This window comes from Heterocephalus glaber, unplaced genomic scaffold (assembly GCF_053883595.1).
Source record: "Heterocephalus glaber isolate CG9 unplaced genomic scaffold, H.glaber_assembly_v1.0 deba00000331, whole genome shotgun sequence".
Classification (NCBI taxonomy): domain Eukaryota; kingdom Metazoa; phylum Chordata; class Mammalia; order Rodentia; family Bathyergidae; genus Heterocephalus; species Heterocephalus glaber.
Genome location: NW_028258142.1, coordinates 25291757 through 25363845, shown reverse-complemented (window position 1 = coordinate 25363845; position 72089 = coordinate 25291757). Strand labels below are relative to the sequence as shown.

Genomic DNA, 72089 nt, shown 5'->3' with positions numbered 1-72089 from the left:
GATGTTAATGCTAATGTGGGACATCTAAAATATGATCATCTTAATATATAACCAATATAAAAATTGTTGAGTTATTTATGTTCTTTTTTGCTATGTTCAGGCTTTGAAATCCAACTTACATTTTCCATTTTCAGCTCATCTTAGTTTGGACAAGCCACATAACAAGTACTTATTAGTCATATGTGGCTAGTGATTACTAAATGGGCAGCACTGCTAGAAATAATTACAGTTCTTATCACAGCTTTTCCTGAAGCTACATATATATGTATTTCTAGATTTAGAATTACTATTCAAAGAAACAAAACAGGAATATAAAAGGACAGACTTTGATCTCCTTCTGGTTAATGACTCCTCTTCCTTCTTTAAGTCTCAGTAATGGTGAACCTTTTAGAGACGACTGCCCAAATTGCAACACAAAACCCACTTATTTATTGCAAAGTGCCAACCCTGCCATTAAACCTGAATACTGAGTTTAAATAGTTTAGAAAAAACTCATACATTAACATCTTTTGTCTTTAAAGAAAAACACAGTAACATATGTGCCATAGGTTTGCAACCACTGGCCTAGAATCTGTCCCAGAACTGCCTGAATTTTTGTGCTACTGAATCTAGCATATGGCCTTGCACATCCCCTCAGATGTGCCATTGAGAGGTTTGAGGGTCACAATCTGTGGCCCTTTATACTGTCTTTACACTTAGACTTGTAAATTCCACAATGGCAAAAAAACATGTTTTATTGGGGCTGGGGATGTTCTTTTTCCTTAATTATTGCCTCCCAGTTCTTAGCACATTGCTTGGCTCATTGAAAGTGCTTACTAAATTTTGTGCAATGAATAATGAATGAACTGATGGTGGAGAAATATGCAAACATTGTAACTCAAGATAATCATCTCCTCTTCTGTCCCACGGCCTGCTGATGTGAGGATCCCAGCTACAGACATTACCTGAACTGTTCAACTTAAACTACATTCTGCTGCTTGATTCTGCACCCTCCTCCTTCACTCATTCTAGGGACAGATGGGAGGACATTAAAACTCAGTGGAATATTAAGCTCCTTGGGATCCTTTAGAAAAAAAAGGATTTATAACTGTTCAACTCATTTTGCTTCCTGGGGATATTCAAAATGTAGTGCAAGGAAAAATGACATGTCAAATTCGTTTTGCGTTTTCATGGTTGAGGCCTCTGCTTTCTCCTCCCATGAATAACTCGTGCCCACCACAATTGTTCATATTTCTACTATGTGCACACATCACTCAGTTTGCTGGTCCCCTAATGCTCCTTCTGCTTCCCTGCAATTGTGACTTCACTCCTTGTATTTCCTCCCCATTGAAAAATTTTCCCAAAAAAATCTCTTAAAACCTTCACTTCATTCAAAATGAGCCAAAGACCACATCTTCTAAAAACAAACAAACAAACAAAAAACAAAAAACCTCTTCTCTAACTTCTACAATCAAAAGCCACTCCTTCCGCTTCCCAACTCCCCGTGGCACTTTCTGCCATTAGAGAGGTTGAAACCTCATTCTGATTTGTGTTACATAATGGACTCACTTTGTTATTTCCCATGCTGCATTGTAACTCCCTGGAAATGAGATCATAATGTTTGCCTTGTAACAAATCATTATACCACCTAGCACAGTGTTTTACCCACAATAGCTACTCAACATATACTTGCTAAAAAAATCAAAACTTCTCTGAAGTCCAAAAAACTAGAACTGTGTATTATCACAGAAGTGTTCAACAACATTTTTCCAGCAGTAATCAAAGACTAATCCTAACCCTCAACTTTAGGTTAATACAATTTAGAAAGTATCCGACCGTGATCGCAATATACACAGATAGTGATGTATCCCCAAAGATGGATCTTATTTTCCATTCCTACCTGCCTTAATGTGCTCCATAAGAAAGATGTGGTTGTTTAACATGTGCATCTGAGCAGCTGTATGATCTTGGAATAGATTTAAATCCCTTTTGGAACTTAGTTTCCTTGTTTGTCAAATTAAAGCATTGGACTAATTCTATCTTTCCTTTCAGATCAAAAAATCTAATGATGTATTTATTTATTTTTAAAGCATTCTTTTTTGCCTTGGTTAAAATAAAAGAGGTGGATATGATTCTTTTTTTTTTTTTTGCCTTAGTTAAAATAACAGGGGTAGACCATGTTTATAGCAGCACAATTTGTAATAGCTAAATCTTGGAAACAGCCCAAATGCCCATCAACTGATGAATGAATAAAGAAGATGTGGTTTTTTTAATACAGTAGAGCACTACTCAGCCATAAAGAAGGATAAACTTGAGACATTTCTAGGTAAATGGATGCATCTTGAGACTATACTACTCTTGGCTGGGGATTTAGCTCAGTGGTTTCACTGTGCCTGCTGCATCAGCGCAAGGACCCGAGTTCAATCCCCAGTGCCAAAAAAAGCAAAAGAGACTATACTACTCTTAAGTAAAATATTGACTCCAATCAGTCTTTTGTTATTCTTCTTTGCATCATCTAGCAGCTGTTGGATTGATTTCTCATGATCCCTTATAATTTTGAAGCAATTTTTCTTTTCCTGGTCACTAATTGCAATCTTATCTTCTATATCTGAAATTCTGTCCTCATATTGGCTCATTCTGCTGTGTAGACTTTCAATGGAGTTTTTCATGTCCTGGAAATCTATTTGCATCTGTTTTATGGATTCCATTTGTTTCTTATGTTGGGATTCCATCATGTTCCTGAGCTCCTCTCTAGATTTATTGATCATGTCTTGCACTAGGAGCACAATTTCTCCTGCTATCTAAGAAATTATTTCTGATTTCATTTTTTCCAGATCCCCTTTTGTTGCCAGTTCAGAGGGTCCAGGTGGTTGAGTATCAGAGCGTTCCATCTCATTTCCCTTTGGGGTTGCTGTAGGTGATCTGGAAGTCTGGTTTTGAGACTTATTTACGTGTTTTCTCATTTCGACTGGGGCGGGGGGGGCGCTGTGGGCGCCTGCTCGGATTACCTCCTCTGAGCTGGAAGAGGTGAGACAGGGCCCGGGAGCAGCGGTAGGGATGGTAGCCCAAAAGCCCTTCCCTGTGGGCTGGGAGCAGCGGGAGGGATGGTGGCCGGGAAACCCCTTCCTCTGGACCAGGAGCAGTGGGACGGCGGCTCAGCAGTCCCTACCTCTGGGCCGGGAGCGGCAGGACTCAGTACCATGGTCTGGTGGTCCAGTGTCCTCTGCGTCTTTGTAGTGTGGAACCAGGTCTACTCTTAAGTAAAATAAATCAGACACACATGTGTCTCTGGTGTGAGAAACTGAAAGTGTAAATAAGGATCAAAATGTATAATACATATTGGGAAATAGTAAGAAAATGTTCAAATGGGAAGGGGAACCAAAGAGGGGGTAGGGAGAAAAGAAGGAAGAGAAAAGAAAATAAATGAGAAAAGAAGGAAAAATGGAAACAAAGATTTTGAAAATAAAGAGGGGGAGAGGGGTTGAAGGGAGGGGAGGGGAAATGGGGAAAAAAGAAAAATCAAGATATATGATGTACAGATACAAATTCCCTATGATGAATGTGATCATTATGTATATCTAAACTGTACCAATAAACTTACTTAATTAAGATAAATAAAAAAAAGAGGGGTGGATATGATTCAGTATGTAAGACCAAGGGCCTTAGCAAATGCCCCGAGGAGCTGACTGCAGCGAAGAACACCCAGGAAGGAACACACCGGACAAGTTGGAAAGTAAAACAGACCTTTATTAGTCTGGCCAGACGGCACTCTCAAAGTAAAGTAGCTTAGAGAGGCAACTGGCTCAGAGTTTGAAGCTGTTTTTATAGGGGGTCTCAGGGGAAGTTGGCAAGCAGAAATACAAAAGTGGAGGACAGAGATAAAACAGACCTTTTACAGATTGTCCTTAAGATAACATATTTAGATATGGAGTTGGGCAAGCATGAAAGAACACTACGCACACAACAGACCTTCCTGGCACAACAACAAGCACATCCCTGGAACTTGATGTCTACCTGGTGATCCGTAACAGAAGCAGAAAGTCGGGGCCCTATTACAAAGATGGAGTAACTGTTGTTCAGTCTTACACAGTATATCAGTATAAATTCAATACCCAAAGAGGATTAGTAATAAGCATCCAAATTCACACCAGGGTCACCGGAGCAAACAGCATCTCAATCATGAAATGTAGATGAAAACTTTTTCTCTCTGTAGTAGACACCTGGGCAAAGTTTTCATTGTAAAACGTATAAATATGGTGTCAACACTCTGATGGTCAAATAGTCTGGGTCATTTTACCCCGTTCTTCTCCAAAGATTGTTTCCCAATGCATTGGGAGAATTCTTGCTTACATAAATGTCTGGCACCTGTAAGAAGTCAGATTGTAATGAGGATGATAGTGTACACAATAGGGCATTGCCAAAAGGTTAGACTAAAAATCTAAATTGGTGCTTATTTTGATGGTTCTTTTGTGGGTGGAGGAAGGCTGTGTGGTTGCTATTTTTATTTTTTTCAAACAAATCCAATCTAATGTCCCTTGTTTGTGACTGAATGTCATTTAATACTCACTTTCCATTTTCTGAAAACAACAGGTGAGACAGAACCTTTACTCTCTTGGAACTCAGAATTCAGGAAAGGAAGGAGGAGAAAAAAATCTATGTTATGTAAATAAAATGATCTCTAATGAAACATTTTCCTTGAGACATGAGCAAGGGTACTAACTACCAATCACTTTTCAGTCCTAAAACCCACTGATTTAAAGCCTTGTAAAGCCTTGTGGGTTTAAGATTTAAGAATTCCTCTGCCCTTTCCTATACCCTACAGGACTGACTGCAAGCTGTGCCCATAAATCCCCTTCACAAAAGTCATAGACCAACTGTGTGCAAGTCTAGACTCAAGACAGGCCCTCCTCATCCTTCCCTTGTACTTTACTTTTTCTTGCTTGCTTGCTTTCTGAAAAGAGAACAAGAGCCATTTTTTCTCCCTTAACACAGTCCCTGCTGGTCGAATATTGCTTATGTGTAGACCTTGTCAACGCCTTTGGGAATTATCATTATTATCAGTCATGATGTTAATGGGCTGTCATTGTTGGCTGAAGTTGACTTATTCTAGATGCTTTGTTTACTCAGCTAACAAAAAGGCAGCTTGGAATTAAAAAAGGAGACGTGCCAAGCAATTAATCCATAACTTGGTTGGAATGCTTTGGGGATTTTCTAACATTTCTTTTATTGAATTTTTGTTTAAGTGCAGTATCCTTTTTTCCTCTGAAATTTCATTCTGGAGTTTTTTATTACATGCCATTTCTGCAGGAGGCACATTGAGCCACTGGGACCTTCTGGGTAAATATCACGTGTTTTAAAATATTTATCAATAATGAGGCTACTTGCTCACACATTCCCTGAAAATGCCAGGCTGTGAAGCCAATTCATTGCACAGGTTTTAAAAAGATATCCAAATGCTCATGCCATAAACATTTGTACTACAAGGCACTCTTCTTTTGAGTAACACATCCAAACAGTCACCACCAAAATAATAATAAAAGCAACAACCCTATAGCTAGAGGCATTAAATATAGCTAAATCTACCTACAAATACAGAAACTCTTTAAATATTAGTAGTCGAACAGTCAGTATGGAAATCTCTCTATAAAGAGATAATAGAAGCCATCTGATAAGTTAGGTCGTAGATTCCTAAATTTTCTTAAAATAAAGTCAGTTCTATTATTTGGCATGGTTGACTGATTGCCAGAAAACATGAGTCTTTCTTTTAGAAAGGAGAACAAGAGCCCTTTATTTTTCTCCCATAACACAGGCCCTGCTGATCAAATATTGCTTATGTGTGACTGCACTCTCATAAAAAAATTTAATTTAATTTTAATTTTAACTTTAATATCTCATTGCATGATTTTTCTAGATCTTGAACTCTTTGCTGCTTAGGAGTGGCATCAAAAGCTTGGTTGTGGGCTGAGGATTTAGCTCAGTGGTTCTGCTGACTGCTTCACAAGCACAAGGTCCCTAGTTCGATCCCTGATCCAAAAAAAAAAAAAAAAGCTTTGTTGTCCAAAATAATATTCAAAGTGGATTTCCTGAAAAATATGTATTTTATTCAGTTCAAACCAAACCATTAAAAAATTGTATACTTGTTGTGCACTGATTTTCATCTTATAATAATTTTCATTAAATTTTGCTTTGGAATTATGCTAAAGTTTGCTTTGAGTGAAAAATAGAATCATCAAAGCAACAATGAAATATTAGAATAAAACTCACTCTGCATTTATTATATGTGTTGAGGTTAGTGTTGAAGATGTTGCCTTACCATATCACTCTTGTTCTTTTGGACATCTCAGCAATGCTATGCTTCTGATCAACCTTTTTTTGTTTTATTTTGTTTTACATCTCTGAGGGTTTTGTTTTGGTTTGGTTTATCCTTAGGAAAATGTTGTCCCTTTAAAGTGATTGTCTTCCTTCTTTAAATGATTTCCCTTCTTCATTTTGAATATTAAAATCCTCAGAGCTCAAAATGTGGCTCAATTCTCACAAATTCACAAATTGCACTAGAAATATGGCATGGATTTTGTATACTAATTATCACCCTTGATTTATTTTATTTACAGATTCTCCCTTTGCTCTGATAATCTCATTTATTTGTATTTGTATTTTGATAAGCCCTTTTTGTTTTTCTTAGCCATCTTAAATCAATTTTAGGAGCAAGATGGACAATAAGTCAATCAACATTAATACTACAGTTGATCCTAACCAGACATGCTGTAAGCCAATGTTTCAGTAAAAATGAGAACAGAAAAGAAAAAAACTACATGTCCAAGGATTAACACATAAGACCCTGTGATGAGAGGAAGCCATCACTCATCTCTCAGTCTGAAGGCCTGAAAGGTGAGGGGAGTGAAGCTCTGGGTGGCTACCATGTGGTCAGTGTCTCAGAGACCGTTCAACGCCAACTGCATGTCCTCAAGAAAGTAGGCAGGTGGTGAGAGGCACCTTGAGTACTTGAATCCTATCTTGCATAGGTCTTTTCTACTACTTGTTTGCTAGTTCAGAAATAAATCAAACTGAAAGCAAACTGAATTGAGTCCTGGCTCTCCGTTCTCTCTCAGCCCCTGCACCTGACATAACCAGTGTCCTGTTCATATCCCTTTACAGCTCACTGTTCTAACACACCACACATGGCCCTGTGGTCACACCTGCCACTCTACCTGTGGATTTTTTCTCAACCCACACTTAAGGCTGACTAGAAGTGTTAATCCCTGGGAATAGCTCTCAGCAAAGATGAATGGAGATTTGAAGGTTCAGTACTCCAGCTTCCTCAGGCTCCCTAGTGAGTCAGAGCTCCAGCTCCCCACACCTTAGCTTAATCATTAACCCATATGGACCTCTTTTTCTTTTTCCAGTACCAGGAATCAAACTCAAGACCTTGCTTTTCCCAGCCAGGCACGGTGCCACTAGGCTACATTCCCGGCCCCTGTGTTGACTTCTGTCCATTTCCTATCTCACTTCATTCTCCTAGATGTGTTCCTGGCAACATTTCCTAATTAAACTACTTATACAGGTTGGGAGTGTAGTTCAGTGGTAAACCACGTGCTTGGAATGTATGAGGTCCTGGTTTGATCTCTAGAACCACAGATGAGAATAATGTTAATATTACTTATTATTGTTGTTATCTTACTATCTATACAAACTCCCTCATAGTATGTCTTCTTACTTTGTGGATATCTTTCCTTATGAATTAAGATAGACCTATATAAGCTTTGCACTGGCTGCAAATGCTAGTATTCCATTGTACGGATATAATATTTTAAGTTGATCCCCTAGTCATTTGAGTTGTTTTCCTTCAATTAAAAGTAGTATATAGGTTTTTTGCACTTATAGGTTGCTTTCATAGGAAGATATGTGTGTATACACACACACACACATACACACAAACTAGATAAAAGAATGCCTTTGCCTATTTATCATTCAGAATGACTGCACAATTTATGCTCCACAGACAGAATAAAAACCTAGTTTCTGACCCCTTCACTTTTAATAGGATTGATCTTTTTCATTCTGATCTTTTTTTTTTTTTGGTAAGGGGGATCGAACTCAAGACCTTGCGCTTGTGAGGCAGGCGCAGTGCCATTGAGCTAAATCCCCGGCCCCATCTGATCATTTTAAAATGCTGTCTCAACATTGTATTTCATATTCCTTTATAAATTTAGAGACCATTTAGTGACAATTTTTGTGTAAAATTCCCACTTATCTCCTTTCCTCCATTTTTTTTGTTGATTTTGTTCTTCTTATTGATTTGATAGACTTCAATATAATTGAAAGATAAAGATTCCTTTGATATGTATGCTTCAAATATATTTCTCACTGTCCTTTTTTGTTTGTAAATGATATTTTGGCTGCAGAAGATTTTGTTCCTTGTATTTTAGTTTTGTTTTATTTTGGCTTTATGTAATCAAACCTATCAGTCTTTTCTTTTTGTGATTCCTGTCTTTGGTATCATGTGTAGAAAGTCTTTTTCCACTCTGATATTGCAAAAAATATTATATTAGAATATTATTCTAGTTACTTTATGGTTTTCACTTTTACATTGAAAATCTTTAATCTAACCAGAGTTTAATTTAGGTAAAATATCTGAACAGACATTTAACCTTTAAGTAATTTGATTTCAGTAAGTCAAAATTTTAGTAATTTAATAATGAGTTCCAATGTCAATTGTTGAAAGCATCATTTACCCATTGATGCTAAATACCAACTTTGTTATATAATAACATTTTATATAATTTAGTCTGTTTTGAGAGCTGTTTTCTTTTGTTTTGTTTTTGACACAATCTCACTAAGTTTCCCAGGCTGGTCTCAAATTTGGGCTCCTCTTATCTCAGTCTCTAAAGTAGCCAAGATTACAGGTAGGTGCCAGTGTACCCAGCTTATTATTTTTATCAAATGTAGATTTTAACAGCTTTACCCTTGACTGTACTGTCAATTCATTTTCTTGAAATGAGTTGTTACTATTAAATTTTGGGGCTAGTTTTCGAAGAATATTGGTCAACTGGAAAAAAAATCTCACTTTTCCTCTATTGCCTGCATTATTTTTTATTAAAACAACTCCAGCATTATATCATCTTAGTTCTAATGAGGCAAATATAAGTTTTCACCCACCAAATTCAAGTAGAGACATCATATCCTACTGTTTTTGATTAAACATAATGGAATTATTTTCCCAGTCTTTACCTTGTTTGCTTTTCAACTATTTCTTGTATCTCCTCTTTCTTTTGGTTTTTTGTTCTCTCCCTTTTTCTACTCAATTGCCCTAGCCTAACCCTGCCATCACTTCCTACATATACCTGCCTTCTGATTACTTTTCTTACACATTCCCACCTCAACCATTCCTCTTCCATAATCCGTACTCTTAAATGAAATAAATAGGACACATGTGTAAATACCAAACAGTTTCTCTGGTGTGAGAAACTGAAAGTGTAAATAAGGATTAAAATGAATAATTGATAATTTGAAATAGGAAGAAAAGGTCCTAAGGGGTAGGAAAGGGGGAAAGGTAAGAAGGGAAAGGAAAAATTATGAGAAAAGGAAAAAAATGGAAATAGTGTTTGTAAATAGGGAAGGGTGGAGGGGGTGAAGGGAGGACAGGGAATGGGGAAAAAATAAGAACCAAGATACATCAAGTACAGGTATAAGTACCCAATGATAAATGTAAATGTATTGTATACCTAAAATGTACAAATAAAAGAATTTAAGCAAAAAAAAAAAAGCCGATAGTGACAGAAGAATTTCCAAAAGACAGAGAACTGACTTCATATAGACCAGGAACAGAACTTTAGAAAATACCTAGTTCTGTTCTCCTGGTTTGTGGATGAGAGCTCTGAGCACCAACTATAACCAAGCTCTGCTCACTCTGACCTGTCTCAGTGAATAGGTGCTAGGAGCCAGGTCTCCTTGCTCTCAGACAAGGACTCAGAGCTCTAATCACCATTATCCCTCTATTGAGAGGTGAGATGACTGGAGGTAATCAGCTGACACTCTCATTGATAGAAAGAATCATTAGGACTACCCTATAAACCAGAGTTAGAAACAGACCTTATGAAATGGCAAAATACAGGTCAATCGCCATAGCTAACATCTATGGAACATATTATATCCATTATCACACTTAATTCTCTCTACAGCTCTGTGTAGCCAGTTCCTATTGCTTCACTTCACAAGAAGGTAGCAACAGCTCAGTTAGGTAAGTAGCAGAACTGCTGACCACACTCTGTACCAGTGATGGCAAACCTTTCAGAGCTTTCAATGATACAAACAGCCTAATGTGGCACCCATGCCACAGGTTCACCACCACTGCCCTCTACTGCCTCAAAGACGTGACTAGATGATCCAGCCTCCAAACTTTGACATCTGTCTGCCTGGGTCCAAATCTCAACTTTTCTTCTCACCAACCAAGCAAACATCAGCAAATTTCTCAAACTTGATAAGCCCTAGTGTATTCATCCGTAAAAGAGGATAAAATATATCCCTGCTTCAAAGGAGTATCACAGGAATTAAACAAGATAACTAAGCAAGCCACATGATACCTGATAAGCAATGGAAAAATATTGACCACATGGGACTGTTTCTGACCGCTTGGATGATAATAATCCAAGAGCACCAAGAACCCCAGAAAGCACAACTATACACTGCTGGTTTTCCAATCTGTTCACTAGATAGAAGTCTGCTTACTGTAGCAAGCACTAGACTGAACTGAAAATGTCCTGCCATAGAAGACACACTCCCATGTGTATTGCTGGGCAAAGAGTGTCAGGGATTAGTGTAGCTGTGAGATTCATGGGAAGTTTTATTCTGACACAGATTTGGCCTCTTGAAGAAGCACTCAGGTGAACTCCAAGCACAGAGAAGAACTATCATGTCCTGAGCAAAACTCATTTTTCTGACTTAGAGTCTCTGGAGGGGGAAAAATGATAAGCTAGACCTCCTGGAGGAGGCTTCTGAGCCTTCTGAGCACTAAGAACTCAGAAGGAGTCCTTAGGCCAATCACTACAATTTTCTGATCTGTCTGTTGCTGATTGCCCTGGTAGTTTGAATTTGTATCATTAATGCTCCCCAAGATATATTGTCATCTTAGAATTGCAGAGAGAAGAAATCATACATGTGCATTCTAACAATACAATCATGGAAGCAATTTATTTTGAACATTACTTTGGAGTGAAACCTTTATGCAACCAGAGATTTAATAAATACATGGATATGAGACTGCATTTTTCACTTAGGTTCATCAAACACAGAGAGATTTCCCATTATAGAGAAAGAGAGTTTGGAATCAGGCTGGGGTTTTCCTTCCAGAGATTAAAAAGACAGATGGCAAGGTGCTGTTCTGAGGAAAAAGGCCTTTATAATCAAGGAATTAGAATTTATTCCTCAATCTGCCATTTGGGCACAACCTTTATGTACAGGGTCAACTCATATGCTACCAAAGAATTCCATTATTTTAATTTCCTGTGGACCATCAAGCCAACATTACCAATTCCTTGAGTCTCAGGGAGGACACACTTCAGGGAATTAATACATCTAGTTCAATGGCATCTAATTCCACTGCACAGATGTACACATACAGATATGTATACAGTCAATGAATGGCACTTCCATCACAATAATGATGCCTCCTATTGCTTTAACCCTTGAGGATTATATACATTACTTCATTCATACCATTTTAACAGCCTCAGGAGCTGTGTTGTCCAGATGTTGGCTGGTCACTTGTCCACTTGTGTTGCTCTGTTTGGGCCCCAAGACAATCTGAACACAAAACCAGCTTTTTCACTACCTTTCACAAAATATCAAATCACATCAAGTATTCTACAGTTTTGTTTTTGTACTGATTGGAGAATCTCAGAATCTTGGAAAAGAATCAACCTGCAATATAATAATCTATAAATCAGGGAGGTTGATATGCCTCCCCCTAGGCGGTCAGAATGTTTTAAGAGTTCATGTGTACATTACACAGAAGTAATATGAGATTCTCTGAAAATGTGGCTTATCATTTTAAGACTATCATTTCCAACTTAGAAACACATGTATTAATAAGCAAAACCAGAAAGCAAAAGCACCTTATTTACAGTGAACAATATTTTGCAACTTCAATTACTAGTTTATCAAGTACCAACTGTATACCAAGCTCTGTGAGACCAGGGAAAGAGTCCTAGCTATAGGAAGCTCCAAACCAGGTTAAGAGATATCTTATATATGCCCAAAATGTTTAAGAGTTAAATAATACAACAGATTTGTTGCCAAGTGGAACACATGGATACCAGGGCTGCAAATCATATGCAGAAGAGTGTACCACAGGAATGAGTAAGTGGTTCAGGTGGATGAAGAAAACAGGAGAGGCAGCAGGTTCACCTCAGCAGATGCAGCAGGTTCACCTCAGCAGACAGAGGGTCAAGCAACCCTAAGAGATCAGAAAAAGAAAAATGGGGGGAACTTGGCAGAGCCAAACAAAAATAAGCAGAGAGAGGCATCAGTGACCTCCTCCCAGTTCTTCCAGAACCTTGGAGTCAAGGATTCTGAATCCCATTTAAATTTGTTTATAGGTCTCAAGTATATTGTAAAAGAGTATCTGTCCATGTCCTCTCACCCAGGGTCTCTACTGGCCAGCTTTAGTTAGTAGAGCACAGGTGACACTGGACACAGGTAACACTGGGTCCTGGAGAAGGTTTCACTTTGCTTTAGTGCACAAATCACCTTTTCACACCTGAATGGTGCCTGAATGAATGAGAGATAATAAAGAGCTTCAAAAAGTGATGTGATCCCATGATCACAATCAGTCCGTCAAAAAGTAGTTCTTATGTCTGTGAGATGCTGTAATGAGAAGTAGAAAGAATTGTAGCTTCTCTGTATAAGGTCAACACTTCAACTTTCTTCTCAAAAAAAGAAAAAAAAAGACATTTAACATGACTGTTGTGAGCTGAACTGTTAATGCCCCGTCTTCCAATGCTTAAAATGTGACCTTATTGGGAAATAGAGTTTTTATAGCGGTAATCAAGTTGAGATGAGATCATTAGGGTGGACCCTAACCCAATATGATGTGTAACCTTATAACAAGGAGAACTTTGGTAACAGAGACAGGCACACACAGAGAGAAAGTGATGGGAAGCCATACAAGATGTCCAGCTGACTGAGGTGACACATCTGATTCTGGAGATTACCAGAACTCAGGAGATAGCCCTGGAGCTCCCTCCCTAGCACCTTCAGAGGGGACATGCCCTGCTCATGCCTTGATGTTGAACTTCTGCCCTCCAGAACTGTGAGACCAAAAAAAGACAAAGAAAAATCTGTTGTTCTAAAGCCACCATGTTTGGGGCTTTGTCAACGCAGCCCTAGGAAACTCATACAGCAATTTATTGAAATCCCTTCCAAACTCATCCAAGAGGAAGCACAGAAGAGGGAATAAATTACGTGAATCAATCTGTAGCTATTTTAATGCTATGAATCCTTTTCAGGAACCATCCCAATGATCAAAACTACTACTTTTTTTTTAACTCCCTGTGTTATATTTTGCTCTTGTTACAACTCTTATTCTTATTCTTACCTCATATTACTGATGAGAGAAAAAAACTCAAGTTCTACAGTAAGTCATTATCCTGTGAAGATATTTAGTATCATGCTGATTGGTGAATAAAAGGATCTGTTTCCCTTCACATCTAATCTGCCAGAACTGAGTTGTTGCCACTGCACAGCTTTCTCCTCCATTTCTTATTATTTCCTCTCTTCAGCCACCTTTGATTGTGTTCCAGTTTCTGGCAAATGCTGCTGAAGATTCAGCTATTTGGCTTATTATATAATTTTTCAGAAAACTCAGAAGTTGATCGCCTTAACAATGTATGCATTTTTCCTCTAAAGAGTGGAATTATTTTCCACCTCTAAGAAAGTGAGTTTTGCAATATTTCTTCTCCAACATAGAAAGAAGCATTAGGCAGTTTGCATTGAATATTAAAACAAAATCCTAAATGAAATATTTTCTCCATGTAGCCAGAAATAGTGATGGAAAAAATCTTTTCCTTTCACACAATATTTGAGCATAATTTGAAAATGCTTTTGATTATGGAGAAAGTCTTAGGAGATCTAGTCTTTCAACAAATCCATTCAGATGTATGTGACTGTAGGAGCTGCATTCCTCCTGTTCAGTTAATTACATCAAATGCTTTTTGAAAGCTTGCATGTAGTGTCTTCCAGGGTATCCCCAGCCATTTTCCCTGTTTACCATCAAATTTAAATATAGTAACACTTGGGACTTCAGTGTTATTTTATACAAAGACTACACCACTAGCAAATTACAATAGTAATCTACAAGTTGATGCTAAAATTGCTCATTAATACAGGAAACTTGATGATGTAAATTAACTTTAATAATTGGTCATTTAAAAAAATAAATTGTTACCTCCAAGAACATTATCAGATGAGTCAGTATTTTTTCATGTTTTATGAAGAGAGTTGACTTTGAATAATCCTTGACAGTCTATAAACTCTAAGCAATTCCTAAAGGAATTGAGATAGGAATTTTTACAAATTATACAACGTCATCTTGATCTTTAGACTAATTTTTCTTTAAGTTTATGGTCAAATAAACTCACCTATCTTCCTTTCTTGATGTATAACAAAATAATATCCACCTAATAGAATTCTTTAAATGATCCAATACCATAATATAATGTGTGAAAAGAATAATATCATTGATTTTTCAGGCTTCATCAAGACCAAAGTATTTGTATACATCCAAATCAAGATTGCTATGCAAATTATTTACAATGAGAAGTTATACATGCAGATATGCAGGACCTAGCCAGGCATATGAACACACTGGAATACATCTCCCCACCAAGGTCCTTGCAGAATCCTTTATAGGCCGTCACCCCACCATGGAGTGAATAACTCCCATGTTGGGAAACCCCTTCCTTCACCAGGAGACGTAGTCCACATTTGGACAGCTCCAGCCGCAAGAAAGTTGTTTTTGCTCTCCTCTTTTTGATTCCTCATGTTCTAGATTTGTTCTCTGGTGCTATATAGAATAGGCCTGGTGTCCCCTCCACACAACAGCTCTTTGGTGACTGAATAACCCCACACACATATTCATACAATAAATAGCAGGTATCGTTGGATCTCTGGTGTAGCAACCTGAGGTAGGGAATGGATTTACATCGCTCATGGACAAAATAACTAAGGCTCAGAGAGGGACAGGTAACCTGTCCAAGGTCACAGCAGCTGAAAAGAGAAGAGCCAGGATTCAGATGCAAGTCTGGCAGACTCTATACCCCATGCTCTTTCTGTTTGTTGTTGTTGTTGTTGTTGTTGTTTTGTGGGGTTTTTGGCTTTGAACTCACTATGTAGCCCAGGCTGGCCTTGAACTCATGGCAATTCTCCTGCCTCAGTCTCCCTAGTGCAGAGATTACAAGAATGCACCAGCAAGCCCAGTTCCATGCTCTTAACTGTCACTTACCCTTTACTTCTAAATATTTTCTCCTTTAAGCCCAGTTTGTCTAGCCCTTCCTTATATGGAACCTTTCCCAGACTTTTCTCTAATGCTTTTCCAACATAAATTTCTCTAAATACCTATGTTACACTGTGATACCTCCTCACATGTCAACAATTCTAGGCAATCTTACCATATCCTCCCCCAGGAGACATTTCTTCTAAAACTCCCTACCTGCTCACAGCTGATGGCTGCATCTCATACTCCTCTGAGAAAACAAGTGGTGTTCACCAGAAGCTCCTTCACAGGGCCCCTGCCTAGTAAATATGAGCTTCTCAGTGTCCACATCTTCTCCCATCTCTCATCGCTCCTGTCCCATCTTTGCCCCGTCCCTGTGGCTGAGTTTGTGTTCCTGCTTTCTCAGGGATTGTCCTCTTGAATTGTAACCTTTGGTCTCCTATATCATTATTCTTCCTTGGTCATTTTCATCAGTGACAAACAAATGCTAGTGTTTCCCACTTTAAAATGATGGGTGGGCTGGGCGTGGTGGCACCTGCCTGAGGTAGGAGGATCACCGTGAGTTCAAACCTAGCCTGAACTACATAGTGAGACTCTGTCTCAAAAAACAAAAACAACAACAAAAAAAAAGATGGGAGGAAGGAATGGAAGAAAAATGGAAGGAAGGGAGAAGGTAGGACAAAAGGGAGGAAAGGTAAGAGTGAGGGAAAGGGAGGAGAGGTCTCCAACCCACTCCCATTTCCAAAGGTCTGAGAGAGACATCATTTCCTCCTGTGTTGTCTGTCTAACTCCCTGCAGTAAGTAGCAACTCGCAGCACACGTCATAAATTCTGCTACTGATCCATGTTTCTCTTCCACACTTTCCCCTTAGTTCACTTTGCTGCAGTTGCAGTGGTCTCCCTAGCCTATTCCACAAATTCAGTGTGCTTTCTCCACATATAACAACTTCATCTCATGACTCAAGTCTTAGCCTAAATGGCAGTGTCTCAAAAATAAAGATTTCCTCCCCTCCCTAAGCCAGGCATACTGTCTCGCGACTTCCCTATCTCATTTTCATCAAAAACATTATTACTCTCTTTGTAACTATACTTATATGTGTCTCCCTAAGTTCCCTATCTTTTCCTACTAGAAGAGAACAAGAATCTTGTCTGTTTGCCACTGTGTTACCAGTAACTAGAAAAACACTTGGTGCACAGTGCGCACTCAGCAAATATGCAAATAAACCAATAACGTTTTATAATGCAACAATTGTCCTAACCATGGCCATTATTTTAGATTTGGCAAAATCGCTCATTTTGTTAAATTGAATGTAAGTTAACATAAGATGAACTTATTAAGCATCTATACTGTGTAGGGCACGGTGATAGATGTTTGGGATGACACAAGAATAACAGATAGTCACCATTCCTGCTTCTTGTTAGAAATGGATAGGGAAGAAATATCCAGAAGTAGTGGAGGTCTTCTTGAAAGTTTACTCTCATAGAATCATAATTTGGCTATGGGAGGTGATGTGACAATTAACTGAAGTAGAAGAGCTTGTTAGCAGGGTGCGAAAACTGCAGGATTTCTAAGGAAATTGGGAGAAATCATTTGTGAGAAGGACGTGGGCTGCTTTTGAGAAAAATCTAGAAGAGTGCATTTGACTTTGACACTCCATGACGGAGGGAGGTATGACGTGGCAAAAATTAATTGACAAGAACGAGGGCTGATTCTTTTGTGGCCTGCGGGGCATTTTCAGAAGCCTTTCTTGGTGACCAGCAGTGGTCCATCCCATCCTTAGGCCCCATAGCACCACAAAAGTCCATGATCCTGTGTGGACAGTTTGCAGCTAAGTTCTCAGAATTTAATTCAGATCCTAGAGTCGTACAAGCCTAGTTCTGTGTTTAGGTAGACTCAGGACTGTTTCACTCAAAAATGCAAGTTTGGATAAAGGAGCTAAGGCACGCTCAACAAAATTAAGGAGGAAGCTTTCAGGGGCATTTTGAAGTTAAAACCACTACATTAAGATGTTGTTGTTTAAAAAGTAAAGCAGTTTATGGGGAACTATTATTGGATGACTCAAATATCAGTGATTCAGGATAAGTGAGTCTAAAGAGATGAAGCATATTTAATGTAATTACACATCCATTTCTTATGATGTATGACCATGTGAAGCATTACTAATCCCCAAACAGATACCTGCCGGGTGGACTATGGAAAACAGCTGTTTGGTCCACAAGAAATGAACCAAGTGAATTCAAAGTACTGAGTGCATTCAACTGCTGAATTCCCGGAGTCAGACCCTGTCCACTAAGCCCAGGATTTATAAGGAATTAAAAAGGATTCCATCCGAAGGTACATTTGTTTCAAGCATAAATCACCAGTCAACTCATTTGTTATTGTAATAACCTTTCTCAGCATTTCTATTATTGAAGAGGACTTCTTTTCAAATGAAAAATGACGTACCTGATTACTTGCATGGGACTTGGCGTCATACTCGTTTTGGCTTCCTGTTTGAGTCAGTGAGAGGGCCAGGAAAGGCCTTTACGTTCCTGCATGCATATCGATTACAGTTAATGGAGTTCATAGGTTTATTATGCGTTGGAGAGTTAAAAAACAAGCGCTATAATGATCGAAGCTGTGCCAATTCTGCTGGTATATCCAAGAAAGCATCAAGATTTCAAGCACTAAAAATAGTTAAAACTATCTCAGAAACTGTTTACATTCAGCAAGGATAATTATATGAGCCTATAACTCTTTCCCATCATATTAGAATACTTTAATAACTTATATCTTATTTATATCTAGTTGCTAAGTTTATTAGTGCTTATTATAAGATGTGTTCTTAATTTTATGTTTTACAAAACAATTTGAATAATCAGAATTACTTTTGTGAGTCTTTTTCCACTTGCAATAAGATGGTTGAATTATAAAAAGCCATTTTCTAAACATGCTAACAGGTGCAGGGAAGATTGACAGAGCAATATGAGAAAGTATTCTTAATGTAGGCTTTCCAAGATTTTAAATGGAATCTCTTTAATGAGTGCATTTTTAACAGGCCTGGCTTACTACTCAGAAGATGCTGAACATAGGATATAACAGTCTATTTTATTTAACAATAACCATAATCAGAGTTATGTGATACATAGATGTGTATATAAATGAGAATCAGCTAGAATCAGAGATTAGTTACCTAAAAAATTAAAAGGAAACATTGGCAGAAAATGCAAACCAGTGGGAAATAACAATTTTGGATTATTGAGGAAGACTTCACGTTACAGGAAAAAAGGAACCAAAAAATTGGACCTACGAAAACAGTAAGAGGTGATGGCTTTTAAGCTTTACTATGTGTCTCTGACTACATAGTTCAACTCTGTCACCACTGAACATACTAATTCAACTGTTTCCTAAGCAGTTAGTGTGTGTGCACCCACACTATTATCCTTATGAAGGATAATAAGGCCTAAGTATCCACGAAAGAGAGGCTACATGTCCAGAGGTCAGGCATGCATTAGAAACCCAAACCAGGGACATGATTAGTCTCCCAAACACATATTCCTCTCTATTTGACTGGGTTGTGGCATGTTTATTTTAAAAATCATGATCAAAATTCTTTCTAATTTTCCTTCACAGTCTTTCAAGCTAAAAGGAATGTTACTTGAGTAAGGTTCTTGGAACTGAACTCTGGCGGGAGGCCTCTAGGAAGTAAGTTGCCTTTAAGAAGGTCTGAACATAAATTGAATTGCCAAGAATTCTATTCATTGAAAAACACATTATATTGCATCATGTCCTTTTCAAATAGAGTGAAACTAGCTTATATTAAATTTCTAGGAACCCAAGGAAAAAAATTTGATATAGGATGGAATTTGATATACTCTAGAAATATTACATGTGCATGTAATAGACCTGAATTTTCAATTTGATTGCTATACACAGGGATTCAATACAGATGGGTTCAATATTAGGGGGTTCATTGAATTTGCATTTGTATTTTTCAGAACATATATGGTATGTGTTTCTTCAAAGTAAAAATCAGATTCATTCCTAAGTCTTAGAAAGCTAAATATTCATGGGAACAGGAATTCTTGGAGGAATTTGACCAGATGAAAGTACTGTGAGCAATCTAGTTTTCACTTCATTCCACTTTAATATTAATTTAATTGACTGAAGTTTAGACTATTGAATTCTTGAATGGCATCTCTCTCCCTTTCCCTAACTCTATAATTCTCTGGCCTATAATTTCTCTATACCTTTCTTTCATTGAACATTTTAATAATTCATCTGAATGAAAGTGTTCAAAAGAAGGGAATTCCAAAAGGTTTCAACATGTGAGAAATTTTGTTATTAAGAATGTCTCAAGTGTTGAAAAAATTATAAAAATAACAAAAAAGTAATGACTATTATAAAACTGAAATAAATCATTGTACTACTGTTTATGAAATATATCCTTCCCTTTAGTTATAGAATTAAGTTATACTAGAATTGATTAGTGTTGCACAAATATTTACCCAAATATTTATTGTTTAGCTTTTTCCCCCTTTCAAAACTCTGAACCTGAATGCCATTATTCTATTGATTTGAACTTAGATTAGATGGGACTGAGGTTTATTATAAATCTTTTCCTTGCCTATGGAAGATTTTAACACAAGTATGCCATAGAATCAATACTCTTTTTTAAATTAAATTTCTTTTTAACTGGTAAATAAAAATAAAACTGTACACATCAATGGTATAATGTGATGTTTTTGCTACCTGCGTTCATTGTATAATATTTAAATCAGGTTAAACATATCTATTTCCTCAAACATTTATCATTTTTACAGTAAAAACTTGCAAAATCCTTTTTTCTAGCTTTTTGAAATGAACAGTGCATCATTGCTATCTGTAGTCACCCTGCTATGCAATAGCACACCAGTTTCTTGCTCCTGTCCAGTTGTAGCTTGGCCCCATTGATCAGTCTTCCATGAATTTTACTGAAGGACTGAGTGGGTAAACTATATAACTATGTCAATATAAGAACCCTTAACAAACATGCTACTACAAAGGGAAAGAAACAAAAGCCAAATCATACAGTTTGTCATCATAAAGTTCCATTATCATATCTAAATTCTAATTTTACTCAATGTTTCAAGTAAGCAAATTGAAAAAAATAAATAGGAAAATATGATTTGGGCACCATAACAGATTGGTCTCCCAACAGGTAAGAACTCTGAGCTATTTGCCATTAAAAATTTAGATAAAAGGGGTCACCCAAGCGGCATGAAGCTCCTTGGCGGCGTCCCGGTTCCTGCCCACGCCATGGTGAGGTCCCAGGAGCGGCTTGGAGTCCCGCCCTCATCCGGCGCTCTGCTCCATGGGTCAGCCAAGCAGCGTGAAGCTCCTGGGCGGCATTCCAGTTCCTGTCCATGCTATGGTGAGGTCCCCGGAGCGGCTTGGAGCCCCACCCTCATCTGGCACTCCACTTAGCTGTACAAGGCCCAGTTCCAACCCCAACCCCTCCCCGCCCACCAGCTCTTCTGCTACATGGTCCCACACTAGAGGCACAGGGGATTATACTTCACATAGTTAAATGTGATAGATTAATAACTACCACAAATTGTCATTTTCTAAGCTGCACTTGATGCTATGGTATTGCTGATTGTGTCATTTGGTCTAACATGTTGTGATTGATCTAATCAGTTTTCCTTCCTGGTATAAGGAAAATAAAATAGCCTCAGAGTCATTAGAGACTCAAAACCAAAACACAAGCCGTATTTGGAAGAAACCTCTGAAAAGCAATCATTCTACAAGGGTTTTAAACACAAGCAACAAAGATACCTGCATTAAGCAATTTTGAAATATCAACCCAGGAATTAAATCAAGGACAGTACTAAAAACAAAAATGAGAAGACATTTAAGCAAGGCACAAATGCAGGCTTCCATGCCACAAAAATGAAATTCTGGGGGAAATGAGGTGGAAAAGACTGGTAATCAACCACCTGGACACCTTGAACTGATAGCACAGGAAGTAACAAAGCAGATGCCTGAGGCTCTAGAAAATTTCAAAGCAGAAATAATCTCCCAGATAAATACAGAGATGGGGAGTAGAGTGAAAGACATGATTAGAGGCTCTAGAGCAGAAACAGATAAGAAAATAGATGAGATCAGAAACATGTTGGAAGCCATGAATACCCAGCATAAGAAAGAAATGGAAACCATGACCATCCAATATAAGAAAGAAATGGAATCCATGAAACAGATTCAAACAGATATTCAGGAGATGAAAAACTCCATTGAAAGCATGCAGAGCAGAATAAGAGAATCTGAAGACAGAATATCAGACATAGAAGACAGGATTGCAGTGAATGACCATGAAAACAGAGATTTCTTAAAGATAGTAAGGGACCATGAGAAATCAATCCAACAGCTGCTAGATGATGCAAAGAAGAATAACATAAGACTCATAGGAGTCCATGAAAAAACAGGAGAAAGTACAATAGACATAAAAATCCTGTTCACAGAAGTAATAGTAGAAAACTTCCCAGACAGAGGTAGAAAATTGGACATACAGATAAATGAGGCATGTAGAACTCCATCCAGCCATGACCAAAAAAAATCTACACTTAGACATACAATAGTCAAGATCTCAGAAATCCAACAGAAGAACAAAATTCTACAGGAAGTTAGAGAAAAGAAACAAATCACCTACAAAGGAAAGTCCATCAGAATCATAGCAGATTTCTCAACACAAACCCTCGAATCAAGGAGAGCCTGGATTGAAGTATTTCAAGCCCTGAAAGAAAATAACTTCCAACCTAGATTGTTGTATCCAGCAAAATTATCTTTCAAATTTGATGGGGAAATTAGATACTTTCATGACAAAGAACACCTGAGAAATTTCATGAACACCAAATCAGCACTCCAAACAATTTTATGCAATAACCTAGAAAAAGACAATGAAGGTCACAACTCCATGAGGGCCAACAGAGAGAAGACACCATGCAAGGTAAGACACTAAAAGGAAAGGGGGAAAAATAAGAAATAAAAGAGCCAACAACAATAAAACATCATGGCAAGGATGAGTCAATATCTCTCAATTATGACTATCAATGTTAATGGCCTCAATTCACCAATCAAAAGAAATACACTGGCAGAATGGATTAAGAAGCAAAACCCAGCAATATGCTGTATACAAAAAGCACACCTAACTCAAAAAGAAATTCATAGACTGAAAGTAAAAGGATGGAAAACAGTTCTCCACATGACAGGAACACAGAAAAAAACAGGGGTAGCAATCTTATTTGCAGACAAAGTAGATTTCAAACCAAAACTAATTAAGAGAGACAAAGATGGTCACTACATCCTTGTGAAGGGAACAATCCAAGATAAAGAGATGACAATCATAAATACATATGCACCAAATACGAATGCCCCCAACTATACAAAACAAATATTAATGGACATGAAAAACCAAATAAGCAGTAACACAATTGTAGTGGGGGCCCTCAATACCCCACTATCACAAATAGACAGATCATCTAGACAAAAACTGAACAATAAAATTCTAGAACTGAACCAAGCTATTGAACAAATGGACTTAATAATAGATATTTACAGAGTGTTCCACCCCATAAAATCAGAATACACATTCTTTTCAGCTGCACATGGGTCATTCTCCAAAACAGATCACATGCTAGCTCATAGGGCATATCTAAGAAAATGTAAAATAATTGAAGTTATCCCCTGTATATTATCAGACCATGGTGCAATAAAATTGGAGATCAATAACATAAGAAACCGCAAGAAACCCACAAACACATGGAAATTGAATAACACCCTCCTGAACAACCAATGGGTCACAGAAGAAATTAAAGAAATTAGACAGTTTCTACAAGTAAATGATAATGCCAGTACAACATACTGGAATCTGTGGGACACAATGAAAGCAGTTCTACACAAGAAATTCATAGCAGTGAATGCCCATATTAGGACAACAGAGAGAAATCAGTTAAATTACCTAATGCAGAACCTCAAGCTCCTAGAAAAAGAAGAACATCATAAACCCAAAGCTCATACAAGAAAGGAAATTATAAAGATCCAAGCAGAAATCAATGCAATGGAGACTAGGAGAATGATACAAAAAAATCAATGAATCAAAGAGCTGGTTTTTTGAAAGAATAAATAAAATCAATAAACCTTTAGCCAACCTTATCAAAAAAAGGAAAAAAAAGGCTCAAATCCATGCAATTAAGAATGAAAAAGGTGTTGCCTGAAACATTACTGATAATACCAACAGTTGATTAACTCATTTTTTGTATACCAGGTGTGCTATATAAGGTGAGAAGTACCCAGAAACCTTGACAGGTCACTGCGTGGTTTTTAGTGGTGCTGGGATTGAGCCATGCTAGGAAAATACACTTAATACTGAGGCCCCCCCTCCACCCCGTGTCCTCCAGGGAGGTCAGTTTTTACTCTGATATGCAATGTACTGGAGCAGTGAGGGCTCCTGAGCTGATTAGTGAGGTCATGTGGTGTTTTTAGTGGCTGCTTAGAACACTTGAGCTCACAATAGCAGGGGAGGTGGCTACAGAATGGTTGTTACATAGTACTGTGTGTACTATTGGGTTTTTTCTCCAAATTTAAATTTAGTTTTTTAAATGATACATATAAACATAAAAATTAAAAAAAAAAAAGAATGAAAAAGGTGAAGCCACAACAGATCCAACAGAAATCCAGAAAATCATCAATACCTACTTTGAGAACCTGTACTCTAACAAAATGGAAAACACAGAAGAAATGGACAGATTCCTAGATACATACAAAATGCCAAAGTTATATGAAGAAGATATAGAAATTCTAAACATCCCAATAACAATTAGTGAAATTGAAAATGTAATAAAAAATTTACCAACAAAGAAAAGCCCAGGACCTGATGGCTTCACTGCTGAATTCTACAAGACATTTAAAGAAGAACTATTGTCATTACTCTTTAAATTCATCAAGGAAATTGAAAGAGAAGCAAGGCTTCCAAATTTTTTCCTGGAAACAAGTGTGACTTTGATTCCAAAACCGGGGAAAGACCCAACCCAAAAAGAGAACTACAGGTCAATCTCCCTAATGAACATAGATGCAAACATCCTCAACAAGATACTGGCAAACAGAATACAGAGGGTCATCAAGAAGATCATACACCCTGACCAAGTTGGATTTACCCCAGGGATCCAAGGATGGTTCAACATTCATAAATCAATAAATGTAATCACTGTTTTAACAGAGTCAAGGACAAAAACCATATGATCATCTCAATAGATGCAGAAAAGGCATTTGACAAAATCCAACACCCATTCATGATAAAAATGCTACAGAAAATTGGAATAGAAGGTCTTTATCTTAATCTGATTAAGGCTATCTATGAAAAACCAACAGCCAACATCATACTAAATGGTCAAAAACTGAAAACTTTCATGCTAAAATCAGGAACAAGACAAGGATGCCCACTATCACCACTCCTGTTCAATATTGTTCTGGAAACATTGGCCATAGTAATTAGACAAGAGAAAGAAATAAAAGGAATAAAGATAGGAAAGGAAGAAGGTAAACTCTCATTATTTGCTGACGATATGATACTTTACATAGAAGACCCAAAAAACTCAGTCAAAAGTCTTCTAGACCTAATTGACAGATTCACTAGAGTAGCTGGATACAAGGTCAACACTCAAAAAACAATAGCCCTCTTATACGCAAATAGTAGACCCATTGAGAGAGAAATTCAGGAAATAATTCCTTTTACAATAGCATCTAAAAAAATGAAATATCTAGGAATCAACCTAACAAAGGAAGCAAAAGACCTCTACCCTGAAAACTACAGCACTCTGAAGAAGGAGATCGAAGAGTATATAAGAAAATGGAAAGATATCCCTTGTTCCTGGGTAGGAAGAATCAATATAGTGAAAATGGCCATACTTCCAAAACTACTATATAGATTTAATGCAATGCTGATTGAAATTCCAACAATATACTTCACAGAGCTAGAGAAAACAATCCAAAAATTCATTTGGAAGCAGAAGAAACCTAGAATAGCAAAAGCAATTCTAAACAACAGAGACATGGCTGGGGGTATCACAATCCCCAACTTGAAATTATACTATAAAGCTACTGTGATAAAAACAGCATGGTACTGACAAAGAAACAGACCTGAAGATCAGTGAAATAGATTAGAAGATGCAGAAACAACTCCAGACATACTCAGCCACCTCATCTCTAACAAAGGAGCCACCCACCCTCATTAGAGGAAAGATAACCTGTTCAATAAATGGTGTTGGAAAAACTGGATTTCAACCTGCCAAAGATTAAAACTAGACCCATTCCTATCACCGTGCACTAAACTAAGATCAAAGTGGATTAAAGAGCTAAATATCAAGACAGAAACACTAAACTTGCTGGAAGTTAGGTAGAACTCTCAATGACATTGGCATAGGAAAAGACTTTATGAACAAATCTTCAGTAGCATGGGAGCTAACACAAAGAATCAACAACTGGGATCTCATCATATTAAAAAGCTTCTGCACTGCAAGAGAAACTACCAAGAGAGCTAAGAGACAACCTACAATATAGGAAGAAATTTTTAGCAACTGTACTTCAGACAAAGGTCTACTATCTAGAATATATAAAGAACTGAAAAAAATCAGACTCCTCAAATTCAAAGACCCAATTCAAAAATGGGCATCTGAAATGAACAGACATTTGTCTGACAAAGAAGTAAAAACAGGAAGTAAACCTATAAAAAAAATGTTCAACATCACTGGTCATTCAAGAGATGCAGATGAAAACAACACTGAGACTCCACCTCACCCCAGAAAGAATGGCTGCTATCAAGAAATCAACCAAAAACAAATGCTGGCAGGGGTGTGGAGAGAAAGGAACTCTTCACTGTTGGTGGGAGTGCAGACTAGTGCAACCACTGTGGAAATCCGCATGGAGATACCTCAAAGAACTAGGACTAGAGGTCCCATTTGACCCAGCTATTCCACTACTGGGCATCTTCCTCAAAGAATTAAAGAATTGTACCACAGCAATATATTAGCACCTATGTTTATAGCGGCACAGTTTGTAATAGCTAAAGTTTGGAAATAGCCCAATTGCCCATCAACTGGAAACTGGATAAAGAAGATGTGGTTTTTTTTATAAAATGCAGTACTACTCAGCCATAAAGAACAAGAAACTAGAGTCATTTATAGCTAAATGGATGCATATTAAGGCTATCTTCTTAAGTGAAATAAATAGGACACACGTGTAAATACCAAATAGTTTCTCTAGTGTGAGAAACTGAAAGTGTAAATAAGGATGAAAATGATTAAAACGAATAATCTATAATTTGAAATAGGAAAAGGTCCAAAGGTGTAGGGGTGGCGGGAGGGGAAAGGGAAACAAAGTCTATGTAAACAGAGAAGTGTCGTGGGGGTGAAGGGCGCATAGGAAATGGGGGAAAAAATAAGAACTAAGATACATCATGTTCAGGTACAAACACCCAATGATAAATGTAAATGTATTGTATACTTAAAATGTACCGATTAATATATAAATAAATAAAAATATATAGATAAAAAACAGGTCATGCACTCATACAAAATAATGCCAATCTTTTTTACCTGAAGTATTTAATCACCGCGAAAGTATTTTCATCATTAAAACTAGTTTCTCACTAAGCTCTTCTTTATACACAGGTTTGTGCTAGGGACCCAGTAGTTTATAAAGATAGCCACTGCCTTCTTAGGCTCAATGTACTTCGTTTACATCACAAAAGAATGAGGGAGGACAAATCAGTTATTGCCTTACATGACTGATTATTTTACTGAAATAACAAAACATCCTATACAAAACCACTGATCAATAACATCATGTCTCAAATTTATCAAAAGGAAGCAAAATTGGTATATCTAAAGGAGACAACTAAATGAATGTAAATGACATATAAAAACTGAATTCATTGCATAAACAATACAGACTTCATGCAAGCTTTGTACATCAGCTTCATGAGAAACTTCAAAAACTTTCTCCTCCCCCTCCTCCTCCCCTTCCTCCTCCTCCTCCTCCTCTCCCAATACATTTGCTCCAGCTACAATGGCCAAAATACTGCCTCTGTAGATGTCTTCGTTTTGGTTGCGCAAGTGACTCACTTCCCATAGCAAACACTGCTAGAAGAGATACATTCCATGGACACACAATGCCTCCCTGGGAGCTCAAACTCCGGTGCCGGGGCTAAACCAGTCATCACCAAGAAGCTGGTGAGGACACTTCATTATACTGACCCACACTCTGCCTTGGCCCGGCCCTTGTGTTGATCTCTAACTTAAGTACCTACTTAGGCTCTGATTGAACTCAGCAACTGTCAACACTTCTCAGGGTCCCTTCTTGTCCCTCATCTTGTCACTCCCAGAACCACACAGGCACAGTAGAACAGAGCCCCCAAATGAAACACACCAAAGTCCATTAAGAATCACCTAAAATGTCAACACAATTTGAAAGCAGGCTATTAGCAGTGCATATGTGAAGTTGACAGTACTTGTGATAAGCAGGAACAACAACAATGAATACTAATGTCTTATATTTGTATAGCACGTTGGAGTTTTCCGACTACTGTCATAACACCCTGCTGAGATAGGCAAAGGGAATTTTATTTTGCACATTAAAACGCTTGGATCTAGAGGGTTAAATAAATGAGACAAAACAAAGAATAGCATTCTTGGGCCCACAAAGTGACTGCTCTGTACTCTAAGGGATGCCCTTAAGAAAACCCAGTGGAAAGTACTTATAAGTTCCCAGCTTCAGAAATTTGTCTTGTTAGCTGTCATTTCTCCAGTGTGGGATGTCAGTCCCCTGCATCAGCCATGAGGGACCACTGATCACACACGAATAGTCCCATGCTTGCACCAGGAGACAGCATCAGAAGGGGAGCAGGGTTCACCTCTGATATGCCATGCTAAATGAGAAGGAGCATGTGAAGAGCCAGTCTCCTCCATCTGAACAGATTCCTTAGAGAGTTCTACAGAGAAGCTATGTCAGCGTGACCACTCATTCTCAGAAATGGACAATGACTTCGAAGACCACAGAGGCCCTGTTCATCAACCTTGTAAGCCAACTAGTGGAGGACCTTCACCTTTGGACATGGACATGAACATCAATTTTGTAGGCCATACCCCTGTCCTACCACCTACCTACAAAGTTACTGTGGGCAAGTCAGCTAATCTCTTTGCCTTGTTTTTTTCATATGTTAAAAGAGAATGAGAATAGGGTTATTATACCTCATAGGATTGTGATATTAAATGAGTTTAGTAGAAGTAAAGAATTTAACAATGTCTAGCACCAATTATAAATGAATGCTGGATATTAATTTTAAAAGGGTTCTTTTTCCTCATTAAAGATTTTTGATCTTATTATAGATCATTACTAATAGTCAACAAAGGCTGATGAACTCAGGCTGATGAGATTTACAGTTCCTAGCATAATATCCACAACTAAATACTTACTATAGTAAGTAGTCAAAATACATTCATTAGATAATAATATTACACAAAGTCAAGCCTTTTACCTGGGTGGACAATTTAGAATTAAAACTACATGAAAGCAACCATCCATCCTTAAATCAACTGGACCAACCCAATTCCCAAGTCCTTTTGTAAGTTTTGTTTTGTCATATTTTAATAAGCCTTTGTGTTAATTTTAGCTGAGATCAGCGGCTTTATTCTCTCTGGATGCAACATAGGTGGCCCCCTGCTGAGTTATGAGTGTCCTACGCAAATATGCATTTCATCAATCCTGTTCCACCCTGCCCTGTTTTCCCTGCCCTTCCTCTAACAACAGGCCAGCCCTCACCATTCACCTTGCTGTTATGGCTTCTTGTATGATACCATCCCTTTGGGTAGCTTAGGGAGCAATGGAATAAAAAAAATTTTCTGGAGTTATTATTCATTTTCTAAGGAACAATTGAATTGCTGAAATACTATTTGACTACAAAAAAAAGTTGATGAATTTTGATCCATGACCTAACTGCACACATATGAGGCAATATTATTTTAATCATTATATAATTTGAAAAGGCATAGAGAAGCCGTTACACTGCACATGGTCAAAATGGCAGCCATTTGAAGCCACCCAGGAAGATGTTAAAGCTGAGCTCTTGGAGAGCTGTAGATATTTTCAGCATGGGCAGGAAACAGCAAGTTTCCCTAAAAGAAAACACATTGACAACAAGGGAACAGGTTGCTTCTATTGTCAATGCCCTAACGACTTTCTTAAATTAGCTTTTAAAGAGAACCCTTTTTGCATGCTTGATGACGCTCAGACCACCCAAGTTAATTTGATACAAATGTAATTTAAAAGATTCCATGTGTGTCTTAGAGAAGTTTGGATATGTGGAGTTTGAGGTTTCTCTCTCTCTCTTTACTTAAAAAAAAAAAAAAGACTTGGTAAGAATTCTTTACCATATGTATCATGCTTTTGTAAGTGAGGATTTTCTGCTTATTACTTATAATCTATGATAACATTTAAAGTAAATGAATTTTACAATCTCCATTGCCATAACCACTGACATCAAATACAAATCAAGAAGTTGGTTCCATGTGGACATAATTTCAACCAGAGTCTATACAAGGAACTGAGTAGTGATGTTGATTAGTAAGTAGTATACTTTATATCTTGGGCCATGAAAATAAAAATAAATTCTTTATAGAAGGGTGAAGTCAGAAAAAGAATTTGAGTCGTATTGCAATTTCCTTTTTTTTAAGGATCAGGCAACTGAAGTTAAGACCTCCCAGTGCCGTATTCATGCCTTGACAGCTTTCTGGTATCAACAGAACATTTAAAAACATTTGGAGATCTAAGAGAAGAACTTGTAGGCGCTGTTGTTTGATTTATTTTTACCCACTGTCATTAATGAACAATTTCTTATTTTCTTACGTATAATATCAAATTCATAGCATAAATTTTCAAGGAGCAAAATTAGTCTAGCATTGCCTAAAAATGCCGGAAGGTGACATTTTATTCTGTACTCAAATCATTCATAAAGAAAGGAGAGAACAAAGGATGTGAAGTCAGATATTTCTAAGTTCAAATCCCATCTCTGTGTCTCGTTCTCTTTGAACTTTGAGGAAGTTAGTTAATTTCTTTATGGATTGGTTTCTGAGGTTTAAAAATAGATATAAGACTGTGTAAGAATTAAGTGGGATAAATCAAGTACTGAGTATATGGTAAAAAAAAGGGGGGGGCAGCAATTCAGGTAGATGTTTTCTGCTGAGTAGAGAAGGTTCTAGGAGTTCCCAGATAATGTCCAGTCCAACCCAACTCCTAAGCCAGTGATCACTCAAGTGGAAAATTTGTTCTCAATGTTTGAGCAAGAGGTCAAAAACATAAATATCAAGATGAATTATTCCATACTACTTTCACAAAGATGAGGCTAAAAGCAATGATAATCCAAAGAAATGTATTAGAAAGGTCAAATCAACTTGTAATATATCAACTTTTTTAGATTCCACATATGAGTGAGATCACACAGTACCTATCTTTCTGTGCCTGCTTATTTCTCTTAACATGATGACTCCCAGTTCCATCCATATTGTCAAAAATGACAGGATTCTGTTCTTTTTTGAATGGAAGAATAGTTTCCCATTGCGTAAGTGTGCTATATTTCCTTTATCTGAGTAAATTTATTTTCATAAAATAAAATAACAAGATGCCCAGTACATTACCTTGTATGCAGATTAAACCCAGTAAGTAAAAGCATTATCACTGGTACTAAATAAACATCTCAATAGTCTAACATTAGTCTTCACTGAAATCATTTTATTCTGTGACTCAAATCTCCATGCTTCTTTTTAAATCCAATCAATCATTAACCCAAAGGGGCATAAGAAATATAATAAAATATTAATATTTTCTCAATTTTGAAGTTCATAATACAGGTTCCTCCAATTCTTATCATGGATTCTGCTTTTCAGTCCCTTGATATCTTTTCAGGTCTTTGTCCTGAATTCTTTCTGTCTTCCCTTGGTGCTCCATGCAGTCCAGTTGTCACTGTAAGCCCACTGGTTGCTCCCTTCTCAGATCCCAGCCCCTCTATTATGCACATTTCTGGCCTCATTTTGACCCTACCTACTACATCATTTGCAATTTATTTACTTCCTCCTACTGTTATACATTCATCTTCCACTCTTGTTGCAATTCAATGGTCCTAAATTTTTTATTCTCAGGACCTGTTGATACACTTAAAAACTTATTGACAGTACCAATGAGCTTTTGTGTATGAGGTACACCTATTAGTACTTATTGTACTAGAAGTTAAAATTGATATATTTTAAAGATATCCATCTATTACTGCATCTTCAAATAGCAATCATAATCACTTTACATAGCAATATAAATGGCATTTTCTTATGAAAATTAGCTATATTGCAAAACATAAGCAGAGGGAAGAGTGACATTATTTTACATTTTTGCATCTCTCTTAGTATTGATTTAATAGAAGACAGTTGGATAATCATATCTGCTCTGGACATGATTTGTTGCAATGTCTTATATTGGTAGAGATAAATTAAGACTACCTAGCCTTATGCAGATCTATAACTGGAAATAAAGTATTTTAATAATCTTTTCAGATAACTATGGACTTTCTTCTTTGACAATACACAACACACCCAGGGTAGTTTTTTAAAGTTCAGTTGCAATATGGATGTGAAACCATGTCAATGAAGTGCTTGTAATCTGTTATCTTAAAATCTATTGCATATTAAATGGATCAGTTACTCATGGGTGATTTTATATGATCATGTATTAGTAATTTCGAAAATACTGATTTCCTGAGTTGTATAGATCTTCCAACTGTTGACACACTTAATTACACAATATCAAAACATAGTATTTGTTAATATTACCACCAATCTCATCATAAAAAGCCTTAAGTATTGTGAAGCTATTAAGTTCATGGTGGTAGATAGAAGTTTTACAAAATTCTAATTTTACTTGAAAGCTTGAATTTTTCTCGTAGGCAACAAATACTGTCAGTTGCCTGCCTTGAAGTGACAGTTTCACTTTTTTCATGTCTGAAAAAGTGTCTGCCAAATACACAAATGTGAATAACTTGAATTTTTTTGCCAATTGTTCTTTCAAGCAAAAATGATGTTCCTTTAAAAAATGACTAGATCAGTTCACAGCTTAAATAATCTCATGAGTGCTTTTCCTTAGAATTACCACCATGTTTTATTAAGGAGTTGAAGTACTTTATCTGTCTTCCCAATGAATCAAATAAAATGTTAAAAAGATATACTCAAAGCTGAGATTGAATAAAATCAATGTTTATAGTAGCGCGGTAGACGCCGAATCACCCTGCTGCAGACAGGCAGGTCTGCTCATGCCCTACCGAGGTCCTGAGACACGTGGAAGACACTGAATCACCCCGCTGCAGACAGGCAGCCACCTGGTTCCACACTACAAAGACACAGAGGACAACAGACCACCAGACCAAGGTACTGAGTCCCACTGTTCCCGGCCCAGAGGTAGGGGCTTCTGAGCTACCATCCCACTGTTCCTGGTCCAGAGGAAGGGGTTTCCCGGTCACCATCCCTCCCGCTGCTCTCAGCCCAGAGGAAAGGGCTTTTGAGCCACATTCTGTCCCGCTGCTCCTGGTCCAGAGGGAGGGGCTTCTGAGCTACCATCCCACTGCTCCTGGTCCAGAGGAAGGGGTTTCCCAGCCACCAACCCTCCCGCTGCTCCCAGCCCACAGGAAAGGGCTTTTGGGTCACCATCCCTACCCCTGGTCCCGGCCCCTGTCCCACCTCACCTAGCTCAGAGGAGGTAATCCATGCAGGCCCTAACAGCTGCCCGCCCCAGTCAAAATGAGAAAACACATAAATAAGTCTCAAAACCAGACTTCCAGATCACCTACAGCAACCCCAAAGGGAAATGAGATGGAACACTCTGATATTCAACCACCTGGACCCACTGAACAGGCAACAAAAGGGGATCTGGAAAAAAATGAAATCAGAAATAATTTCTCAGATAACAGGAGAAATTGTGCCCCTAGTGGAAGACATGATTAATAAATCTAGAGAGGAGCTCAGGAACATGATGGAATCCCAACATAAGAAACAAATGGAATCCATAAAACAGATACAAATAGATTTCCAGGACATGAAAACCTCCACTGAAAGTCTACACAGCAGAATGAGCCAATATGAGGACAGAATTTCAGACATAGAAGATAAGATTGCAATTAGTGACCAGGAAAAGAAAAATTGCTTCAAAATTATAAGGGAACATGAGAAATCAATCCAGCAGCTGCTAGATGATGCAAAGAAGAATAACATAAGACTGATTGGGCTCAATGAAGAAACAGGAGAGAGTGCAAATGACATAAAAAAATCTCTTCACAGAAATAATGGCAGAAAAGTCCCCAAGCAGGGGAAAAGAGCTTGACATACAGATAAGTGAGCCATATAGGACTCCAAATAGCCTTGATCAAAAAAAAATCTACACATAGGCATATAATTGTTAATATTCCAGAAATTCAACGGAAGAACAAAGTTCTCCAAGCAGTCAGAGAAAAGAAACAAATCACATACAAAGGAAAGCCCATCAGAATCACAGCAGACTTCTCAACACAAACCATCAAGGCAAGAAGAGCTTGGAGTGACATATTCCAAGCCCTAGAAGAAAACAGCCTCCAACCCAGATTGATGTACCCTGCAAAACTAGTTTTCAAAATTGATGGAGAAATAACATACTTTCATGACAAACAGCACCTTAGGAACTTTGTAAATACAAAACCAGCACTCCAAAGAATTTTACACAGTATCCTAGGAACAGACATTAAGGATCACAACCCCAGAAAGCAAAGCAGAATGAACCCATCTGGCATGACAAGAAATTAAATGGAAAGGGGGAGAACCCAACAAAAAGAAAAAATCATGGCAATGACAAGTCACTACGTTTCAGTTATAACCATCAGTGTTAATGGTCTCAATTCACCAATCAAAAGAAATAGACTGGCAGAATGGGTCAAGAAGCAAAATCCAACAATATGCTGCATACAAGAAACACACTTAATTCAAAAGGAAACTCATAGACTGAAAGTTAAAGGGTGGAAAACAATACTGCATGCTACAGGAACCAAAAAAAAAGCAGGAGCAGCTATCCTCTTGGCAGATCAAGTAGATTTCAAACCAACACTGATTAAGAGAGATGAAGAAGGACACTACATCCTTGTAAAGGGAAGAATCCAAGAGGAAGAGATGACAATCATAAATATCTATGCACCAAACACTAGTGCACCCAACGATATAAAACAAATACTAACGGACATGAAAAGTCATATATGCACTAATACAATTGTACTGGGGGACCCCAACACCCCACTGTCACAAATAGATAGATCAACTAGACTAAAAATAAGTAATGAAATACTAGAACTCAATCGAACTCTTGAACAAATGAACTTAACAGATGTTTACAGAGTCTTCCACCCCACAAAATCAGAATACACATTCTTCTCAGCTGCACATGGGTCATTCTCAAAAATAGACCACATACTCACACATAGAACATGTTTAAGTAAGTGCAAAGGAATTGAAGTTATCCCCTGTATATTATCAGACCATAGTGCGATGAAATTGGAGATCCATAGCAAAAGAAACTCAAAATATTTCATAAACACATGGAAATTGAACAACACACTTCTGAATAACCAATGAGCTACAGAGGAAATTAAAGAAGAAATCAGACAGTTCCTTCAATTAAATGACAATGACAATACAACATATCGGAATCTATGGGACACAATGAAAGCTGTCTGACAAGGGAAATTCATAGCAGTGAATACACATATTAGGAAAACAGAACGAGCCCAATTAAACAACCTGATGCTGAACCTCAAGCTTCTAGAAAAAGAAGAGCAGGACAACCCCAAAGCTCATACAAGGGAGGAAATTATAAAGATCAGAGGAGAAATCAATGCAATGGAGACTAAGAGAATGATACAGGAAATCAATGAAACCAAGAGTTCGTTCTTCGAAAGAATCAACAAAATTGACAAACTTTCAGCCAACCTTATCAGAAAAAGGAAAGAAAAGGCCCAAATCCATGCAATTAGGAATGAAAATGGTGAAATGACAACAGACCCAGCAGAAATCCAGAGGATCATCAATACCTACTTCCAGAACCTATACGCCAATAAGATGGACAACACAGAAGAAATGGACAGATTCCTAGATACATATGAATTACCAAAGTTGAACGAAGAAGACCTAAAAATTCTGAACAACTCAATATCAACCAATGAAATTGAAAATGTAATTAAAAACTTATCAACTAAGAAAAGCCTGGGCCCTGATGGCTTCACTGCTGAATTCTACAAGACATTTAGAGAGGAACTGCTGCCACTACTGTTTAAACTCTTCAATGAACTTGAAAGGGAAGCAATACTCCCAAATTCATTCCTGGAAGCAAGCATCACCTTGATCCCCAAAGCAGAGAAAGACCCAACTGAAAAAGAGAACTATAGGCCAATCTCACTAATGAACACAGATGCAAAAATCCTTATTAAGATAATGGCAAACAGAATGCAGAAGATCATCAAGAAGATCATAAACCCTGATCAAATGGGATTCATCCCAGGGATGCAGGGATGGTTCAACGTACGAAAATCAATTAATGTAATACACTATATTAACAGAGCCAAGGACAAAAACCATATGATTATCTCCATAGATGCAGAAAAAGCATTTGACAAAATCCAAAATGCATTTATGATAAAAAACCCTACAAAAAATTGGAATAGATGGTCTCTACCTCAAACTGATAGAAGCCATCTATGAAAACCCAACAGCCAATATCATACTAAATGGTCAAAAACTGAAATCCTTCACACTAAAATCAGGAACAAGACAAGGATGTCCACTATCACCACTCTTGTTCAATATAGTTCTGGAAACATTAGCCATGGCAATTAGACAAGAGAAAGAAATAAAGGAATAAAGATAGGTAATGAAGAAGTCAAATTGTCATTATTTGCAGATGACATGATACTCTATATAGAAGACCCCAAGAACTCCACCAAAAGTCTTCTAGACTTAAATAACCAAATTCAGTCAAGTAGCTGGTTACAAGGTCAACACACAAAAATCAATAGCTTTCCTCTACACCAATGACAGACTCACTGAGAGAGAAATAGGGCAAATAATTCCTTTCACAATAGCATCCAAAAAACTGAAATACCTAAGAATCATCCTAACAAAAGAAATTAAAGACCTCTTCTCTGAAAACTATGGCACTCTGAAAAGAGAGATTGAAGATGATATCAGAAAATGGACAGACATCCCCTGTTCCTGGGTAGGAAGGATTAATATAGTGAAAATGGCCATACTTCCAAAACTGCTATATAGATTTAATGCAATTCCAATTGAGATCCCAGTAGCATACTTCATCGACCTTGAGAAAACAATCCAAAAATTCATTTAGAACAAGAAGAGACCCAGAATAGCAAAAGCAATTCTAGGTAACAGAGACATGGCAGGGGGTATCACAATCCCCAACCTGCAACTCTACTACAAAGCTACTGTGATAAAAACAGCATGGTACTGGCAAAGAAACAGACCTGAGGACCAGTGGAACAGATTAGAAGATGCAGATACAGTGCCAGACACACTCAGCCATCTCATCTTCGACAAAGGAGCCAAACACCCTCACTGGAGGAAAGATAGCCTCTTTAATAAATGGTGCTGGAAAAATTGGGCTTCAACTTGCCAAAGATTAAAACTAGACCTGTATCTCTCACCATGCACTCAACTAAAATCAAAATGGATTAAAGATCTAAATATTAAAATAGAAACTCTGAACCAGTTGGAACAGAGGTTAGGTAGAACCCTTGAAGACATCGGTGTAGGAAAAGATTTTATGAACAAAACCTCAGTTGCCCATGAACTAGCACAAACAATCAACAAATGGGATCTCTTCTTATTAAAAGGCTTCTGCACAGCAAGAGAAACCACCAGCAGTGTGAAGAGACAACCCACAATGTGGGAAAAAATCTTCACCTGCTCTTCCTCAGACAAAGGTCTACTATCTCGAATCTATAAAGAACTTCAAAAGATCAGACCTCCCAAATTTAAAGACCCAATCCAAAAATGGGCATCTGAAATGAACAGACATTTCTCAGACAAAGAAGTAGAAATAGCAAATAAATACATGAAAAAATGTTCAACATCACTGGTCATTCAAGAGATGCAAATGAAAACAACGCTGAGATTCCACTTCACTCCAGAAAGAATGGCTGCTAGCATGAAATCCACCAATAACAAATGCTGGTGGGGCTGTAGGGAAAGAGGAACCCTGCTCCACTGCTGGTGGGAGTGTAGACTGATGCAACCACTGTGGAAATCAGTATGGAGATACCTCAAAGAACTAGGACTGGAAGTCCCATTTGACCCCGCTATTCCACTGCTGGGGATCTTCCCCAAAGAATTAAAAGAATCATACCACAGTGATATATGTGCACCCATGTTCATAGCAGCGCAGTTTGTAATAGCTAAAACTTGGAAACAGCCCAAATGCCCATCAACTGGAGACTGGATAAAGAAAATGTGGTTTTTTTATAAAATGGAGTACTACTCAGCCATAAAAAATGAGAAATTAGAGACATTTATAGCTAAGTGGATGCACATTGAGGCAATACTCTTAAGTGAAATAAATAGGACACACATGTGTAAATACTGAATAGTTTCTCTGGTGTGAGAAACTGAAAGTGTAAGTAAGGACTAAATGTATAATAGGTAATGTGAAATAGGAAGAAAACGGGCAAAGGGGAAGGAAGTGGGAGGGCTAGGGGAAAAGATAGAAGGGAATGGGATTAATATGAGAAAATGGAAAAACAGGAACAAAATCTTTGTAAATAGGGAGGACTGGAGGGGTTGAAGGGAGGGCTGGGCAAGGGTGAAAAATAAGAACCAAGAGAGACTATGTAAAGGTGCAAATTTCCAATGACGAATGTCATTATATTGTATACCTAAAATGTACCAATGATTAGAATGAATAATCGATAATGTAAAATAGGAAGAAAAGCTCCAAAGGGGTAGGGGTAGTGGGAGGGGCAGGGGAAAGGAAAGAAGGGAAAGGAAAAATGATGAGAAATGGAAAAAATGGAAATAAAGTCTTTGTAAATAGGGAAGGGTGGAGGGAGTGAAGGGAGGGCTAGGAATGGGGAAAAAATAAGAATGAAGATGCATTATGTAAAGGTACAATTCCCAATGAGAAATGTAATTGTGTTGTATACCTACAGTGTACCAATAAAAGAATTTAATACAAAAAAAAAAAAAAAAAGAACATTACTGAGCCCGGCATGATGGTACATGCCTGTAATTCTAGCTAAACTCTAGAAACTGAGGGAGAAAGTTTTAAATTGGAGACCGACCTCGGTAACTTAGCCAGACCCTGACCCAAAATGAAATAAAAAGGCCTGGGGATACAGCTTAGTAGTAGAAAGCTTGCCTAGCATATACAAGGCTCTACACTTGATACTAAACACCACAAAACCCATGCCTACCACTGATTAATACAATGACTTCTAGCAGACTTAAACTTGATTCATGCTAACGTGCCAGCAATATCTCCCATACTTGAGAACCACTGTTTTTAATGTATCTGTTTACTTTCCAAGACGTGAACCCTTTCCTTTCCTCACAAAGGCTCCAAGAATTCAGATTTAATAAAGTGGCACACTGATAAAGCAAAGGTGTGCACACTGATATATCCCTGAGTCTCTCCAGATCTTGTTTTGCCTTCTTACTTTATATTAAGTATTTATATGAAGCAGTTAAGGGATATATACTCTTGCTGATGGCTTGATTGATTTTTTTTAGAAGCTTTAAAAATCAACTGCACATTAACAGGTTAGAGCACCTGGTTTCTAAGTTCCGAGTGGCTGGCTCATTAGGGAGCAGGCTGAGAGCTGAAAGTGTCCAGGAGAGGCCAGCCAGATGAGTGCATCCACAGCCTGCTCATTTTCAAACTAAAGGTGTGCATGCCAAAGATCTCTTGGAAGGACATATAAGCTGCCATCAAATATTAGAAGAACTGACTTGTGTAGAAAAGAGACAATTTTATAGCTTCCTGGTAGCCCAGAAGGCCTTTTTTTTTTTCTTTTGGTATTAAATTCTTTTATTGGTACATTGTAGGTATACAACACAATTACATTTCTCATTGGGAATTGTACCTTTACATAATGCATCTTGGTTCTTATTTTTTCCCCATTCCTAGCCCTCCCTTCACTCCCTCCACCCTTCCCTATTTACAAAGACTTTATTCCCCTTTTTTCCATTTCTCATCATTTTTCCTTTCCCTTCTTTCCTTTCCCCTGCCCCTCCCACTACCCCTACCCCTTTGGACCTTTTCTTCCTATTTTACATTATCAATTATTCATTCTAATCATTGGTACATTTTAGGTATACAATATAATGGCATTCATCATTGGAAATTTGGGCCTTTACATAGTCTCTCTTGGTTCTTATTTTTCACCCTTGCCCAGCCCTCCCTTCAACCCCTCCAGTCCTCCCTATTTACAAAGATTTTGTTCCTGTTTTTCCATTTTCTCATATTAATCCCATTCCCTTCTATCTTTTCCCCTAGCCCTCCCACTTCCTTCCCCTTTGCCCGTTTTCTTCCTATTTCACATTACCTATTATACATTTAGTCCTTACTTACACTTTCAGTTTCTCACACCAGAGAAACTATTCAGTATTTACACATGTGTGTCCTATTTATTTCACTTAAGAGTATTGCCTCAATGTGCATCCACTTAGCTATAAATGTCTCTAATTTCTCATTTTTTATGGCTGAGTAGTACTCCATTTTATAAAAAAACCACATTTTCTTTATCCAGTCTCCAGTTGATGGGCATTTGGGCTGTTTCCAAGTTTTAGCTATTACAAACTGCGCTGCTATGAACATGGGTGCACATATATCACTGTGGTATGATTCTTTTAATTCTTTGGGGAAGATCCCCAGCAGTGGAATAGCGGGGTCAAATGGGACTTCCAGTCCTAGTTCTTTGAGGTATCTCCATACTGATTTCCACAGTGGTTGCATCAGTCTACACTCCCACCAGCAGTGGAGCAGGGTTCCTCTTTCCCTACAGCCCCACCAGCATTTGTTATTGGTGGATTTCATGCTAGCAGCCATTCTTTCTGGAGTGAAGTGGAATCTCAGTGTTGTTTTCATTTGCATCTCTCGAATGACCAGTGATGTTGACCATTTTTTCATGTATTTATTTGCTATTTCTACTTCTTTGTCTGAGAAATGTCTGTTCATTTCAGATGCCCATTTTTGGATTGGGTCTTTAAATTTGACAGGTCTGATCTTTTTAAGTTCTTTATAGATTTGAAATAGTAGACCTTTGTCTGAGGAAGAGCAAGTGAAGATTTTTTCCCACATTGTGGGTTGTCTCTTCACACTGCTGGTGGTTTCTCTTTGCTGTGCAGAAGCCTTTTAATAAGAAGAGATCCCATTTGTTGATTGTTTGTGCTAGTTCACGGGCAACTGAGATTTTGTTCATAAAATCTTTTCCTACACCCATGTCTTCAAGGGTTCTACCTAACCTCTGTTCCAACTGGTTCAGAGTTTCTATTTTAATATTTAGATCTTTAATCCATTTTGATTTTAGTTTAGTGCATGGTGAGAGATACAGGTCTAGTTTTAATCTTTGGCAAGTTGAAGCCCAATTTTTCCAGCACCATTTATTAAAGAGGCTATCTTTCCTCCAGTGAGGGTGTTTGGCTCCTTTGTCGAAGATGAGATGGCTGAGTGTGTCTGGCGTTGTTTCTGCATCTTCTAATCTGTTCCACTGGTCCTCAGGTCTGTTTCTTTGCCAGTACCATGCTGTTTTTATCACAGTAGCTTTGTAGTAGAGTTGCAGGTTGGGGATTGTGATACCCCCTGCCATGTCTCTGTTACCTAGAATTGCTTTTGCTATTCTGGGTCTCTTCTTGCTCCAGGAGGCCTTTTCTATAACATTTTTTTGAGACTCTCCTCTGTTGATCAATGGAATAGGTTATGTTGGGAACAATAATCGACATACTCAAGCTAGAAGATATTAAGACATAGAAAAAGGAGTAAGATGCCAGGGCTTGGGAAAGAGCACAGAAAAGCCAGCTTGCCAAAGGCTCACTTCGGAAGACTCCCGGTCTTACCGCGGTGGTTTTCCTGCTTGTGTTCACATCTGTGTGGAGAAATAGGTATGTTGTGCGTGGAGGAGACCACAGTTCGGAACACTTAGTCGGTTGCATTACCATGGAATGCTGCTGCTTCTGAGTGGTTCCTTGTGCCTACTGAGGGCAGGGATTGCATCACGGTGTCCTTGAAGATGCTGGAGGAGCCAGGGAAAAAAGGGCACAGTGCACAGAAATTAGCGTCCGCACGTCAAGATCGCAGGGCCCCCAGGTTTAGATGTCTTCACTGCTGATTTTTCAAGTACTCTCTAGTTCTCAGATTCTATCTTTCCATAAATTTTAGGCAGTAGAGTGCTTTAATAAAATAACATTTTCATAATTTCTTGTCCCATTTATTATGAAAGTAAAAAGGAATCTTTGATGAATTAAAATTAGTTGGACTGGAGCAATTAATTCTGTATCTGCAGTCAAGGCATGGCTGCCCATTAGTGTAGAAGAAAACAATGCTTAGCTCCTTAGTCAGATTGGCTTGAAAAGCCTTCATGGTATGAGAGAAAAAAGTGGAAGCATGGTCAATCAGTGACAATGCCAGCACTTGAGCCCAAATGTCCTGCTCAGGAGTGTTAGATGATTCATTTAATTCCACCAGTAAGATATAACTATGTATATTTTTATGTCCCTCACAGAGGAATATTGTGGTTATAAAACAAGAGACATTTTAAGAACTAATTGGAGTTTTTTCCCCACAATAAAGGTCTACCAATGTTAGGATTTATTAAAATTTATTTGAATGCTTGCCTGGGGAAACCATTTGCTGAGAGAACTGAAAAATTAGTTGAGCAAAAGGAAATGCAGCTAATACTATGTGATTAGGGTGGCACATTTAACACAGTGTCTCATTAAATGTACTTTGATAAATTCTCTCAGATTATCTTGGTTATGACTTGTGACAAGGACCAAAAAATGGCTTGAAGACCCTGCAGGCTAAAGTGACAGTAAATGGTCACTGAGTTGTTAGAAAATACAAGGGAGAAGAAGGGAGCTACGGGGATTGATGTTTGATCTGGTCTTATTTAATATCTTCATTAATGATCCAGAAGAGGGGTAAATAGCTTGGTAATTAAATTTGCAAATGAGACTAAATTGGGAGATGTTGTAAACACATTCAAGGACAGAGAAGTAACATGAAGGCACCTTAAGAGGGGGATGGGCTTGAGCAGCAAAAGCCAAAAGCAGGAAGTGGTAGGCAAGTGAGAGCTCTATGCACGTGCTCTGCATACATTTGCCCCTGCCTTTATTCTCTTAGTGTTTATTGTAGTAGACAGAATTCGTGTCTCCCAGTACCACTAGGTGACATCACATCTACACCCTTCAAAGCCTGCTTACCAGCTCTGCCTCAGGGCTCTGCTCTGGTCACTGGGGCAGGACAGGCTGGAAGTGCAGGAAAGAGCTGTCAAGCAAAGATGAATAGAGGGAAGTGGGTGAATACTCCTACCCTCTTCTGTCCCCACTTTGGGTAGCTATGGGTGTTTCCCAAAATTCCCTAACAAGACTGAGATTGAGCTGCCCATAGAGGGACCTGTATGAAGTTCCTTCATTGGTTTTATTCCTTTTCCTGCTACTTCCAGCCCATCTATCAGTGTTCAGTGGGAATTACCTTCAAAATTGATGATTTGCCTCAAATCCTATCTCAGAGTCTCCTTCTGAGTAGAGACATTTATTTGACTGTTCAATGTGCTAAGCATAGAGCTGTATATGATCAGCATCTTTAAGGAGCAAGCCTGACTGGCTAATCAAATAGTGAATGCTTAGTCTAGGGATTTAGCTCAGTGGTTCCGGCACCTGCCTTGCAAGCGCAAGGTCCTGAGTTTGATCACTGGTACCAAAAAAAAAAAAAATAGTGAATGCTAATACAGTGCTTATCTGCAATATAGCCTCTTTCTACTATTGCACATATGGGAATCCTGGGATCTTAATATCTGGGGTACACAAAAAACACAGGACATTCTGATCATCATCTGCTTTGTTGTAGTCTCCATAAAATATCTCAGCTCTAATGATCTTTTCTGGTACATAGTCTTAGTGAGAACTCTGAACCCTCTAACCCTCTGCCTTTTATTTGGGATGAAGGGCTTCGAAGTCCTCCTCTTCCAATCTGCAACAGAAACCCTCCCTCCCTCGGCTACCACTTTGATCTTATCATGGCCCTTTGGATAACCTTATAATGATATCCAACTGCCTTCAAAGGTCATTGAAATCCCTCATGAGGAATTAAGGCTGCAATTTAATTATCTATCTTTCTTTTTTACATTGGTCTCAGTTTGTCTATCCTTTTTTTTCCTTAAATTCTTTTAATGGTACATTTTAGGTATACAATACATTTACATTTATCATTGGGTGGTTGTACCTGTACATGATATATCTTGGTTCTTATTTTTTTCCCATTCCCTGCCCTCCCTTCACCCCCTCCACCCTTCCCTATTTGCAAAGGCTTTGGTTCCATTTTTTCCTTTTCTCATAATTTTTCCTTTCCCTTCTTTCCTTTCCCCTTCCCCTCCCACCTCCCCTACCCCTTTAAACCTTTCCTTCCTATTTCAAAATATCAATTATTCATTTGAATCATTTTAATCCTTATTTAAATTTTCAATTTCTCACACTAGAGAAACTATTTGGTATTTACACGTGTGTCCTATTTATTTCACTTAAGAGTATGGCCTCTATATGCATCCATTTAGCTATAAATGACTCTAGTTTCCCATTCTTTATGGCTGAGTAGTACTCCATTTTATAAAAAAAACACATCTTCTTTATCCAGTTTCCAGTCGATGGGCACTTGGGCTGTTTCCAAGCTTTAGCTATTACAAACTGTGCTGCTATGAACATGGGTGCACATATGTCACTGTGGTATGATTCTTTTAATTCTTTTGGGGAGATACCCAGCAGGGGAATAGCTGGGTCAAATGGGACTTCTAGTCCTAGTTCTTTGAGGTATCTCCATACTGATTTCCATAGTGGTTGCACCAGTCTACACTCCCACCAACAATGAAAAAAAAATATGGAACGCTTCACGAATTTGCATGTCATCCTTGCACAGGGGCCATGCTAATCTTCTCTGTATGGTTCCAGTTTTAGTATATGTGCTGCCAAAATGAGCACCTTTTTTTTTTTTTGAGACAAGGTCATGCTGTGCAGTTGAAGGCTGACCTTGAACTCACTATGTAGCCCAGCTTGGCCTTGAACTCACTCCAATCCTCCTGCCTCAGCCTCCCAAGTGCTGGAATTACAGACATGTGCCACCATACCGTGCTAGTTTTTCTGACTTTAACAGCCCACATTTTTCTTCTCTCCACTTCTGCCTGGCAAGTAGGCCAACTCATTTATTCCTATTCTGAGTTTTTACTTACATCAATTCTTCTCCTCAAAAGATTTTTCAATGGCTTCTTCAAATCATTTCTGGTTCCTTTGAGATCCTGCTAAAGAATCTTCTCTTATAAAAACTTTCCAGGTGAACAGTTCCTAACTCCCTAAGTCCCCTAAAATCTCCTAAAGCCCTAACATATTAAGTATATATTTTGTAAGTTCCTATACCTACCTTCCAGATTTTTTATGAGGCTGTAACTCAATAATGGCTGTAAATATGCTCTATAAATGATGAATACTACGCTATGTGAGTTCCTGTTTTCCTCCTGCTTCTTTGTTTTGTGGTGGGAAATGTATGATTGTGTTCTGTTTTTTCATTTTACTCATTGGCCATTTAAACTGAATACTTTCTTAAGACAGGTGCTACAATTTTTTTGTAATTTTTTTCTAGCTCTGTATACATGCTCCGAATTCCAGAATGTATTAATGATTGTTTGGTCACCCTATTACAACGAACACCTTTAGGTCATTTACAAAAAGCTGCATGGCAAATTGTATTTTCCAACCACTGGTACACCAATGGCAGATAATAATAATAATAATAATAACAACAACAACAACAACAACAATAGATAGGAGAGAGAGAGAGAGGCCACTTGCCCTTTTCAGAATAGACTGAATTCTTGCCATTGAGAGGTGCTGTTTATTTCTCTCCCCTGAGGAAGTACTGTAATGTCCTCAATGAAATTTAAGGTAGAGGAGATGATGCTATATTATTTCGGAAGCTAAGTCACGAAAGATAATCTGAACCCTCTCTCGCGCGTGCGCGCGTGCATGCACAAGGCTGTGGGAAAAATGGAACCTTTCTCTGTTGCTGATGGGAGTATAAATTGGTACAACCACTATGGAACTCAGTATGGACTTTCCTCATAAAACTAAAACTAGAGGTTCCATTTGACCTAGCTATCCTCAAAAGAGTTAAAAGCATCATACCACAGAGATATATGCACACTCATGTTTATAGCAGCACGATTTATAAGAGCTAAGTCTTGGAAACAGCTCATATGCCCATCATGGATCAGCATATGAATGGATAATGATATGGTGAATGGATAAAGAAGATATGATATTTATATGCAATAGAGTATTACTCTGTCATAAAGAAGGATAAACTTGAGACAGTTTTAGATAAATAGATGCACCTTGAGACCATTATTTTAAGTGAAATAAATTGGACACACAAGTTTAAATATCACATTGTTTCTCTTGTGTTAGAACCCCAAAGGTAAATAAATTGCAAGAGTGCAGATATTGAGAGGTAAGAAGAACATGTTCAAATGGAAAGGGGAGCAATGGAGGGAGGAGGGAGAAGGGAAGGAAAGAAAAAAGAATTTTTAAAAAGAGAATGGAAGGGGAAAAATGGGAACAAATGGAGAGGGAAAGGAAGGTTGAAGGGAGGGGAGGAGAATGGGAATAAAGAAGGATTAAGACATATTATGTACAGGTACAATTTCCCTATGATGAATGTGACCTTTACATATGGCAAACATGTACCAAGAGAAAATATTCCTAAGGTCTTGAGAATGTCTATACCTACAGAGAAGGTTGAAGAAAACTTTATCACTAAACTCAAATACCCCTAACTCTCTGAGATGAAACCTACTGTCCTTCTAAATGATCTCTCAGTGTCCTTCATATCCCTCTTGCAAATCCTCCTATCACAATTAACTATTTGATAATTAATTTTATAATGTATTGTTTAATTTCTGACCTATCCAGTGGAATAAATAAGATCTATGAGGGCAGGAACTAAGTATTTTATTCACCATTGTATTCTCAGAGCCTAACATGGGAGGGGGTGGAGAGGAAGTGATAATAAACAAGTAAATAAATATATTAAATGCTAGTGTCAAGTAGGACAAAAGCTAACACTGTCTCTGGAAATTAGTAGATTTCTGAGACCTTAACAGGAAGAGACTCTACACAACAATAAGTGAAGAAGTCAAGTCATGTTACGATGGTAAGTTTTACTGTATTTTATCTGGAGGAGATTGGAATTTCCATCATTTGCTCCAAGCCTTGTAACTTGTTTATACATGGTAGAAGTCTCTAGAAAATATCTGGAAAGTATCTTCCTTAACACTAGAGATCTTTTTTCCCTTTATAAAGAGACTGTACTCCACCTTGTTTCATTTTGGCTTAGAGAATTAATTATTTTACTGGCAATAATATTTCATAGCAATATTATTTATTAATCACTAAGCAAAGCATTGGAACTTTGGTGCCAGGAGAAAAATGTACGACTCTCTTAAGCAACTGATTTTAACATAGAGAATTCCGTACTAAATCCTAATCCTGAGACTTGAGGTGCAGCAGTAGCTGTGCATACAAAAACTGTAGTGATACATGTTGACTTCTTGGTAGCACGTAGGTTACTAATGATTCAGCTCATTTTAAGGTTTCCTCCTCCAAGCCATTTCAGTAGTCAAGATGAATCTAAGAGATTAGGCCAATGCTTGTAGTAGATGAAGCTTTCTCAAACACCTAGAACACATCAGGACCAAGTCACTGCACAGCTTGTGAAAATAAAAGATTTTTTGACTAATAGATAGTAGAATTGGTTTTGATTGAGGACTGATGGAAGGAGTGAAATGTGTCATTTTCTGATACCATGCAGCTATTTGCTGTGCCCATGCTGAGGGCCAGTCCAAGATGAAGTTCAATTTTTATAGCCCTGATTCAGGTATCTATAGTTCTTGACCTGGCCACAAATGCTTATGGACAGGTTATAGGAACGTAAGTTGGAAGCTTCCAAAATTTTCACAGGGTGTGTGTCTTAGTTACTTTTCTCTCGCTGAGACAAAATACTCCACATCCAAAGTTAAAGGGGGAAAGGTTTATTTAGCTCACAGTTTGTAGAGCTTTCAGCCCATTGTTGGCTGGCTCCAAGGCAGGATGGCACATGGCAGAGAGGCGTCACAGAGGAGAAACAGTTCATGACACCCACACAGTAGCAAACGCAAGAAGGGAACCTTAACAGGGTCTTTTTGTCCTTTTTATCTTATCCAGACTGCTGGGATTAGAGTGCTGCCAAACCAATCACTCTATGGGTTTAGTAATCACACGGTCTTAGTTCCAACATCACACACTCTAGATTCAGCCACCTCTGAAAAAGCCACCTACAACCACATGAGGCTTTGGGGGAGCATCTAAACCCAAACCGTAACCCTGTGGTCAGAGATTTGATAGTATCAATTGGGAACAGAGACAAAAGACACCAGAATCTGATGCCTGCTGTGAATTAATAGCTCTCAGCTTGTGTTCGAAATTTTGATGATAGAAAGTCAGAGTCAGAAATCTACCTAAACTTGAGATTTGACTCAAAATTTACTCAGTCAAATCCTCTGGCATAATCAGAGTCACACCTGGGACTAAGACAAATCACTTCCTTTTTGGAGAACTAGAGTATGACAAACAACAACATATTGTTGGTAAATCTAGAAATCATTGGCCATCCTGGATTGTACAAGGAGTCTTCTATCTTAGAATTGCATTGATTCTTTGTCAGGGTTGGGGATGATGATGCACTTCCTCACCCATCATGGGGGTCACAGCTGATACGTATTCCCATAACAAGTGACAGGTTAACCCAAAAAAAAGCATAATAAGTGTATTTCATCAAAATTTCATGTGACACAAGAGATTTCATAAATAAAAACCTAAAGCTACATAGAAAGATCTTTGATTTTTATGCTTGACTTTGATGGAGCAGGGACAGTCATGGAGAAATATAACTGGACAAGAAGGATATGATCTAATTCTAGCAGACTGAGATAGGGAAAGCCAGCAAGACCTGTCTCTTCAGGCTCTTCTTGGCTTCTATGCAACAATCTTCACTCTTAGGAAAAGGTCAAAACTCCTTCTGGAACAAGGGTCTCAGGACTTACATCAGACAAAGTAGGTCAGAGGTATTCTTTATGGCTAGCTCCTACACAGAAAGGTGGGAGCAGTTTACAGTAATATTTTAAGTTTTATGGCTAAGTTGGGGAAAGAGAAATTCTAGTAGCTATGATCTCCCTTGAAGGAGAAAGAGGAACAGAAGAAAAGACAGTGAGAAGAAGGTAAGAAAGAGATTTTTCATCTGAGACTAACTTTCCTTCAGTTCAAAGTACTTAGCTCAGTACTTCAAAATATTGTTTTCTGAGCCTAACCACTTGCCTGTATTATGCAGTTGCCTTAAGTTGGGCATAAATCAAGATTTTCACCTCCAAGATCTTACACTTGAATTTCTTGTGACTGCTTTGGAAGTGATATGTTTTGGATGACCCTGGACTCCCAAGACAAAGACCTCACCCAAGACCAGATCAAGCAAATAAATCTTTTATCCATTGTTCATAAAATAAGACTTCATTTGTTAAAGTTTCAGTGACTTTGGTGGCAATTTCAAATACCATATAGTCAAATTTCAAAGCTGGACCAAAACCCGTGGTAGGGCTTTTACAGGGACCAAGCCTTCAAAACAGGCTGAATAACTTTAATGGGGCTTAGACTAATAATTAGAGATAAAATCACAAAAGTCAACCACTTGAGCCCACCTTTCCAGTTACACTCACATATCTGAGGACCAAAATAGTGCAGAACAGAATGTTTGAAGAGTAATTTCTAGAGGAGCAGCATTAAAGTTACCAGGGCACTAGTTAGAAGTGCAGATGCTTGAGCCCCAAACAGGAACTCTGGGGATGATGCCTAGCTGTCTGTTTTAATGAGCCCCTCCAAGTAGTTCTGATACCTGCTAAAGGACTAGGACTAAATCCATACTCACAAGAATGTTGTGAGGATTAAACAAATTGATGTCAGTATATTACCTAGCACATTACAGTTTTGATGTAAATATTGATGTCTTTTTCTAACTTTCCTTTCCCCCTAAGACTCACAGATTACAGCTCAGTGATGGCTTTGATCACCCAGGACATAGCTCCAAACTCTGCTTTGTCTCATGGACTTTGCAGGAAAGGATGCCTATAACTACTTACACTCTCAAATGTGTGAAGGCTGTCTAAACCTTCAGATCAGATTGCGACAAATGTGCAGAATGTACTGACAGTTTTCAGGATAGCATTGCAGGAAAAATCTTTTGCCATACTGAGTCTTTCTGGTCCAGGCAAGTATCTAACTTTCCACTGGCTTATTTATCAGTAGAAAGAGATACTCAAGAAACTGCACAGCCCCCATGAATGACAGCACACCTGAAGATAAGGTCAAGTCCCCTAGGCAGTGACCCCATTTCTCTGGCCTCAGAATCATACCTCTTTTGACTTTCCCATCATTATGTAACTTAACCACATGTCCCTGGCATCCTCTGCACTCACTTGAAGGACTAATTGGCTTGTTTCCTTGCATTTCTTATGCTCAAAAGAAAAGCATCCTCCACATGTCTCAATGTCCCAATGTCCCAGTGTCCCAACCACAGAACAAGGGATTCTACCCTCACCATTTGTCATGTTGCAAGCAACCAAATGTCCGTTCAGTAAATATTAATGGAAATAAATTGACTAAAGAAACCAAAACCTCACAGGACATACTGAATTACACTAGACTCTGTAAACAATAGGGTGATAATGGTAATAACCTACGTCTGAGGAGAGTTTTTCAGAGAACTGAAAACATTTTACAATTAAGTGTCATGTAATACTAAATTTATTAGTGGGTAATTGGAGACAGCCTTAGCAAAACGCAGGCTGGACAGTCCCGCCCCTGCCAGTGGGACACTATTGTTCCCATCACCACCAAATGAGCATCTCTGTCAACAGGAAAATACAGCAGGTCTGGATACAAACTCAGATGAACTACACTGAGATTATCTCAAAAACATTGCAGCTAAAAATATATCTTTCTATAACATGGAGAGAGATCATCTACAGCTCAAGGTATTTTTAGGAATAACAATGGTTTCAGTGGGAGTGCTATCTCATACAATGGAGTTCAAGCATTCTTTTCAAATATATTTGAATCTCAGTGCCAAGAGCACTGGACTCATCTACGTGCTGGATCCTCTAGAATGCTGTAGGAAACACACACACAAAAAGGTTTAAAATGTCTGTAAGAATGCAAAGTGCATAATTCCATTATGGTACCATATGAAAATGACAGAATAGCAAGATGATAATGAACCGAAAAACTTAAGTTCCATCATGCCTGGCTTAGAGAACACATTTAACAAATGAAATCCAGATAAAAACAGAACTGCTTACAACAACTATAAGGAATTAAAGAAATCATCCACAAAATACATTTTATCTTCATGTATCTAACTGGTTAGATTTGATCATTTGTATTTGAAAACTGTAAAGAAATAAACCTAGAAATTTCCGGCTTAAAATTGTAGCTGGGTAACAGCTCCAGATGCATCACCACCAACCCACAAGAATACAAGAACAGAGATCCAGAAGATGAGACATCATATCAGGAAAACCGGATTTATATTCAAATTCTTGTCAGAATCTTGCAAAAAGTTCTATTAATTAAGAAGCAGACTGGAAAACTTATTTTGTGCCTGTTGAAAGTATGCCCCATTGTCCATCAAGATTCAAGAACTCAGTATCTGCATCAATCACAAAACCAGACAGCTGACCCGGCATGGTGGTTCTCCCTTTTTAAGTTATCAATACGCTGTTTTATGCCTTCTATTCTAATCAATATCTTTCTGTATACCTCCATTTAAAGATAGAAATAGTAATATTAATGATGGTAACAGCAGCTATAATTTAAAATTCATTATACATGGCACTAAATGCTTTATGGGCCTTCTCTCATTTAAACCTTTCAACACTTCGTAATAATAGTGCTCTTATTATCTATACTACAGGAAAATTAAGTTCAAAGTCAAGAAATAATTTGCTAAATTTCACAAAGATTGTAGAAATAGAATCAGGATGTGAACTCAGATTATGAAACTGTCAAAAGAGTAGCTACTAAGTTATATCAGAGCCCCTATAGGATATTTTGTCAAATAAATACAGAGAAATTATGAATAGCTTTTAGCATTGTAGGAGACATTGCCCTTGATATGATGGAAGGGGTGGGGGAAATGCAGAGAAATGAGAGATGTAGGATCAATTGCATGCTGAAAAGTTTTATGCATTCCATCTTTTCAGAATGTCAGAGCAAGGAAACATGGAAAGAAATTTCCATCTCTGTCCTGAAGAGTCACTCTGTAGCTGAAATATCACCAGACCACTGAGAAAGAGATGCAGTCAGCACCTTCTGTCTATCTGGGGACACAATAAAAAGAAAAAAAAAAACATGAACATGTAAACTGAATGGGAATGCACATCATTAAGAAAACTCAGAGAATAAAAAGACTTCTGAAAATAATATTTATTATAAAAATCAGCATCTAGAAAAATGGTCTGAGATTCTCATTTAAATACAGAAAAATTGAACTCCCTGAGACAAAAAGAGAACAATCACTAAAAATAAATTAATTGAGGTGAAAAGTTAACAGGATGAGATAATCATGATAGACTCAGAAAATATTTCAGAAAACTAGAAAAAGCATTAATGGAATATAAAATGACATCAAGAGTAAAAAAAAAAGCATAACTGAGTTGCAGGAAATTAATCAGTAATATAAAGAGCAAACTCTCATAGTTTGAAAACTTAGACAAAAATTAAAATGAAAGAAAAATATAATAATGTAATATATATTATATATAATAATAATATAGAGATCAAATTTTTAAAATAGAACAATTGGGATAAACATAATACCCAAAGTCATAATTAAGAAACCCTCCCTCTAGTTAAAAGAAATACAAATATGTTGATCAAATACCTTACCATATACCAAGAAAATCAAAAGAAAAACATAACATACATTCATACAAAAATTTATGACCATGAGAATAAATTTTTAATATTGCATGTTTTAGGTGGGAAAATACTTTGTAATGACTATCACATTTTGAAGAAGACAAAGTTGTAAACCAAGAATATTATACCCAGCCAGGTTAGCTTTCTGAGAAATGGAACAGAAAGGAAGTCTTGGAAAGATAAGAATGATATATCATCTATTTGTCCTTCTTTTAAAACTAGAATTATATTTAGGAACTCAACACAAAGAAATCACGTCATGAAAGGACTGCTAGACTGCCTGTGGCTGTTAGTTCAGAGGACCACACTTGACCTAATAAGAATCACCAGTGGCTGTGGGAGGAAATCTTTCTTTCATTGTGGAAAAGTCTTGAAATTTTTATAGTGTCACACTGAAGATGTAGTTCAGTGGTAGAGTGCTGGCCTAGCATGCATGAGGCCCTGGGTTGAATTCCCAGCACGGGAAAAAAAAAAAAAAAATATATATATATATATATATATATAATATAATATAAATAATATATGAATGATGAATTATTACTCTTAATTATTCAGATTCAAAAATTAATTCAGGAAATTAAATTCAGGAGTCCAAATAAACAAATATTATAAAAAATATTTTAAACATACCTACTCCCATTTAAACAGACTAGGGGAAAGAATCTATGTGGCCATATTTAGTGGATATATGGATAGAATTTTTTCCCTTTTGTATTCACCACATTTTTTATGGAGTTAATATTATTTAACAAAAACTAAACCATTTAAAAGAGAAAATTGCATGTTCAAAATTCATCTCACTTCAGCTAAAAGGATCAATATCTCTGGCTTCGCTCTGCAGGCATCAGAGCTTTCCAAGTATCTATTTTAAAGAAGTAGGACGCTGCTTCCGGCTGGTTATGTTCTCTGAACACTGGCTGCTGCACTAAGGGGGTTGGCTGGAAGGTCTCTATGGCCTCTGTTCAAAACTGCAATGAGTTTTCAGGTTCAGGAAGCTTGGCCAGAGCAGCCAGTCCCTCCTACTGGGCAGGCTTGCCCTGGGAGGTAAGTCTTGTCAGTTAGGATGCTTTTCAGGTGCTCACTTCCCACGATTTTTTAAAAAACTAATTATTTTTTCTAATTACAAAGGTGGCTCATGCTTATGTCAGAAAAAAATGGAAAACTTAATTTTTTATACACAATGATAACATTAAACTTGAAAATCTAAAAAGAAAATAGAAAATTTCCTAACATGGGAATTTCGAGTCATGATTTTTTCATTTGCACAATTGCCAGGAGGCAAGTCATTTTGGAGAGGGGACACCAGCATATCCTGGGGCTGCGACAGTTTCCATGGCTCCCCTTGGAAAGGAGACAGACCAACATAAGCAAGCTGACGCACAAGGACTTGAGGATTCCTTATCCGATCTGTCCACACACCCCAAACTCAAATAAAATCGGTAACACCATGGAAGCACTTTACAAACTCTCAGGGATTATCCAAATGTTACTTGTAATTATTTTCCTGAGCAAATGGGTTGGTATCTTGGTATTGTCATGATCACACAAAGGGAATTGGTTTCCAAGGAACGTTCTATGAATTCTCTGCCATTGAAGGTATTGATGCCATTTTGGCTTTTCTTTGTTTGACAGGCAGCTCTCTGGCATTTCATCTCCCACAAGGATCTGGCAGGGCCCCTGGTTGATCCTGGCAGACACTTCCATCATTTCAGGAATGTGCTGCTCTGTTCACACCACCACACATTTATGGATGGTGTTCAGACTTGATTTGACCTCAAATAAGAACACATCTTCAAATGCTCCATGTTAAAGCACATCACAGTGGGTAAGACCCTCCTTCCAGAAAGAGGAAGCCCAAGTTCCACATTGTCACAACCATATGGAAAAATATATACTGCTTTCTCATTGACATGTGCATCATTCGCCCAAGCGAGATGTGAACAGCACTAGAGTAAAGCTTCTAAAGAAAGGACAGGAGGAAAATGTTGGGGCAGAAGGTAAGAGGGTGCACAGAGGTTTTTCTGCCTCCTTCTTAGGTTCATATCTCTTCAGATAAGGCAGTTAGCCTGTTATCCCTCTTCTCAGGCTTTCCTAAAAGTGTATCCTCCTAACTTTCCAGCCTCTTCCCTAGGCAGTCCTTCCTGGTCTCTACTCATTCCTCCTTCCCTGTTCCCTGCTACTTTAGCCTTCAGTTGCAGGAGAGCCAAGTTCTTGTCTGGTGTACTCCTGTATTCTCAGTGCTGAGCATAATGCCTTGCACTTAGTAGATGCTCACTAAATATTTTCAAATGAGTGAGTGAATGAATGAATTACTGACAGACTATTTCCTGAATGCAACACAGACTTTCAAAGAATTCATTCTCATACCCAGAGCTACCCACCATCACTATAGCTTTTTCTGGAATAAGATTTGTAGCCCTACCAGAACTCCAAACCCAAGGATCCCCTTTCCTTTTTAAGGGGCTGCCCAAGGATCAAGGGCTGCCTTGATCCAAGGGATCCAAGGATTCCAAGGGCTTCCTTGGAATCAATTTTCATGCAAGCATCTGTCTCCAGATTCTCCTTTGTTCTTCCAGCCACCTTATAACCAAAAGAATTATAGATCTGGCCAGAGGGTATTTTCCCAGCCCTCTTCAAGGGACCTGTGCATCCATTCCAAACACTTTGACTTTCTGGGAAATCTTCCCAGTATTTCTCCTCCATTGGAAAATCAAAAATCATGTAAGAGTTCTAATTCCAAAAGGTCATTACCACTGGAGAGTAAAGTAACTCATTTTTGAGCCTCAGTTCCCCTTTTGCTGAGGGCACTGCAATAATATTGAAAAGATTCAGTAAAATAATGCACAAGAAAAGATGTAGGTACAAGATTCATTACAAAAAAAAAAATTGAGAAGCGGCAGGTCACACTTGAATAATTATAACTCCCATTTCCAGAGTTCACTGACATTCCTATCCAGGGACCAGCAAAGCAAGAACGATGCAGGAGTTGCCACCAAAAACGGAAGTGTGGAAGAGTGGACAGATGAAGGCCTTTATGGAACATGGAAACTGACCGCACAGCCAAGAGGCAAAGGCCTAGCATGGGAGGGGGCAGAGACTGACACAATCAAGCAGTTCTCCATCCCCGAGATCAGGGCTGAAAGGAACCTGGAGCAGTCTGTAAATAATTCTCAAAGGCTGGGACCTGGAGAAAGAGCCTGCAGGAACCTCATTATGCCTCCTTGTATTTCATATCCAGGTCATCTTGCCTGCCTTCCCACAGTCCCTGCATTTGACATGGGTACTGATCTCAGAGAACATCAACCACCCCCACTATGTCCCTAATTTCCTCGTACATCAGTCTGTATACCATCTATGCCTGAGTGGCCTGGACCAAGATTTACACAGTTCAGAATCTGGTCCCAATTTTATATCCAAACAACCAAACCAATGCTGTTTTATACCAATTAATGCTTTACTACCACTTTGCAGTGGAAGAATCTGTTTTGTATTCCAGACTTCCTGGGGGTGCTAAAAAGAGGGAAATACGCTAACCCAGCAATAATCCACAGATCTAATTACCTGGGAATTCACAAAAGAATGCACCTGGCCTGTGCAGTACACCTGAGTGTCTGCAATCGCTTAGATCACAACAAACATTAAAAGTAATGAATCAGGGCTATCAACAAGAGAAAGGACCTCATGGAAAAGCATAGCTCCCTGCAAAGAATGACTTTACTGAGAACAAGTGACCCACAAATTCTCTGGTGAGGGTAGAAACATAGAAAAAATTAATTTCTTTTCCATTGTTTCTGTCTTATGGAATTATTATGGAGTCTATTGATGAGTGAAATGATCATTAAAAGGCCAAGCTGTGATGAATTGAATATCAGGCACACTTAACATTGGAAGCAATCTCCAACAATGTCAAATCTATCAGTTTTATTTTAGGATTGTGGAAACTGAGACGAGGCATTCCTGTTCTGGCCTGGGGTCTCACAGAGGAACCATGATGGGAATGCTGGAATCCAAGCCCAGGCATCTTCAAACATTCTTCTCAGTGCTGAGGCCACGTCTGCTTACACAGTGATATCAGCAAGAGAAATGTCCTTGTACCCGCAGAAGAATGAAAAGAAAACGTTTGCCTCGAGTTGTCACTCCCTGCCATTTACGGTTGTGTGCACATACTGTATTATATCAACGACATTGCCACACTCAGGGAGTCCCTGCTCTACTCCCCAGCGTCAGCCAGGAGGCTCACTTCCTCTAGACGCCGCCCCCCAAACCCTGGAAAAGGCAGCCTTATCCGTGAACTAATCATCACTTTCTCAGTGCCTATACACACTTCCCCATCACCTAATTTTGAAAACGGAGAACGATTCTTGAATTTTAGCTGTGAATCATTGAAAATGATTCCTGAGATTCAAGTTCATATAATAAAAACATTTAATGACAAATACCTACTTTGTGCCAGGCAAGACAGGACATGTGCTTTTATGTCATCTAATCACATAGCAGTCTTGGTAGATAAGTATCATCAGCTCCATTTCACAGGTGAGAAAAACAAGGCACTGCATTAGGAAACCTTTCCTATATATTGCAACCTTAGTTGTTATTTCCTTGATACTTTCTCTGTTACTTTAAAAATCTGGCTCCCTATATTTTCTGACTTCATTTCCTAGTGGAATTTCCATGAGCAGGAAAGTCCAAAGCTGTAAATACTTCCATCTCTGCCCAGTGCGGAGGAGCCTCCAGCTACCCAGGGAAGAGGAGGACCTGGGCCCAGCTTTCCTTCTGCTCTGATTTAGCAGGGACCATAGGCAAAGCGCTGGGCCTTGTTTCCTCATCAGCAGCATGAAGGACTTGGACCTGGTGATCTTTAAGCTCCTTTCCAGCTCCAGATTTCTGTGATCAGCTTCCAAATGCTACCAGCCGGTTGTAAAGCCCTGTAGATATACAGCCCCTCTGCCTTTCCAATGTGTTTGCTTTCTTCTTCCCTCAACCCCTTTCTATTTAATGAGCATTGGCTGGAGCACAACCTGCCGGTCTCCTCAGTCCATTTAGCCTGATCCTAGGTCCCTCGCTGGACTATTTTTAACATAGGAACTTTTTTTCACCACAAATTTGCTTCTACTTTTTAAAACACCCGACTCCAGTTCAGTCCAGGCTACAGAGATTCTTCTAATATACCCTTGTATCCTTCCATGGATCTTAACTGAGCACAACCACTTTCTAATGCTCCTCCCAAAAGGGGAACCAAGGCACAATGGGCAGGGATGGGGAAAAGAAAGCACAGGGAATAGGAACATTAAACTTCATTACAAGATAAATATCATATCATATTCACCACAGAAACAGACAGAGAAGTTAAAATTCAAGCTTGTCCTGGGTATGTGCATTTCGACGCAAGTGTGCAGTTCCAACCTTTAAAATACTTCTAATATCTGTGTTCTGGATTTACTTCCTCGTATGATACACTTAACATAGAAGAATATTTTTCACAATATCATCATCTCGCTTCATGAAATTCTTTGACTTATTTGTATTTGGACATTTATAGTTTCTTTGGATATCCAGACCACAAGTGACATTGCCGTGAAATGATTTTAAGAAACTGAGAACAGATTAGTACCTACCCCTACCCTACGCGCACTTAAATCCAAGTGTGTGGAGCCCCTGAGGGTACACAGTTCAAGCCAGTGTGGAGGGCTGGTGGAACCTGTGGCGCTGGCTTCTTTGTGAGCTCCCATCACTGGGGGTCCACCTGGTCTCACCATGAACTCCCAAGCCTTTCGCCACTAACCCTAAATTTCCCCTAATTGTAACAAGCCTTGGAAAATTTGTAATGTTATATCTGAGGCTGATTATTCCACACTGACACTCAGAATTTTCTAGAGCATGACAGATTTCATGAAGCGTTTGAACAGCTCTGTGTCCCACAGGAAGAAAGACAATTTCCAAGCCGTGCCAGGACAGAGTACGGGGGGCATCCCACAGTTTTTCTGAAGGAAACAATTCTGTTGATTGGAATAGTATTTTGCAAATGCCTCCTTAGTTTTCATAGGTTGCAGCTTTTTTTAATGTCTTAACATCCGTTTTACATTTATCTTTGTTGATGTTGCTGTTTTTAAGTGGAACTAATAATCAAGCCTTTTAGGGCAAATTCATTGTTCTGGATACAACTGTTCTCCAACCAACTCCACACAACTACCTTCCCACTATGAGGTGGGAAGAAAAGTTTTCAGTTCCTTTCATTATTCCTCCTTTGTCAGAAATCCACTGGTGTGTTTTTGATTTCCAGAGAGAAAAGAGAGTGTGTTTATTGTTTTGTCTTTATTTTTAGACTGTGTTCTTCAATTCTTCTGCTAACAGTGTATATTGTTATAGCAATCTCAAGTTCTAATTTATTTATTGTTAAGATGCTAATTATGCATTTGCCTTGTTTTTATTGAAACTAAATAAGAATAAAGTTAACTTAGAATGCTTACGAATAGCCCATTGAGCTCCAAATGTTAAATCAAGTCTTGCCAGGGAGCAGGACAGAAGCCTTGTTAGGATCTCACATTCAGGGATGAGGTGGCAGCATCTGACTTATTCTGATGGCTGCTTTTAGTAACATGGTGCAACCACCAATCCTGTTGAAGCACAGGAAGGCCTGAGTCCCCTAATCAAGTCCCACCTGCCTGTGGACAGCAGCAACAGTGCTATGGTCAAAGTGCGGGATATCAGTTGCCAATCTTTGCAATGAGTGTCATAAGGGACCCATGTCACTAGCTGCCTTCTACAAAAAAGCCACCATTAAATCAGAATGTCAGAGCTGAATGGAACTTGGAGGACCACTTGGCCCTGATCCCCACTTTACCTTTGAGGAAACTGAAGCCCAGAAAAGGGAAATGACAGTCACAAACACTTAGCAGGTCAGTCGAATAGCCAAAAGTAAAACCTTGACCTCCTAACTTCTAAATAATTCTCTTTCCAAAATTAGCCCCAAAGCCACAACTGCATGTGGCTGCAGAGGACCCGCCCTCATCATTTTTCACTTCCAGCTGTGGAATTTTAAAGGCCTCTGCTTATAAGCCTTCTGCCATATACCTAGTTGTAAGCTGAGTACTTCACTCACATGATCTCATTTAATTCTCATAACTCCCTTAAAAGTAGGCATTACTACACACAATTCAGCTATGGAGCAGGGAGCTCAGTAACCCCTGAGATCAGAGGACTGTTAAGTAGCCCATCCAGGATGTATTCCAGAGTCTTCTCTCCCAAGCCAAATTGTCTGACCCACTCCCTCTATCTATCTCATGCTGCTTTGCTCATTTCTTTCCTGCCTGAGCCTACACCTCATAACCTTCCTCCCTGACCATCAAACTCTTGACAGTGAGTTCAGGCAGCAACCGAAAACTTCACACCTCAAAGGAGGGGCCTCTTTGTAGTGCCAGGAAGTAAGTGACTGACAGGTCCAGCAACTCCTGGCGATCCCATTTCTCTTATGCTATTGGTATAAGATGGGTATGTGATCCCATTCTGGCCAATGAGAAGTAAAGAGGAAAATTCTCAGCTTCTACTTATGATACTGATATGAACATGGAATATCTGGAGCTCAGGCAACTACACTGCAAATAACCACAAGAGCAAAAGGCCAATATAGTGTGAGGTATGATGGCACACCCCTATAACTCCAGCACTGAGGAAAGCTGAGGCAGGAGAATCTCAAGTTCAAGTCCCACCTGGGTAATTTAGTGAAACCCTGTCTTGATCTAAAACACATAAAAGAGCTGGAGATATGTATCAGTGATAGAGGTCTCCTGGGTTGGATTCCTTGTACCACAAAACAAACAACAAAAACCAATATAGTGAAGATGGAGGCACATGATTATTAGAAAAATCATGGCTCCTGGGTGTTTGAAGATGTTACTAAGCCATAACACCAACCTAAAACTGTCTACATCCGTATCTCTTGCCATTTTCCAAAATTAACTATGTGTTGCCTAGAAGCATTCTTCATGATCTGAGTGGTTTATTCAGAGCCGTGTTCTTTGAAAGTAGCTGTTGGCCAACCCCATGTCCACTCTTGCCTTCTTGGTGAGCCACAGAGAAGCTGGAGTCACAGCAGGCTTTAACCTCAGTGATTCTCAGAACCACTGGACATGTCTTGAAGTACTTGTCAAACATTAACTGATTATCATTTTGGACATGTATGGATCTTTTATTAAGAAAAATCAATCCTGCTTCTCTGAGGGTAAAATTTAAATATAGGAATACGCATATGTGCTGTCATATAAAAAAGTAATTGTTTTATACCTGGATTGGTACATCACAAGATTACTCAGTAGTGAACAGCAAGTTGTGAGGTGTTCAATCAGAACCCAGGTTTTAGTCCTTCAGGTTTCACCAGGGCCATCTAGTTCACAAATAGCTCAGTCTGCAGATTGCCCAAAAAGGAAGAAAAGGTGATGTTTCAGTCTCTACAAGGGACCCATCCCTGAAAGGTTCTCTTCCCAAACCTATGATTTTTTTTTTCCTCTGTCTCACTAACAGCATATCCTAGGATTCATTTGAACACATACATGGTTGGCTTTCGTCAATATTTGCTGTTTGGTTCAATCTTATTTTGAGACTGTACTATAGCACTTTATGACATGGAAAACTTTTCTAATGCTCTTCACTCTATGCCTGCTATCCCTGAATTGCCTTTTATTCAATCAATAAACATAGGTATGTGCTGACCATTCTGTTAAGAATTTAGAACTAGTGTCTGAAAGGGTTGGGCCATTTGCTCTGTTTTTTTCGAGTGATAGCACAATAGAAGCAATTTCATTATAAGGAAGTTATGGTATCTGAAACAGGATAAAAGAAATAAACATAGGAACCATTCATGATGGCTCATGTTTGTAACCCCAGAATTTTAGGAGGCTGAGGCTGAAGGACTGCAAGTTCAAGCTCAATCTGGATAATTTAATGTCTTAATAAGCCCCTCGCTCAAAAATTAAAAGATAAAAAGTTAAAAAGCCTACGGATGTAGCTGATTGTGAAGGCCCTGGGTTCCATGCTCAGTAACACCAAAAAACAAAAAGAAAAAAGAAGAATTTTAAGTAATTTTTCTGTACCAGGCTAAATTTCTAAATCTTAAAAACAATTACAATAAATTGTGCCATTCTCCTGTTACATGGACCTTCCACCCATAAATTGAGCCTATGCTTTCTATTCATTCAAAAATTCCACAGCCTTCCACACCCAAAAGCACATAAACACATGCTGCTCCAGAACTATCCTCACCTCTGCTGTGAGGGCCTGCAATCTGAACCCGTGCAGGTGCAGTAATCTTCTCTACACCTCATACTGACATGTCCTGAGAATTCTTTTTCAGACATGATGGGAGTCGAAGAACCTATTCTGTAGCTGAATTGAGGTCCCCACCTACTTTTTGGGGGATCACCCCAGACCCTATCCTCCTATTCATAGCCAAAGATTTCATCACTAGCCCTGGGAAAGGAAGCCAGAACTGCCAATCCCCAAGACAATGACGCACAGAAAATATCTAACTTAAATATTGAAATACAATATCATACTCCTTGAGCTGGTTCCTCCTCTGTGGACATGGACTAAGAGGGAGTTGCAACTCCCTTGCTATTTGGAATTTTTTTTTTTTCATATTCATCTGGTCTTTTGGGACAAAACTAGGCAACAAGATGAGACAATGTCTAGTGTAAATCCCACTAGAAAGAGACACACTACAAAGCCTGTGAGCTTATTCAGGGCCCAGGGCTCGTTTCTTATTAATTTTTGTATCCTCCATCACTAGAATAGTACCCAGTGCAAAACAGGTACCCAGTAAATGTGTGTGTGATAAGTAAATGGATAGGCTTTGTTATTATCATCTTTTCTATTCTCATCCTCTCCATCACATACAGGTCGATCTAACTAACTTTTACATTTCATTTGAGATATGGTAGGTAAAGAAATACAGTCTAATAAAATACGATATTCTGGTCTAGTTTTTAAGATCAGAGCTACAAAAATATGATAAAATGTAGAGCTGTGTTTAAATGACATGTTTTTTTCAACTTGCATCTTAAAAACCCTGGAATGAAAATTTAAATTGGGGATCTCAACCTTGTCAAAGAGGGAATTATTAGATGCCCATTTAATAGGCCCCCAAAGTGAGAACCTCACTTGGAAGACACCCCCACTTTGCTTGGACATCTTAGAACTCCCACAGTGAACAAACCCATAGACAAAAGCACCTGATTTTCCAATCGAGCATTGTATTTGTCAGAGTGGTTGATTGGGGTAGCACTGACAGCAATTTTATCACATTTAACATTTGTTCATTTCACACTTCAGACTCTCTCTCGATCGCAGAATTTGTTTCATTGGCATTTGTCATATCTCGGCTATCTTCTTTCACCACTTTGTAGATGGTGGCTTTTTTAGGCGACTTTTTCTGAGCTGGTTTTTTTTTTTCCTAGGATGCCAATCCAATCTGGTATTTCAAAATGCCAACACCATTGGCCCTGCTGGAAACCGATTAAACAATTTCTATGCCTAACAGCTCTTTTCAAGTTGCTGAGTTTTTGATTTTCATTTCTTAAGGCTAAATTTTCACACACACAAAAATTGCCCACTCTTTGCATGCAAATGAAGCAGTTTAGAAATGGAAATTCAAGCACAGTGAGCCCTGCATTAATTTACAAATCCATGGCATATTTAAAATATTTTTTCAAATTGCTTCACACGTTTTGGGTGTGTGACACATCGCCATTTAACTTAGTCAAAGTTATTTTGCTGATAAACTTTAGATAACTCCAAAGAAGGCATCTTTGGGAGAACCAAGAGAGGACTCTGTTTTTTAGTCCATTATTTCCTTTTTCATTAAAATAAAATGTGATCAACTTGGGTGAGCTAGTGCTGAAGGCAGGAGTTCCTCACTCAGATGAGAAACTTGAGTGAATGGAAGAGGGAAGTGGAATCAGTGTGCTTGTAGGAAAAGGCTATGGAAGTACAAAGGTGCATGTCACCAACTTTTCAACCACTTCCTGTCTAGCTCCCATAAGGACAGAACTCCATGTATGTCCACACCCCGGAGCATGTAGTCATGAGTACTCAGCAAAGTGAATCCTAGATCTCTGTTGAATACTTGCAAAGAAAGAATGTACATTTGATTCAAATTTGGCTATTGAAGGAAAAACTTTTTTCTTATCTTTTCATTTTCTTAGACTGCATCAATGCCAGCACAGCAAGGCAAAATTCTCAAAGGTTTGCTTTCTCTTTTTAAAGGAAATCTTCCATTTATCAATTAGCCTATCCTCGAACAACTCAGATTCAAGACTTGAAAACTATAATGTGTCCTACCAGATAGAAATAAGACTGTGCTATTGGTATAGAGACATATAGTCCATGGAACAGAGTTAGATCTGAGAAGATCCACACATGTAGAAAATCTGATATTGCAAATAAGTGAAAAAAGAAAAAATGCTACAGTGATAGAGACAGTGAATCAGCAATAATTGAAAGGAGGGAGAGAGGGAGGGAGGGAAGTAAAAAAGAAAGGGAAAGGGAAGAAGGGAAAGGGGAAAAAGAAAAGGAAAGTCCTATGCAAAAGAAGGAAAAACACATGGAAAGAAGGACACAAGGAAAGAAGGAAGAGATTGAGGTGGGAGGGAGAGAGAAAGGAAGAGAAGTAAGAAGAAGAAAGAAAGGAGAGACAGAGACAGATAGAAGAGAGGAAACAGAATCTCCTCACACCACTCACTAAAATCAATTACAGCCTGGGGTAGTGGTGCCTGCCTGTAATCCCATCACTCAGGATGCTAATGTAGGAGGATCGCCATGATTTCGTGAGTTCAAGGCCAGCCTGGGCTACATAGTGAGTTTCAGGCCAGCCTGAACTACATAGCAAGACCTTGTCTCAAAAAACAGAAAAATTTTTTAAAAATTTAAAGCAAAAGAACAAAAAAATAAAATCAATTACAGATAGATAAAAGACATATGGAAGAGAATACATCATAATTTTTAAAAATTGCAGCCTTGGAATAGATAAGGAATCATTTAAAAATCACCAAAAAAAGAAATTATAAAGAAAACATACAGGTAGACTCAAACATTAATTTCTATTCATCAGAAGACCTAAAAAGAGAATCAAGAGACAAGACTCAAACTGAGAAGACATCTACAATTCCTATAATTAACAAAGAATTAATACTCATAAAACAAACAACTTCTACAAGTAAACAAGAAAAAGACAGCCCAGGCAGGGACAAATAATTCACAGGCAAAAGAGATGAAGAGACACTTCACAGATGACACAAAATGAATGCCCAGTAGCATATGGGGAAATGTTCACTAATAATCAGGAAGATGCATAATGAAGCCACGATGAGATATTATTTGCTCCCTTGAGGTAGGCAGAAAAAAATTTAAATCTGACAATATCAAATGTTAGGAGAATGTAAGAATAAGGATACAGAATAATGAGTACTCTCACGCACTGCTGCTGGGAGCCAAAACTGTGACTCTGCTGTGGAATCACTGAGTATTACCTAGTAAAATTGAACCTGTACATATCCACCCCCAACCACTCCCAGAGATAAAGCCACTCCCAGACACACACACACACACACACACACTTGCAAGAGAAATGCATGCCCATATTTACCAAGCAATATGTAAAAGAATATTCACAGTAGCATTGTTCTTCAAAGCAAAACAAGTCAACATCCACAAAGAGGGGAATGCATGAATGGATTGTGAGAGTCACACAATGGAATGTTAACCATCAACATGGTTAAGTCCAAAATGTACAACATTGAGAAATAAAAAGCAAGTCTTAGAAAGATGTGGAGTGACTTTATTTACCTAAAATTCTAAAACAAGCAAAAAAATCCACATAAGAAATTATTTAGGAATATCTAGACATAAAGAAAAGCAAAGGGGTAACTAACAAAAATCCAGGGTAGTGATTGCTTCTGGAGAGAAGGAGAAGGTATTACCATTTGGGGATGTCATACATAAGGCTTCAAAAATATCAGTACTACTCCTCTACCTATTGGGTTCATTTTTTATTACTCTTGAAATTGTACATAGGTGTTAGAAACACTCTTTCATAGTTATTAAATATTTATCATTATTTCAGTTTTAAAACAAACTGATGTACATGAGCAAATTAAGGGTAAAAACACTTAGCACCACCCTTCCCACCCCATCCTACTCAATCCAAAGACCATGTGGAATTCCTCAACATCACTTGGGAGGCACAGCAAACTACGAGTTGGTACAACAGCATTCTGAAAGCAGGTACAGGCTGATGCACAACTATGCTCACTCTTCTTGCGCTGGTGTTATTGTTATTGCTGCTGTTATCTGTTTTGCTCATTGTCTTTCTGCCATGTCATAAACCCGGAAAAGGCAGAGCTGATTGAGGGTTTTTTGACTTGATTCACCAGTTCTATTTTAATAGCTACTATCATGGGTGACATTCGAAAAGAAAGTCTCCCACAAAGAATCTTGCCCTGAAGTCCTAGTCAAGTAATTGATGTCAAGTCAATTAATGGAATTTTTCAAAGTTTTATGGCTTGTATCTAGATGTCTTCCCAAAGCCTTATGTGCTCATAGCTTTTGGGAGGTGGTTGAATCATGGATGTGTGATTCTGGATTAAGTGTGTGATAACTGATTAGTTTAGGGAAATTCTGGGTGTGACTGAATGGATTTACTGAAGACACAAGACCCACTTTGAGTGTGGGTGGCACCAAGCAATAGGCTTGTAGCCTGAATGGAATAAAAGGAAAAGGGAACCTCACTGCCTCCTGCCTGCTACACCCTGAACTGTTTCTCCTCTGCCATACCTTTCTGCCATGCTGCCCTGTCTTGGAACCAGCCAGCTATGGAGTAAAACTTCTACAAATTGTGAGCTAAAATAAACCTTTCTTCCTTTAACTCATGGGTGTCTGGTATTTTGTCCCAGCAGTGAGAAAATAACTAAGATGCAAGGGAAGCAGCTTTTATCTGGTACGTGTTTAGTCTGTGCTTGTTAGGCCCTGTGTTAGTTACTTTTCTCTCATTACTGATACAAAATACCCAACACCCAAAGTTAAAAGGGAAAACGTTTATTTGGCTTACAGTGCTTCAGTCCATAATCAGCTGGCTCCAAGGCAGGGTGGACGGCAAACAGGCATTGCAGAGAAGAAACAACATGGTGCGCACAAGGTAGCAAAAGCAACAAGGGGCATTAACAGCAACTTTCTACCCCTTATATCTTATTCATTCTACTTAGGGCGGGTAGTATTCACACCCTTAATCTTAGTGCCCTCAGGCCTAGCACTGTAGCATGAGTCAATCACACTCTAGATCCAGCCACCTTTGAAAATGCATGAGGCTCTGGGGGAACACCTAAATAAAAGCCATAACAGACCCTATAAATTTTCTTATGTGAGTCCAAGAAAATGATGGATATATATTTCCTCAAATCTTACATGCCCTTTTTGTAGCTATTTTAACATCTTTGAAATCATGATTAATTTGCGATCTATGGCATGACACAAGTTTGATAGCATGTTTTTTCTTAGCAGAAATACAAATAATGGTTAATTTAAAGGTGATAATTTCTTAGATTATCAAAGCATCATTTCCACAGAGATTCCCATCAATCAAAAAAGGAAACAAAGCAAAGATCCCAGAACATCCAGAGTATAGAATAGGCCCTAGAAGCTGGAATTCACTGTCTGAAACAACCCACACCTGAGCATGGCTCTCATGGGCAGGAAAGCAGAAGGTTCAGGAAGGAGAAAAGTTTCCATTGAACCAAAATGCTGATAAATGCTCACTTCAAGTTTTTGTGCATTCATTTCAAAACACCCCCACATAGAAAAGCATTACAGTCCAACTCTTAAGGACACTCTGCTAAACCCTCCTTTCAGGTAGTTCCTAGTGCACCTCAAAATATTGAGCTAAGAGGGCCAGGGATTTAGCTCAGTGGTTTCACTGCCTGCTGTGCAAGCGCAAGGACCCAAGTTCGATCCCCAGTACCAAAAAAATATATATATTGAGCTAAGAGAGACATGCAGGTAATGACAGGCATAGCATATGCAGCAAAGCTCAGCCATACCATCAGGACCAGTGAATGCCAGCAATGAGAACAAGAGCAAAGAAGGGCTGGAGATTTAGCTCAGTGGCGCTGCACCTGCCTGGCAAGTGCAAGGTCCTAAGTACGATTCCTGGTATTAGAAAAAAGAAAAGAATAAGAGCAAAGTTCACACAGCCATTTCCAAGATCTGAGAACCAGAGCATCCTCTCACTGCAGGTAAAAAAAAATAAGTGCATGTTACCCCTCCCTTTCCTTAAAGGCCAAGAGAATTAATAGCTACCACTTTTGGTTTATATTTTATTCCAAGAGGCTATTTCTGTACCTGCATATAGGACAAGCAATTGTAAAGCTTGAACAGAGAAGGCTCCAGTCTTCTGTATCTCATCAATTCAATGCATGAAGTTCATTCCACAAACCCTATGAGCAGACCCAGTACTGGGGCTCTCCATGGTCAGAGACGATGTCCAACAAGGTATATTTGACAGAGCTTCAACTCAGAAAATAATGCGTAGGGGACATTTTACCACCCACAATGCTGAGAGGATGAAAGAACCTCTCTATCAAAATCTCTGGTTAATAAAGAACAGATCATGTTGCCCAGGTGGTCTTGGACATGTGGTCTGACATGAGGGAAGCAGTCTAGGTGAATGAATGAGCAGGAATTCATAAGTCACCAAGATACCGAAACCCTATAGAACAGTCCATTTCTCTGTCTGTCTCCGTGTCTATGTATCTATCAGGTGTTTTTACCCCCTCCTTTCACACGCTAACCTTACCCTGTCTTAACTTTTATCTCAATAACAGTCACTAATGTTTAGTACTAGATTAAAGATTTACCAAATAATGTGAATATGTATCTTTTATATAAGGTTTTGTTTTGTTTTGTTTTGTTTTTGAGACAAGGTCTCACTTTGCAGTGCAAGCTGTCCTTGAACTCACTATGTAGCCCAGGCTGGCCTCAAACTCATGGCACCTACCTCAGCCTCCCAAGTGCTGGGATTACAGGCATGCACCACCATGCCATGCACATATATAAAGTTTCTAAAAGTTATTTGTTTTCTACAGATTCTTTGATTCTCTAAGAGCTATTTGATAGGTTGCAATTTAGGTATTACATGCTATATTTGTGGTATTAGACACCAAGTTCTTCCTGGGATATCAAGATGAGATTCTTTCTGTGTTCAGCAGGAATTATTTAAACTTATGGGAGGGGGCATCTACAATTTTCCATCCGCTCATGTCAAAGCCTCTTTAGACTAAGTCTAACTAGAAGGGGCCCATGTTCACTTGGTTTGATGTTATGAGTAGAGCCAAACCAAACACCATGTGCATGTGGTATTCACTAAGTACAGAGTATTTAGAGTTTAAGCAGGCTTGATCAGAACAGAAGGGAAGAGTGGGAATTGATCGTCACATATTTGGGTTTGGATTAAGAACAGGACAATATTCTGACCTACCCTGGTCCAAATTGATGAGATTCAACCTACTTAAAATCAAGGGCTAAATAACTGGTATCCCACATCCCTAAGGGACATCAAGATATGATTCTTACCACTTCCCTTAAAGGAATCTTTGACAGAGAAAGAAAAATGTAGGTAAAACATGAGACCAATGCTGAGCACCTGTTTGCCACCTGGTTGTATTTTCTTTCTACATCATGGAATTGAGTGGTAAAAAGAGATACTATGTCATAGTTGACTTTCCTCTGCCCTGATATGTGATCGTTTCCTGCATGGTAGTTTTATTCTTATTTGGCATTTGGGTTTTTAAATGACTCATAGATTAATGCTTCAATGCTGCATGTGTAATTGTCTTGGCAGAAGAAGATGTCTTTGTTCTTGCCCACTCACCTTTTGTATGGCATTTCCCACTCCTGTTCCTTATTCATGACTTGTTGACATATGCCTATATTTAGCAAGTGTTTTGCTAATACCCAAGGAGTCATCAAAGGTGCAGCTGTTTTGTCTCTACAGGAAACTCCTGCTTTAGGGGGCTAGTCTACTCTATGAGGATCTGCTCTGGAACATTCCTCTGTATGAAGATGAGAAATACACTTCTTAATGTTAAATTAGCTAGCTAATGCTTTTAGCTTTCCCCCCAATTTGATTTTGATGAACTCATGTGTTATTCTTGGAGAAATGTCAAGCTAAGGAGGATGTTTTCTTGGTCACCTTTATGTAGTTATATTTGGTTGTTTTTTTCCTTCTTTTCTTAATTGTGTGAACACATGACCTTGTTTTGATGTTTTCAGTGTCCCAAGTTAGGAAACGTGTGCTGGTCCTCTCCTGTTCCTTCCTGAGTTGCTGGCTTGTGTCACACTTTCGTGGCTCACTTCCTCCAGATCCTCAGGCAAGGCGATCCTCCAGAATGATTACCCCACTTCAAGTCTATCATTATGTGAATGCGACACCAGAAGTCAGTACAAGGACTCCCCTTCTCGAATGCCATCCAAATCAGTGTAATCAATAATGTATTCAAAACACCATATTTTAAAGCAACTCATCCTTATACGACAGGGCTGTTGTAGAGTTCTGTCTACATTCTGAGCTACCTCTTCTCAGGAAAAGAGAACGCTCAAAGACAATTAACACAAGACCTCATTGGTCACTCCAGAATCTGATTTCTATCTATCCTTAGAAACAGAAAATATTTGTTGAACTTTCAAAAATCAGAAGTGAAAAAAATCCCCTTTATCTAAAAACCAATAAAATAATGATGAGAATTTTGGAATGGATCTTATAAGTTCTCTTGAGGACAACAAACACAGAAAACTGGAATAGGTAGGAGAGGGGTACATTTGAAGTGATAGCTTCTGCTCTTCCTATTATTTCTTCCATCTGCTAATCAAATGCTCTTGTGGCAAATCAGAGGAGGGGTGATAAACTAGCATTCATCAGCAGCCTGCTCCATGTTATGCTTTAACACACGTTTTGGAAAGACATTGTGTTACAGGGCTGAAGAATACTGGCTCCAGATTCGGGCTGGCAACCTACCTCCACGATTACAGGCTGTGAGTTCTTACCCAGTTATTTTAATTTCTCATTGCCTCAGTTTCCTCATCAGTAAAATGAAGATCATAATAGTGCCACACCCATGGAGTTATAAAGAGTAAATAGGTTGATCTTAAACAGTGCCTGGAATATAATAACCTTTATATAAGCATTTGGTAAGCCTAAAGGTTAATTTAAGCTAATTAAATAAAAAATCCATCCATCTATTTGCTTTTCATAATCCTCAAGTTAGATTTTGTTGTAAACATCTTGGGTGCTCAGAAGTCACTGCCCTCTTTCTCCTTGGGGACAGGGCTGACCTCCACTTGACAGAGGCTACAGATGCCATATGCTGGCCTTCCCAGCATCCCTGGTAGCTGAAACATAAACAGGAAATCCAGTTCTTCCCCAGGGAACCTGAGGAAATTTTTGCTGGGGTCTTTAAGATTTCTCTCTGTTTTACAAAAGATGGAGTTAGACAAGAAGAAGCCCTGTTCCATGTTTTCTGTCTTCTGACATCGTTCTACAGCAGTCCTCTTGGACCAAGAAGAGCAAAACTGGTTTTGGGCACCAACCCTGGAACCACATATACCAGGCTTCTTATCTAGAATTGTATTGAGATGATACATATCCTTACTCATTAAGCCACTTTCAGTGTGGTTATCAATTACTCATAGCCAAATGCATTCTAACAATAACAAGATTGATTTATATGAGGATATAGAAGGTTACAAAGGTTAAATTACTTTGCCATCTAGATAAGTCATAGACCTTCAGTCTAACTAGAGCTTGAACTTTTTCTGCTGCATCATGAATCTGCCACCACAGTGCTCACCTACAGGACAAACTGGTCTAGGCCTTGGGGCACCAAAGGACCATTGGTGTGCAGGGACAATAGGGAAGAGTAAGATATAAAAAATTTCTTCTATTTGTGGTGTGCCTTTCATTGATTGCAAATCACTTTTACCTTTAGAAGTACAGAGTGGAAGGGAGCGCATAGATCATCTAGTTCAGATGCCGAAAATAGTCCAAAGTCATACACCCGGTTAGTGGCAGCCAGATAAAAACTGAGTCAGGGTCTATCATTCTTTCGCTATATTATCTCATGTTGTCAAACTTTCAAGGTCATCATAAAATAGGGAGTTACTGAATAAACAATTGTACATTCAGCCCTGGAACT

General features: G+C 38.4%; 1 non-coding gene across 1 annotated transcript; it reads right to left on the bottom strand.

The window, feature by feature from the left end:
• Positions 1-44677: 44677 nt before the first annotated feature.
• On the bottom strand, positions 44678-44784 carry LOC147830063 (U6 spliceosomal RNA). The gene has a single exon (XR_015445107.1). It is a non-coding gene; the product is annotated as a U6 spliceosomal RNA (small nuclear RNA).
• Positions 44785-72089: the final 27305 nt, after the last annotated feature.